Source organism: Carcharhinus amblyrhynchos, chromosome 23, assembly GCF_965287045.1.
Source record: "Carcharhinus amblyrhynchos chromosome 23, sCarAmb.v2.hapA, whole genome shotgun sequence".
Taxonomy (NCBI): Eukaryota; Metazoa; Chordata; class Chondrichthyes; order Carcharhiniformes; family Carcharhinidae; genus Carcharhinus; species Carcharhinus amblyrhynchos.
The window spans coordinates 32397350-32469438 of record NC_137346.1 but is presented as its reverse complement, the minus strand read 5'-3'; the positions used below and the strand labels follow the sequence as shown (position 1 = coordinate 32469438).

The 72089-nt window shown below is 42.9% G+C and overlaps 1 protein-coding gene across 1 annotated transcript; it reads right to left on the bottom strand.

The window, feature by feature from the left end:
- Positions 1-25881: 25881 nt before the first annotated feature.
- On the bottom strand, positions 25882-60945 carry LOC145357503 (eosinophil peroxidase-like). The gene is made up of 15 exons (XM_080210899.1): positions 60885-60945; positions 58093-58166; positions 56368-56461; positions 55722-55897; positions 54165-54297; positions 48640-48769; positions 48208-48414; positions 44417-44771; positions 43260-43420; positions 40244-40502; positions 36682-36852; positions 35217-35454; positions 31931-32136; positions 28982-29143; positions 25882-28417 (listed from the first exon to the last, which is right to left on the bottom strand). The coding sequence occupies exons 1-15, from the start codon at positions 60899-60901 to the stop codon at positions 27918-27920; spliced, it is 2883 nt and encodes a 960-aa protein (XP_080067025.1). The 5' UTR covers positions 60902-60945; the 3' UTR covers positions 25882-27917.
- Positions 60946-72089: the final 11144 nt, after the last annotated feature.

The window sequence follows — 72089 nt, the reverse complement described above, 5'->3', positions numbered from 1 at the left end:
AGGACAAGGGCAGCAGACACTTGGGAACACCACCACCTGGAAGTTCCCCTCCAAGCCACACATCATCCTGATTTGGAAATGTATCCCGTTCCTTCGCTGCGTCAAAAGTCTGGAACTCCCCCCCCCACAACAGCACTGTGGGTGTACCAACAACACATGGACTGCAGCGGTTTAAGAAGGCAGCTCACCACCACCTTCAGAAGGGCAATTAGGGATGGGCAATAAATGCTGGTTTTGCCAGTGACGCCCACATCTCATGCATTAATTTTAAAAAAGAGGCAGGTTTCTCAGTTCCATGACTGTTGAAATTCAGTTCTGGATTTGGAGCTTATAAATACCCTGCCAAAGAATGCTCCACCTGTAGCTGTGCAGGAGCCAGTTTGATCCTTGGCAATGAGGCAGAATGTTGGGTACTGGTGGGACATGGGTGGACAACAGGTAATAAGTGGAAGAGATACAAGTGGTGTCCTCACTTCCCTATCTCTCTTTGACATCGTCCCTCTCATAGCCCAACCACATCTCACGACTACTATTTACCAGAGGGCACTTTGATGAAGGTCAATAGAACACTGTAATGTCAAAGCTAATGGAATCTTTCTTCCTAATTAGGTGTAGACATTCTGACATCCAAAGATTTCAGGGTTATGGTCAAAGCATGGACTCATTTCATTAGTATGTAGTTCCCCACGCTAGCCATGCTAGAAGCCATCATCACAACTTTGTGGATACAGCAGCCTCCCTTAATCTCTCTGCAATCCATGATAGTTTCACTTTAATGTTTTGTAAATGCATTGGACATTCTCTGCCCTTCCTCAATGAATCACCTTTTCATTGATGGCCCCAGGGGTACAGCTTTTGTGTCTGGCTGAGCAGAGGCTGGAGTAGGCTGGTGCCCCCTGATATGGCCTTGCCACTGCTAGCACTGCTACTGGGATCTGCTCTTGTTTTCTTGTGAAGAATGAGAATTCGGGTGAAAATTCAACTGTAAGGTCCAACCAAACTGCTTGTGTCTGAGCTGATGCATAGTGAGCATGAATGCTGCGATGGCAGATCCTCAGATGGAATTAGCTGCTCTGAGGATTCATTATTTACGAACTGCACTCAAAGTTGTTGCACAATGCAGCCTCTGATGAAGAGAAAAGATGTAAATTATTACTTAGAAAATAAGTATACTGCATATTATTATGATCAATACAAACGTACTTCACTTGATGTTGAAGTCAACATGACAATTACATGTGACATATGTATCATTGATATTTTATTGTGTTGTCAGGTAGATGGGATCTCCCATTCTACTTCAATTGGCCAGTTTTGATTTGATTTGATTTATTATTGTCACGTGTATTGGAATACATTGAAAAGTGTGAGGAACGTGTGCAAGAGGAAAATAGAATAACTCATGATCGTTACTAATGAGGTTAGCATTTTATTCCCGATTTATTAATTAATTAAATATAAATTCCCCCTGCTGTCATGGTGGGACTTGAATTATGTGTCTAGACTTCTTGCACGCAATACAGCCAAAACTTACTATTCATAGCATACGTAAGGGAAAAGGAAAGGAGAGGGCGCAGAATATATTGTTACAGTCACAGCTGGTGTACAGAAAAAGATCAGTTTAACATAAGATAAGTCCATTAAAAGTCTGATGGCAGCAGGGTAGAGGCTGTTCTTGAGTTGGTTGGTGCGTGATCTCAGACTTTTGAATGTTTTTCCTGAAAGAAGAATGTGAAAGAGAGAATGTCCAGGCTGCATGGGGTCCTTAATTATGCTGACTGCTTTTCCGAGGTAGTGGGAAGTGTAGACAGAATCAATGGATGGGAGGCTGGTTTGCATGATGGACTGGGCTACAATCACAACCTGTTGCACTTTCTTGTGGTCTTGGTCAGAGCAGGAGCCATACCAAGCTGTAATACATCTGGATAGGATGGTTTTTAGGTGCATTTGTAAAAATTGATAAATGCACCACTGATTTCCAGCAACTCCTCCAGCATGCGCACGAGTGTGAGAAATAGATTATGTGGAGAGGAGGGAAGGACGACATTTGAAGATGGTCATTGTGAGGTATGTGTGCAGGAGGAAAATAGGATAATTCATGATCATTATTAATGAGATTAACATTTTATTCCAGATTCATGGTGGGATTTGAATTATGTCTCTGGAGCATTACTCCTGGTCTCTGGAGCATTTGTTCAGTTACATGTGTCCCATCCTAAAGTGGAAAAGAATTTCTCCTTATTTATTCCCGCAAACATCAATACTTGAGCTGAAATCTGGGTCTAAGTTCTGGAAGCTGATGACTTAATAAATTGTGAGTGGTTTGTGCATCCTGCCTCATAAACAGGATCAGATACTCCTCAGACTGATGTGTTGGTTTACCATTTACCCTACATATGAACGCAGTTTAAAACTGCTTTTCCTTTAGTTGTGGTCTGGCTCGGCAATTGGCTTCTTGACGAGATTGGCTTATGAATACTGCAGCTGCAACAGGCCTATGGGACTCACTCACTTTGTCACCAGTGTCAGACGATGTTGCAGTCACTGTTTTATTGGCAGGTTATTTCTACAGGGACATTGCCGGAACATTTGCAGCTTCCTGTTTGCTCTGAGCAACCTCACATCAGGCCATCATCCATAAGCCATCACAGCCACTGATGCAGGGCAATATGCAAATAATAGGACAAAATTTACTTTATAAGTAACTAATATAATTCCTTAGTAGAATTGTCTCTGATTTTGCACAAGCATATATATGCACATGTACACCTACACATACACGTCAACCCACACATGCATCTTCGCATGCACACACATACTAACACTCTCATACAAGCTCACATCTAAACTCCCACGTGCATTTGAACATTTACTCAGAACCAGATATTGTCATGTGTTCAGTTACACATGTATCTCTACACATACACGTGCAAAAGGAAATCTGAGTGAGGATAGGGAATGTATGAAAACCAAAGACAGAAAAGGTGCTCTTGGCAGTTCAAATCTGTCCAACGCTATCACAGTGTGACTTCTACATCCCAATTAGCATCTCTCCCATTTCAACCCTGCCACCCCCGGAACACATACACTTCAACCAAACATGTTCTGGAAAAGACAGGAAAATATCTTAGGCCAATTTAGGAAGACACTTTGGGAAATTCTTCTCCAATCATTGATGATCAAATAAGTTGCGGGTGTCTACTGACTGAAAGATAGCCCTTCCCTGCCCAGGACCCACCTATTTCAAGTTATGTTGGCTCTGTGATAGCATTCTTTCTTTTGGTTAGAAAATGGTCAGTTCAAGCGCATGTCAAAAACCTGAGTACACTATCTATGCTGACACCACAATGCAGTGCTGATTAGTTTTTCAGATGAGAAGTAAAAACTGAGGCGTTAGTAAGGGGAAATAAAAGATCCCAGGGCACTATTGAATTAAGTGAGGGAGAATTCTCCCTAGTATTCTTACTGATATTTATCCTTCAACCAAGATCACTAGTATAGATTATCTGGTCATTATCTCATTGTAGTACATGGGATTTTGTTGTGTGCAGAGTTCTATTGTATATCTTACATTACAATAATGGCTACATTTTGCAAACATTTTATGGTTTTTGGGACATCCTGAGGTTGTGACAGGTGCTATATAAATGAAAACTGTTTCTTTTGAATATTTGCCTGGACTGACAACCTGATTCAAAAGTCAATAAGAATCAGAAGAAATGCTTTCTAACATTTAACCTAACTCTATGTAAGTTAAAGTCATGTTCTTGGTCCTAACTATCTAGCTCAAATAACCTATACACATGAGTTTAAACCTTTCCTTACTTTAACTACATTAAGCAAATCCCATTGAAATCTGTGCTTTTCAAAGTAAAAGGTCCCATGTCTCCAAGTCAAGTGCAATAATTACTGCTTACAAATATCAACCCTTTGAATCTTTTCTGGGACTTCTTTGTTACCAATCATGTGAAGGCACCAAAACCAAACAAGTGTTCTGAAAAATCCTCAAAATGATATTTTGATAGTATTTAATCACCTTGGCAATGTTTTTAAATCCTGCATCCCTTTTAGCAATGACCTCATAGAAATCCATCAATGCTGAAGGAGGCCATTTGGCCCATCGAGTCTACACTGACAACAATCCCACCTAGGCCCTATACCCATAACCCCACAAATCCCTCTAATCTATGCACACCAGGACACTAAGAAGTAGTTTAGCATGGCCAATGCACCTAACCTGCACATCTTTGGGCTGTGGGAGGAAACCGGAGCACCCGGAGGAAACTTATGCGGACACAGAGAGAACGTGCAAACTCCACACAGACAGTGAGCCAAACCGGGAATCGAACCCAGGTCCCTGAAGCTGTGAGGTAGCAGTGCTAACCACCGCACCACTGCCTGCCCTCATAATACTAACCATCTAAAGATTCATGCATGTAACACATAGGTACTTCTCTCATGCAGCAACCTTGAAGAATGCAACTCGGCAAAGTGTATATGTGTTTGGTTTATCCCAAACTAAATGCAAAACAATACCCTCATTTAAGTTAAAGTACAAATTTGTTAGATATCCCCCATTGCCTCTAGATTTGCCTGTAGCTGCTTACTTTCACTCATGTCTCTACATAGCAGTTTTATTGAACCTTTTACTCTGAATCAGTGATAACGATGATGAAGTGCAATAGTCCTAGCAATGACCGCTACAAGATTTCGTTAATGGCCAGATCCCATACAGAATCATTCTCATTAAAAAAACAGCTACTGTCTCCATGAATGTAACATAACCAATCTGAATCCTGCCTGCTGATCCCACAGCAGTAAAGCTTATTTAATAATCTTTAACAGATAGGAGAACATCAGGACAGGCCGTTCAGCCCATCAAGCCTGTTCTGCTACACAATGAGATCATTACTTATTCACCTCCATCCATCAACCTTGGCTTCATATTCTTGAATAATTTAGTTTCGCAAAAAACACTTGTCTTTTGTGGGAGAGAGGTCCACACTTCTACCACTCTTTTTGTGAAAAAATATTTTTAAAATTCCCTCTTTGATTGGCCTGACTATGATTTTAAAGTTTTGTCTTGTGCCCTAGACCCCTCTATCAGCATGGAAAGCTTTCTTTCCCTCTACCCTATTCATTCCTTTCAAAGTCTTTAAATCTTCAATTAGGGGTGAAATGGTGGCACAGTGGTTAACATTGCTGCCTCACAATGCCTGGGACCCAGGTTCAATTCTAGTCTCGGGTGACTGTCTGTGTGGAGTTTGCACGTTCCCCCTGTGTATGCATGGTTTTCTGTGAGTGCTCTGGTGTCCTCCCACACTCCAAAGCTGTGTGGGTTAGATTGATAGACTATTCTAAATTGCCACTTAGTGTTGGTGAATACGTGAGGTTACGGGGATAGAGCCTGAGTGGGATTGTTGTCAGTACAGGCTCAATGGGCTGAATGGCCTCCTTCTATCCACTAGCAATTCCATGATGATTCTAAATCAAAACCTTAAGCTTCTATATTCTAGGGAATGCATATCCACTTTATGTAATCCTTCTTCATAATCTAGCCCTTGTCAAAGTTTTTATGAAAATCATGATGCAATGTCAACTGAGCTACAGCCCTCCATCAACTAAGCAAGTTATGCAAATGATTCAACAGGGTTGATGGCATGTGACAAATAAAAGCAGATAATGCTGGAAAGACTCAGTGTCTGAGGAGACAGAATTAGAGTTAACGTTTTGAGTCTGATATGGCTTCTTTGAAAACATGGGACCTTCATTTCCAGGAACTATGTTGAGATTCCCTGATAGCCCTTTCTCTGTTAAAGTGCATTACAGCATATCTGTAACGATCACCTTAGCAGCTTGCTGATAATTGGAGCCAAACTAATGGGGCTTCAAATTCCTGTTTGTGAGCTTTTTCCGCTTTTAAGTATTGGCATCACATGGGCCTCCAGTTTATATGGAGCGTTTTAGATTGCAGTGAGCTATTTACAACACAGGCAAAAGCTCATGAAACACAGCCCTGTCTCTTTGAGAACATTAGAGTGAATAAAGTCAGAAACAGCCTCATTTTCTTTGAGATACCTGAGCCGAGCTAGGACTATATCCATATGCACTTTGACATTTGCAATTTTAATATCAGCTATATAATATGTTACTGGCCATGAAGCATCATCTTCTTGAGTGAAGACTGATGAAAAATAGCCGTTTAAAACCTCCGCCACATCCTGGGAGTCAACCCATATCTGTGCTGCGGTAAGTTATCTCATGCTATTTTCACTTCCGGGCGCTGTGTTTAAATCCAGGTCAAACTAAAATGATTAAAGTCTCCTCCCTCTTCCAGCTATGTAGAAGCTTTAATAAAATTTATAGACCAAAAAAATCACCTTTTATCTCAATTTTTTCATGTCAGTCACAATTAAGTCCCCATGCATTGCTAAGGCAGGCTAATTCCTAACTAGTAACATAAATGATTTTTCAACAGCATCTCTCTTTTTAGTTAAGCACCTGAAGTGAAAATGATTTTTTTTATGTTGTCGTAAGAAAATGGTAACCTTCATGTATAAAAGTCAAACTGAGTCCTAACATGTCCAAATGCAAGGCTCTTTCAATGATGGTTTGCAGGAGAGGTAGACCTCACACTCAATAAAATGAAAGGATGCCATATGCAGAAAAGCCTGCAGAAATTACTAAACTCCATGTTGGAGATTTTGAGCCAAGCTATTGCAAACAATGTAATATTTTCATTATAAGGTAGCTTAACATATGTCTGAGAAGGACCTAAAAACAGAAAAATAATGTTGGCAAAGCTGAAAATACTCAGCAAGTCAGCGAGCATCTGTGTTGAGGGAAGCAGAGTAAATGAGGAGAATCTGAGTGGCCCTGATTGAGGAACCTCCTTCTAGGGGTGATAAGCAGCCCATACAGGTTTTCCTGTACTGTACACTGCATGGTGATAGGCCTGTTTGCAGATGAGTTCATACAAGTGGCACCGGGATAAGATCCTTAAGTGGTTTAAGGGGCCATTAATTGGCCACTTAAGGGTCTCAGTTGGCAACAGGGCTGGAAGGTTGACCATAGGACTTCTCACCCAGAGGTTAATTCGACAAGAGGTGGGAAACAATTGGAATTCGGGTACATCACCATCCTACATAAGAACATGCTCTCTCTGCCTCCAAATTTGCCACCAGCGAGAGCTTGGATTCCACTCAATCTTTCAGGTTGATGACCTTTCAGCAGAACTCAGAACATTTGGAAATGTCATTGGTTTTAAGCAGCTAGAAGAGAATAGATTGCTTGAAAAGTCACAATGTGGAGATGCAGCATTGGACTGGGGTGGCAAGGTCTCACAACACCAGGTTAAAGTCCAACAGGTTTATTTGGAATCACAAGCTTTTGGAGCATTGCTCCTTTATCAGGTGAGACTCACCTGAGACAGTGCCTCGAAAGCTCATGATTCCAAATAAGCCTGTTGAAACTTAACCTGGTGTTGTGAGACTTCTTACTGTGCTTGAAAAGCGTTACATTTTTAAGCTTTCCCAGTTCCCAGGCCTGAAACGGTCATCTCTCTCCACTGATTGATCTGTTGAGTATCTATCATTTTTCCGTTCAATTTCAGATTTTTGACAGCTGCTGTTTTGAACATGTTGGTTGACGGAGGGAATGTTGACCAGGTCACAGGGAAAACTATCTGTTCTTCACTGAGTAGTGGAAAGATTCTCCTACATCAATCTGATCCTCAGCACTGGGAATACATGACCTTGGCCTAAATATCTCAGTCCTTAATAGTGCCAATACTGGAGTGTTAACTTAGAACATGTGCTTAAATCTTGGAGTGTATGGACCCACTAGTGGGATAACAGATAGCGAATCTGGAGAATTGTGTACTGCCCCTTGTTTAGTATGCAGTTATGATTATATTTATTTATTTTAAATACTAGCAGCTCAAATTGATTATATGAATGTAAATTCCAAGCAGTGTGCTCAAACCAGCTCAGACTGAACCTTAAAAGCTTTGAATGTTCTATGGTCCTTAAATTCGTTGTCTAAAATATATTCCCATACAAGAATTGGATGGTTGGATCATTCAGCCAGATTTATGCTTTCTCAACCACAGGAAGTTACTCTGAGATAAAGGTAGCAACTCCATCCACTATTCAACCCTCTGTTTCCATAGTGTTATACAGAAAGTGAAGTGAGAGTAACTTCGTTTCAAAAAGAACATGCAAATCATTTGAAATGTTGATCTTTAACTCGTTTAATCTGTTATGTCAGGACGGTGAGATGTATTTACCGAATTGCAAACTGCTGACAATTATTTTTCCTATCAATCTAAACTGTGAACATGAACCTGGTGCTCAAACCCAGATTCCACTAACAATATTTAAATAAGGCGTTGGGTGCAAAGTGTCATATGTACCGTTAGAAGCAGCATATTGGTTTGACTTTATGAGTGGGCCTCTGGGCGGGTTGGAAAGCCGATTACACGTTTCCTGTGGTTTCTATCACGTGTGGATTTGAGGTTTAAATACAGCAAAGTGACGGTTAAGGTCCTACTCACAGAGGCAAGAGACCATGGGATGGTAAGATCCTGGACTGAGGCTGGGTAATAGAGCATTATACCCTTGTAAAATGTCATTGTGGTTCGTTCAAACTGGTTAAGAGATAATGTTCGATGCAATCTTAAAAAAAAGTAGTTGTAGCAAGTTTTGAGATTATGCATTTGTTAAAAGTTGTATTTTTCAATGTAATTTGGTATTAACACGGGGAAGTAGTAGATAAAATGCTGCTTTTTTCGTTCACTGTGTGGCAATGCTTTAATTAGTGCTAATACCAGTTTATGTAGATACCTATGATTCTTCTATATATATATGTATGTTTGTGTGTATGTATAGTAACTTTTCATGCGTTAAGTTAATGATCGGCTTTATAGGAAAACTATGAACCTGCCCGGCTGCAACGTCCAGCTGTTCAGCCCGAACTTTCGGAATGTCTCGGTTTCTGTTCAGTGATCTTGAGTTTTGCCATTCAATGTTAACTCGTGGTTGCTGTCTAGAGGTCGATGGCCCATCAGTTTGGGGTTGGCTGGGTTCCTGGCAGCCGGTTGATGAACTGTCTTGCTTTTTTTTTGTAAACGTGTTTAATAAATTTGAGATTGAGTTGACGATTTTGATGATTTAAGGGATTTAAGGGGATTTTGATGATTTAAGGGACTTAAGGGGATTTTGATGATGTAAGGGAGGAGTTCAGTGTGCGTTATTGTAAAATCCAGAAATTGCCGCTTTATTGAGTTGGGGCGCAGGCTCTATTCTGCTCCAACACGTGGAATCAAGATTTGCAGCATTCCACCCAAAGAAATTAAACCCACTCTGTGTAAATGAATCAGTGACTAGATAGATTGAAAATGTGAAATGTGTGGGTTGGGGGAAGGAAAAAAGCAGAAGTACGAGACAGCGCTGGAGAGAAGCGGAAGAGGACCCAATGATAGACAGTGCAGTCATCCATAAAGTAGAAAGCACTACTAAACCATTCAACCCAGTGTAGTGTTTCCTACTTTATGGATGAGTGCACTGTGAGCTTCTGAGAGAAGATACACAGGACAAGAACACGACTCGACCCATCAAGAACTTTGAAGAATGTGCGAGAAGGGGAATGAATCAGTGGGCTGTTCAATACAATGTATCTCAGTGTCTTCCTGTTCCAGTCATGTGACCTATGTACTGTCTTTGAAACCTTTTTTTGGATTCTAAGCTCAGCTTCCATTTGACAAAGAAGGGATTGGAGTAAAGACTATTGCTCTTGTGCCGGTGTCTTGTGTGACTTTATTTTTTCAGGGGGGTGGGTTATCTGTAGTTAGCAGGCTCTCTCAGACACCGCCCTTCAATCAAATTATTAGATATTATCCAGTTTTACAGCAGCTTATCCTTAGGAAAGAACTTGGGTCATAAACTGCACTTCATAGAGGGTCATTATTCTCAGTGCGGGGCTCATTGGGACAAGGGCATCTTCAGAGACAGGAACGGGAGGATCTGCTGCTCTTTTTACCCCCCACCCCCCCAACCAGTTTACTGTGGAAAGCAATCCAACAGCAGCCCTGAAATGCACTCTGCCATAGAGACCTCTGCAGGCAGCCAGGATACATTCAGTTCAATAAAGAGATTACACTAGAGTCACTGTAATCTTTTAATTCCGCCGGGTTGTTTCCACACCCTGCTAACCCCACAAATCCCTAAATCCATGCATGCAGCTAATTGCCCCTGTGCTGCCTTTATGCTGCATTAACAAAGGTGGTTCCAGCTCTGCTGTCCCAGTCTCAGAAACCCAGGACTGACAGACTCCCTGTGCCTTTGACCCCAGTGTGCTGCCTCAGGGGTTCTGGTGTTCAGCCTGGATGGAGTTATCACCGAGGCTGGAGTTTCCTAGCTTATACCTCAGGGTGGCAGGTACCAGATATATCTCTCCCTCAACTCATAAACCACTCGTCAGTTAAACTTCCCTTTACTATTGGGAAGATGTTCCGATAACCAAATTAATGGGGTAAAAATCTATCAGTTGAAGAGATTTCTCGATCATGAACTGACCCATAATTGACCCAGACATAATGAATATAGTGCACAATACAAATCCACTCTCAGAAATAGCTGGGATAAATGCAATTTTGGCCTTTTCAGAGAGGCTTTCAAGCTTAGGGAATAATTTGCCCAAGATCTGAAGTCTCCAGATGGTCCCACCTTCCCTGGAAGATGTGCTAGTGGAAGTTCCAATGCAGGAACTCTGTGGGAATTGTCTGCAAAGTTTCTGAAGGGCAAATCCCTGCCCTTTGGGGACCTTCCAAAAATGTCTTCAACTGAGGGTTCTGACTCAATTACTAGGATAATTATTGCAGGAAACGTTCGAAGTAAGGAAGTAGTTCTAACTCCTAGGTAACTATACAGCTGACCACTCCCCCTGACCACCCACCCAACTTCTGCCCCTGACTCTCCAACTCCTCCCCTACTTTCTGACTCCACCCCTCTTCCTTCTGATATGTCCCTAACTCTCCAACCCCAGCTACCCTCTGACTCCCCCAACATGACCAGACCAATGCCACCCTACCCACTACCTCACACTCATTCACAATCACACTCAAACACAATGAAATGTCCCAAAGCTTTTAATGTGTTAGTTAATGAAGACTTAACAAAACATGGTAGCTAGTGTAAAAAGAGGGCATGGCTTGGCCTCCGCTGATGAGGAAGAACTCCATGAAGAGGCCTGCTTTGGAAGTCTGGGCCACGAATGTGCAGCAAGTGGTCAGGAAGGCGAATGGGATGCTGGCCTTCATAGCGAGGGGGATTGAATATAAAAGTAGGGAGGTCTTGCTGCAGCTGTATAGGGCACTGGTGAGGCTGCAGCTGGAGTACTGTGTGCAGTTTTGGGCGCCGCACCTGCGCAAGGATATTTTGGCCTTAGAGGGAGTGCAGAGGAGGTTTACTAGGCTGATACCGGAGTTGAGGGGGTTGAGCTATGAGGAGAGGCTGAATAAACTAGGCTTGTACTCGTTAGAGTTTAGAAGAATGAGGGGAGATCTCATTGAGACGTATAAGATGATGAATGGGATGGATAGGATAGAGGTGGAGAGACTCTTCCCGCTCAAAAAAGACAGTAGGCCTAGGGGGCACAGCCTCAAGATAAAGGGGGGGCGGTTTAGAACGGAGTTGAGGAGGAACTTCTTCACTCAAAGGGTGGTGAATCTCTGGAATTCTCTGCCCGTTGAAGTGGTGGAGGCTGCCTCGCTAAATATTTTTAAGAAGCGGGTTGATGGGTTTTTGATAAGAGAGGGGATTAAGGGTTATGGGGAGAGGGCGGGAAAGTGGAACTGAGCCATGACAGATCAGCCATGATCTTATTGAATGGCGGGGCAGGCTCGAAGGGCCAGATGGCCTACTCCTGCTCCTATTTCTTATGTTCTTATGTTCTTATGTAACAAGGTAGAGAAAAAAAAATCCGATGGTAATTGTCATTCCTTAGAAGATTTGGCCCAAGTATAGAGAGTTCTGCTTTGCATCTAACCAGACCTGGGGCTGCTTGAGGAAGCAATAAAAGAAACAGCTTTCTGCTGGAACTGAAAAAGCAAAGTGAACAAAGGGCTGAGATAGTTTATGATCTGGGGGTGATGAGGGACTGAGTGAGAGTCTGTTTATTGCATTACCCCAATAGGAGTTTTTAACCACTTGATTCAGAAGATAAAACCACAAATGTGGCACCGTGGTTAACACTGCTGCCTCACAGCGCCAGGGACCCGGGTTTGATTCCCAGCTTGGGTCACTTTCTGTGTGGAGTCTGCATATTCTCCCTGTGTCTGCGTGGGTTTCCTCCCACAATCCAAAAGATGTTCTGGTTAGGTGCAATGGCCATGCTAAATTTCCACTCAGTGTATCCGGACAGAGACTGGCGATTTGAGGATTTTCACACTAACTTCATTGCAGTGTTAATGTAAGCCTACTTGTGACACAAATAAATAAACTTAATTCCAACGAACATTTCCTGAGGTCTTGTGCCTCAGCCATCAAAGAACCCAGAAATCAAGTTGAATTTGAGGTACAAAAATAAATTGCAATCTTCTAGCTTAATCAGTTAGAATATTGTTCTCACTGCCCAGGATTGACAGAATGAAAGAGATCAATATATTCATTTGGGGATCCTAGTCGATTGGTCCTGATGGGTCACTCAGGTTTTGTCAGTTCTGCTCACTGCCACTAAAATTTGCTCTGTTTTCACTAAGTATACTATTGCCATCTAGTGCAGCAAGTCAATACAAGAATAAAATACTGCAAATACTGGAGGGCTGAAATAAAAACAAAAATGCTGAAATCCTTAATAATGTCTCTGGCACTGAGTTATCCTAACTGAAATGTTTATGTTTCTATTTCCCCAGAGAATTCCTAGACATTCAGCATGTCTTAAGGGAGGAGTTCAGTGCTACGGTTCAAGGGTAGATGATGGCGTAGTGGTATTGTCACTGGGCTGGTAAAGGTTGAAGGTGGGGATATTGTTAATGGGAAAATTGCAGACAAGTTAATCAATTACTTTATCTCAGTATTTACAGCAGAAAAGGTGGATAGCTCGTGAGAAGTCCTGGGGAAATTAATGTGGATCAGGGATAGGGATTAAATTCATTTCATGTGAGTAAAACATTGATAATGAGGAAATTCATCGAACTAAAGGGCGATAAACCCTCAGGACCTTACAGTTTCCATCCACAAGTGTTAAAGTAAATAAAGGAGTATATTCTTGCTGCTCTAACTAAAACCTTTCAGAATTCCCTATATTTGGGAGTCATCCCCCTGGATTGGAAAATCATTCTTGTCACTCCACTTTTTAAGAAGGGTGAAAGAGGATAGCCAGGGAATTACACACAAGTTAGCCGAACATCTGTGGTGGAGAAGGTCTTGGCGTCTATAATTAAGGATAGGGTAACTGAACACCTCAACAAATTTTAGTTAAATCAGAGACAGCCAGCATGGATTCATGACAGGTAGGCCATGACTGACAAACCTCACTGAATTTTTGAAGAGGTGACTAAGGTAGCAGACAGGGAAATGAGTATGGATGTTGTTTATATGGACTTCCAGAAAGTCATTGATAAAGTCACGCATAAGACACTATTAACTAAGGTAGAAACCCATAGAAATGAGGGTAAAATTACTGACCAGGCTGGGAAAATGGTTGAGTGGTAGGTGACAAAAGGTAGGGATAAAGGGGAGGTAATCAAATTGGTGGGGTGTGATGAGTAGTGTCTACAAGGATCTGTGTTGGGACATCAATCATTTATTAATGGCATAGAAAGTCATATATCTAAGTTTGCTGATGATACAAAGTTAGGCAGCATTGTGGACAGTGTAGATGATAGCACAAAATTACAAAGGGCTTTTGGGTAAATGGTCAAACGTGGATTTCAAACTAAGCAAGTGTGAGGTTACTCATTTTGGACAGAAAAAGGATAGATCTGAGTTCTTTCTAGATGGTATGAGGTTAAGTTCAATAGAGGTCCAAAGAGTTAGGGGCTTCAGGTATATATCATCTTTAAAATGCACCGTACAGGTGCAGATAATAGGAGATAGAGCAGGAAATGGGCCTGGTAAGATGCTCTTTTAGAAAGTTGGCGTGGACTCGATGGGCTGAATGGCCTATATTTGCACAGTAGGGATCCTGTAAAAAAACTCAAAAAGGTCACTGAAATGCTGGCCTTTCTATCGAGAGAATGGGAATATGAGGATGTAGGAGTTATGCCTCAGCTATACAAAACTCTGGTTAGATTCCACTTGGAGTAATGTGAGCAGATCTGGGCACCACAGCTTAGGGAAGACATACTGACCTCAGAGGGAGTGCAGCATAGGTTTACAAGAATGATACCTGAACTTCAGGGATTCATCTGTGGTATAGTGAAATCTGAGAATCTGGAACATCACCAGGTGATGGTTGTGGGATAGGTGAGTTAGAGGGGGGCCATATTTATCTTGCGTACTGGTGTCCAACCTGCTGAACCAGCATGTCTGACATCTCCACAAGAGGTCACTGCATCCTTTGAGTTAAACTGCATTTCAATCTGTTAATCTGTTCAACACAAAGCAAAAATCCCTGTGAATTTGTACACTGCTCTGATATAGCAATCCTACAGTGCAGAAGGAGGCCGTTCAGTCCATCGAGTCTGCACCAACCACAGTTCCATCCAGGCCCTATCCCTACAACCCACATATTTACCCCACTAATCCTTCTCACCTACATATCCTGGGACACTAAGGGGCAATTTAGCATGGCCAATGTACCTAACCCACACATCTTTGAACTATGGGAAGAAACAAGAACACCCCCAGAGGATACCCACACAGACATGTGGAAAATGTGCAAACTGTGCTCAGACAGTGACCCGAGGCCGGTATTGAACCCAGCTCCCGGGAACTGTGTAAGGAGTGCTAACCACTGTGCCACGGTGCTGCCCCATCTTGGCAAACCTATCAATAATGGCAGGGGCCTCCCAGGGACATTTCATGTAGACAAAGCACAGAATCCCGACACTGAGCTATCTTACCTGACCTACGACACTAAGAGCCTGGGTCCCTGATTCTGAGTCTCACAATGCTGAAATGAATGATAGTTTCAGTTGAGAAAACAGCCACTGCCTTCTGGAGATGGTCTATTTATTTAAGGTTTTCGCTCCACTGCCAGATCATTCTCTCTTAGCAAACTTTTCACTATAGGAAGAAATATTTGCCTTGACTTAATTTTGCTTAACAGATATTACTGGATGATAGTAAAGTTTTTGTAACTGTTAATGACCAAAGTGTTAGCCTTGCATGTGAAATGACAGTAGGAATCTCTTTTTTGTTCATACAATTCAATTCAAACAAAGTCCAATTCAGAGTCCCAACAAGTTGAGACATTCCCAATCCAAGCTGACAAGACAGGGCTCTCATCTCCTGCCTTGGGCTTGATCTACATGATCCAAGCTGATTGGAGTAGGCATTGCACCTTCCCCAAGTCTTGATCTCATTTGCATCTTAGCCAAAAGGCCGAGATGCCGCTTTTAAAAATTGCTTCAAATGAAACCACAATCAGGTCCCCCTCTCAGCCTCCTCTGATCTAAAGAAAACAATCCACAGCTATCTAGTCTCTCCTTATAGTTCAAATACTCCATCAGGCAACATCCTGGTGAATTTCCCCTGTACCCCTTCTAGTGTTGCCACATCCCCACATAGTGACATGACTAGAATTACTCACAGTGCTCCAATTGTGCCTAACCAACGTTCTGTACAACTCTAACATTACCTCCTTACTCTTATATTCAATGCCATGACTGATAAAAGCAAATTTCCCATATACCTTCTTAACTACCCTAATCACCTGCTCTGGCATCTTCAGGAATTTGTGAGTAAGTATCCCAAGATTCATCTGTTCCTCTGAGCTTCCAAGTGTTCTGCCATTCATTAAGTATCCCCTTGTCTTGTTACTTCTTCCAAAATGCATCACCTTGCTCTTATCAGGATTAAATACCACATGCCACTGCTCTGTCCATCTGACTATTTTGCTGTAATCAATGAGCTTCTTCACTATTAATCACCCTACCAAACTTGATGTCCTCCGCAAAATTGTTTTTCATTCTCTCTGCATTTTCATCTATATATATGAAACAAACAATAAAGGGCCTAGCACTCAGCCTTGTGGTATGCCAATGAACAGCGGCCTCCAGCCATTCGAGCAGCCTTCTATCACCAACCATTGTGTCCTATTACTGAGCCAGTTTTTGATCTATCTTGCCAAGTTTCCTTGAATTCCATGTGCTTCAACCTTCTCAATCATATGGGACCTTGTCAAAGGCTTTTCTAAAACCCATATAAACTACATCAACTGAACTTCCCTCATCTACACACTAGATCACATTTTCAAAAACTTCTACCAAATTTGTTAGGCATGACCTCCTTTTGACAAAGCCATGCTGACTATCCCAAATCAACCAACACCTTTCCAAATGGAGGTCACTTCCCTCCTAGAGAATTTTCTCCAATAGTTCCCCTACCACTGATGTGAGACTCAACAGTCTGGTAATTTCCTGGTTCATCTCTACCATCCTTCTTGAAAAGCGGGACCACATTAGCCGCCCTCCAGATCTCTGGCACTTGCTCCCTGTAAGAAGTCTCAGAATACCAGGTTAGAGTCCAACCAGTTTATTTGATAGTAATCTCACAAGTTTATGGAAACGGCGTTCCTTCATGCACAATCTTCTTGGAGATCCTCTCCACTTGGATCCGGCAGTTTGCGGTGTTGATGGTAGTCATGATGTAGCGATGCCAGCATTGGACTGGGGTTACAGCAATCCCAGTCCAACCCAACAGTGCATAACAGGCATTGAATCTGTCCAATTTCTTTGGAATTAACATGGGCCAAAATGTTCCGACTGGTGCCTACAGGCTAAACCAGGAAAATAGGTAATGTCACTCAACAACTTCAAAGAAGCTGGCAAGTTGTCACAAAGCTGAAAACTCGTGCATGGGCCAAATTCAGAAAACTAATGAGTAGCTGGATTTGCAATCAGTCATGTTGTAAGAATTAAAAGAAACTTTAAAAATCCTGAGGGGACTTGTTGCTCATGTGTTGAATAAAAACCAACATGGACTAGTTGGCTTAAACAGTTTATCTCCATTTGTCACTTTGATGCAATTCTGTGGAATTGGCAAAGAAAATCCATATGGCGAAGGCGCAAAATTGATGAATTATTTTGAATGGGGCTCCAGAGAATATTCATATGTATAGAAATTACATTTTTATGTGAAATTTATGTTTTCTAGCTAATATGCACACTGAAAGATTTTAAATTTTGTTAATAAAGGAAAATACATTTTCCAAAAGGCCAAACAGACCATCACTTATTCCTCCTTATGGCGAGGCAGTGGCCAAATAGCATTACCGTTGGATTATTAATCCAGAAACTCAGTTAATGTTCTGGGAACCCAGGATCAAATCCTGCCATGGCTGATGGTGGAATTTGAATTCAATAAAAAATATCTGCAATTAAGAATTTACTGATGACCATGAAACCATTTTTGATAGTTGGAAAAACCCATCAGGTTCACTCATGTCCTTTAGGGAAGACCATCTGCCGTCCTTACTCGGTCTGGCCTACGTGTGACTCCAGAGCATAGCAATGTGGTTGACTCTCAACTGCCCTCTGAACAAGGGCAACCATGGATGGGCAATAAATACTAGTGAGACAGCGATGCCCATGTTGTATGAATGAATTATAAAGAAATGTTCCTCAACAGTCCACCTTTTCATCTTCAAATCCTTATATTCATTGTTGACAGGGGCACACTACCTACTCAGAGTGCACAGGTACATCACATACTCTGATAACATGTGACTCAATGTCTAATTTTGCTTTGCAATACTTCTGTAAAGGGCCTTGTTTCATTACGTTAAAGATGCTATGTAAATATAAATTGGTTAGTGTTGATTAACCTTTTTGTGTGTTAGTTGCTTTTGGGATGCTAGTAAATAAGAGAAGGATATAATTTGATTTGATTTATTGGTATACAGTGAAAAGTATTGTTTCTTGTGCACTATACACACAAAGCATACTATACATAGAGAAGGAAAGGAGCAGGTGCAGAATGTACTGTTACAGTCATAGCTAAGGTGTGGAGAAAGATCAACTTAATATAAGGTATGTCCGTTCAAAAGTCTGAAGTAGAGCATTGCAAGAGAGTTTATAAGAGTTAGAGTAGAGTTTTAAAAGCATAGAGCGAGAGTAAAATATAGAATTAGAGGGAATGCTGGGCACAGTTTGCAAGAAGTCACCGCACTCTGGCACCATCTTGAATAATGAGAATAATAAGATAAATAAATGAACTGCTACATTATGATAAACATGTAGAAATGACGACCTTTCAAGGTGAAAGATTTTGCGTAGCAGATTAGTCAATGTTATCTATATTGATCTAGGCAGAATAACAGGCTGACAGGAGAGAACTTGTTTCTCATAATCAATGAAAAATATGTAGACTTTCTGTTGCAAATGTCTGATTAATCCTTTTAGGCTGTGGCATCTGGCACTTCAAGTGGCTTTGCTGAACTATTCTGAAACGTCTTCACTGAATCTTAAGCTTTCAATTTTCAGATAACTTAACATCATGAAATATAACATCCACATGTGAAACAATTGGATGAATTTTGAAATCTGTTTCTTTCAGGATGGCAGTCACTGGATGAACTGCTGTTCTCCATGATACTAATCCATGGCCATCCTTCACCAGCTCTGCTATTCTTCTTCATTTTCTCTACATCTGCTTGGCTGAACCCTCACCCTGATGCCACCATCTAGTAATAAACATTCATTTTTAACTTCATCTACAAGTTAAAGCTAACCACAACAGATCACATTTCCCATCTCACTTAGATAATGCTTTTCCCAGTGAGAATTGCCAATCCCAGTGAGATATTGCTGCCCTGCAGTCCCCCCTGCTCTGAGGACCCTGTAGTGCTTCTGGACATGCAGAGGCTGTACCTGGTATCAGACCACCCAGACCCTTGTTTGGTGTAGGAGAATCAAGATGTTCGAATCTGCCACTGAACACCTCAAGGTCCAAGCTTGAGCACCCGTGGGCTAAAGCCTATCACTGGAGCAGCCTGGAGTCCTTACCCATCATTTGAACTCTCTATATCCTAGCCTGTCTCTTGAGCAGCTCTGTGATCTAGTCTCCCACTGGAGAACTGGGGTTCTAGACTGCCATTGGAGTACCCTGGGGTTCTAGCCCACCATTGGGGCACCCTGGGCCTTAGCCTCCTACTGGAGCACCCTGGGGCCCCAGCCTCCCACTGAAGCACCCTGCGGCCTAGCCTGCTGCTGGAGCACCTTGGGGCCCTAGCCTGCTGCTGGAGCACTCTGGGATCCTAGCCTGCCATTGGAGCACTCTGAGGCCCTAGTCTGTCATTGGTGCACTCTAGAGTCCTAGCCTGCCATTGGAGCACCCGGGGCCCTACCTTGCCATTGGAGCATTCTGGGATTCTAGCCCACCATCGGAGCAGCCTGGGGCCCTAGCCTGCCGTTGGAGCACCATTGGGCATTAGCCTATCATTGGAAGGTCACACTCATTAAATTTTAATTCATTTTCTTGATCCTGGGTTAAATTCTGCTGTTAAATTGATTTCTAGACTTCATTTAATTTCTTCACTAACTGTACTGTGGGTTATAGAGTCATAGCTTTACAGAGGTTTACAGAATTTAAACAGGCCCTTAAGCCCAACTTGTCCATGCTGCCCTTTATTAACCGCTAATCTAGTCCCAATTGCCCGCATTTGGCCCATATCCCTCTATACCCATCTTACCCATGTAACTGTTTAAATACTTTTTAAAAGACAAAATTGCAGCCACCTCTACAACTAGCTCTGGCAGCTCATTCCAGACACACTCTTTGTGAAAAAATTGCCCCTCTGAACCCTTTTGTATCTCTCCCCTGTCATCTTAAACCTATGCCTCTAGTTTTAGACTGTCCTACCTTTGGGAAAAGATGTTGATTATCTAGCTGATCTGTGCCCCTCATTATTTCATAGACCTCTATAAGATCACCCATAAGTCTTCTACACTCCAGGGATAAAAGTCCCAGTTTATCCATTCTCTCCTTATAACTGAAGCCATCAAGTCCCGATAGCATCCTAGTAAATCGTTTCTGCACTCTTTCTAGTTTAATAATATCCTTTCTATGATAGGTGACCAGAACTGCATGCGGTATTCCAAGTGTGGCCTTACCAATGTCTTATACACCTTCAACAAGACATCCCAACTTCTGTATTCAATGTTCTGACCAATGAAACCAAGCATACTGAATGCCTTCTTCACCACTCTGTCCACCTGTGACTCCACTTTCAAGGAGCTATGAACCTGTACTCCTAGATCTCTTTATTCTTTAACTCTCCCCAATGCCCTACCATTAACTGAGTAAGTCCTGACGTGGTTTGATCAACCGAGATGCATCACATCACATTTATCTAAATTAAACTCCATCTGCCATTCGTCAGCCCACTGGCCCAGTTGGTCGAGATCCCATTGCAATCCTTCTTTGCTGTCCACTATGCCACCAACCTTGGTGTCATCTGCAAATTTACTAACCATGCCTCTTAAATTCTCATCCAAATTACTAATATACATGACAATTAACAGTGGACCCACCCCAATCCCTGAGGCACTGCTGGTCACAGGCCTCCAGTTTGAAAAACAACCCTCTACAACCACCCTCTGTCTTTTTTCATCAAGCCAATTTTGTATCCATTTGGCTGCCTCATCCTGGATCCCGTAAGATTTAACTTTATGCAACAACCTACCATGTAGTACCTTGTCAAAGGCCTTGTTAAAGTTAATGTGGACAACTTGGACAACATGGTAAGAAGCTCTATTACCAAGCTGGTAACTGTTATGATTTGTTCTTCCCCTGGTTCTTATGTCAGGATGCAGTGGCTATGGTAACATAGTAATCTAGAGGCCTGGATTATTAACCTTTCGGTGGTGTGTTTGGATCCTATAATGGCAGCTTGTGAATTGAATTCAATTAATAAACAAAATCTGGAATGAAAAGTTGTTTCAGTAATCAATATTGGATAATGGTAAAGGCTAACTGGTTCACTAGTTAGGGAAGGAAACATGCTGCTCTCACTCAGTCTGGGCTGCAAGTGAATCCATGCCTACAGTCATGTGGTCAACTCTTAACCGCCACATGAAGTAGCCTAAAAGAGTTCACTGCCACCTTCTCAATGAGCAATTGGACATGGACAATAAATGCTGGCCTTGTCAGTGATGCTCACAGCCTACAAGTAAACAGTAAAAACAAACTCTTGTTCATTGGATCAACCTGTGCTCCTTCACTTGGTAACCTTTCTATTTTTAGTCCCATTCTTCAACAGTAGGGAGGATCTGACCTTATTCTTGAAGGTTCGATCATTCACTTTGTGACCTATGTGTTTGTTCCATTGCCGGAATAATTTAATTCTAATTCACCTTCTTATGAATTATGACTGGTACGTTCAAATACTCATCACGTACACACAGTTATATAATGGCACTCAGTCAACACTTTGTAATTTCAGAATTTTATTGTGGAACAACATTTCTATGAGATAGTTGTTTCTCTTCATTCCACTAACTCTATTGCCTGTATGGTTATTGTTTACTCATGCGCATTTATCTCCTTTGTAACTTACACATGTTAAGTTTGAGCACAATCTGGTTAGAATGGTTATTGCATTCTGACATTGACTCAGTGCATGACCCATCTATTCAGGTGAGAACTTTGATCCAATACCTTTCTGGTGGACTGGCTGTGTACTGAAATGAAAGATCCTTTGAGTTGAATTTTGAAATTAGGCACAAATTTCAGTGAAATTCTTTCCTTCACTATTTTGGATCCATTCTTACTGAGTAATAAAAATAATTCTGAACCTATTTACTCAAGTGCTTCTCTGCTTCCCAAATGTAAACCTCTGAGAAAATTGAGGACAGCACGGTGACACATTGGTTAGCACTAATGTCTCATAACGCCAGGGACCGGGTTCAATTCCGGCCTTAGTTGATTGTCTGTTTGGAGTTTGCACATTCTCCCCAGGTCTGCATGGGTTTCCTCTGGTGTTTCAGTTTCCTCCCAACTCCAGGTTAGGTCTTTGCCCATGCTAAATTGCCCCTTAGCGTCCAAAGATACATAGGTTCGGTGAATTAGCCATGGTAAATGCATGAGGTTATCGGGATAGGGTGAGAGTTGAGCCTGGGTAAACTGCTCTTTTGGAGAACCAGTGAAGACTCAATGGGCTGAATGATCTCCTTCTGCAGTGTTGGGGTTCTATGTTCTATGAAAATTAGTAGCTTTTCCAATGGCTGAGTGAATAAAGACTCCAGCTAGTACTACTGAGCGCGGTGACTGAAATAAGAAATAGGAGCAGGAGTAGGCCATCTAGCCCTTCGAGCCTGCCCCGCCATTCAATAAGATCATGGCTGATCTGTTGTGGCTCAGTTCCACTTTCCCGCCCTCTCCCCATAACCCTTAATCCCCTCTCTTATCAAAAACCCATCAACCCGCTTCTTAAAAATATTTAGCGAGGCAGCCTCCACCACTTCAACGGGCAGAGAATTCCAGAGATTCACCACCCTTTGAGTGAAGAAGTTCCTCCTCAACTCCGTTCTAAACCGCCTCCCCTTTATCTTGAGGCTGTGCCCCCTAGTCCTACTGTCTTTTTTGAGCGGGAAGAGTCTCTCCACCTCTATCCTATCCATCCCATTCATCATCTTATACGTCTCAGTGAGATCTCCTCTCATTCTTCTAAACTCTAACGAGTACAAGCCTAGTTTATTCAGCCTCTCCTCATAGCTCAACCCCCTCAACTCCGGTATCAGCCTAGTAAACCTCCTCTGCACTCCCTCCAGGGCCAAAATATCCTTGCGCAGGTGCGGCGCCCAAAACTGCACACAGTACTCAAGCTGCGGCCTCACCAATGCCCTATACAGCTGCAGCAAGACCTCCCTGCTTTTATATTCAATCCCCCTCGCTATGAAGGCCAGCATCCCATTCGCCTTCCTGACCACCTGCTGCACCTGCAAGCTGGGTTTTTGCGACTCATGCACAAGGACCCCGAGGTCCCTCTGCACCGTCGTCTGCTGCAGTTTTTCGCCACGTAAGTAATAATCCTTCCTACCATTCTTCCTACCAAAGTGGACCACCTCACACTTGCCAACATTAAATTCCATTTGCCATTTCCTGGCCCATTCGCCCAGCCTATCTAGATCCTTCTGCAGACTCTCCACACCCTCCGCACAATTTGCCTTTCCCCCAATCTTGGTGTCATCAGCAAATTTCGACACCCTGCACTCGGTTCCCTCCTCCAGATCATCTATATAAATGGTAAATAGCTGAGGCCCCAGCACCGACCCCTGGGGCACCCCACTAGTCACCAACCGCCAATCCGAATAGCACCCATTGACCCCCACTCTCTGCCTCCTATTTGACAACCAATCCTCTATCCACGCTAACACCCTACCCCCAACTCCATGTCCCCTGACCTTCTGCAATAACCTCTTGTGAGGTACCTTGTCAAACGCCTTCTGAAAATCCAGAAAGACCACATCCACCGGCTCTCCTCTATCCACTGCCCTAGACACATCCTCATAGAACTCCAGTAAATTTGTCAGACACGACTTCCCTTTAATGAAACCGTGTTGCGTCCGCCCTATCAAGCAATTCCCTTCAAGATGCCTCGCAATTTCCTCCTTAATGACAGATTCTAACATTTTACCTACCACAGACGTTAAACTAACCGGCCTATAATTCCCCGCCTTTTGCCTGGCACCCTTCTTAAACAACGGCGTAACATTAGCCGTTTTCCAATCTTCCGGCACTTCCCCGGAATCCAGCGACGTCTGGAAAATAACCACCAAGGCATCCACTATCACCTCCGCCATTTCTTTCAGAACCCTCGGATGCATTCCATCCGGTCCTGGGGACTTGTCCACAATCAGCCCCCTCCAGTCTGTCGAGCACCACCTCTCTAGTAACAGTAATGTCATTAAGACCCTCCATTCCTACCACCTTTCCATCGCTAACACCCGGCAAATTATTCACGTCCTCCTCCGTGAAGACAGAAACAAAAAAGTTATTCAAGACCTTAGCCATATCCCCATCCCCTACCACTAGCTCCCCTTTCTCATCCTCTAAAGGACCAACGTTCACCCTAGCCAGCCTCTTCCTTTTTATATATTTATAAAAACGTTCGGATTTTTTCTAGATAGGGCAGAGACTAGGGATTCCCCATGAAAAGATATATCATGTTTATTTGTGACTTTCCATTTAAAACAGAGAAATAAATCTAAGGTTTAAAACATTATCAGCAGACATGACCAGGAAGCTGTTAAATTGCTGTAAAAACAAACACACTTGTTAATTTGTGTCCCTGAGGTAAGATAACCTACTATCCTTACTCAGTCTGGTCAAAACATTCCTGCAGCCCCAAAACAATGTGGTTGACTCTTAATTGCTTTCTGAAGGGCCTGACAAGCCACACAGTTGTGGCAAACTGTTGAAGGGGAAAAAAAAGTAAAATGAGATTGGACAGTTGATGTGACAACTCATCTCAATTACCCTGTAAAGTTGTCCTGTCCAATATCTGAGAACTGAGACTCAAGATGGGTGGATTGTACCTCAGGATAGCCAAGCAAAACTCTATTTTAGTTACATTCAAAGAACTAAACAAGTTTCCATGTCGGCTAATTTCCTTCCATTCATTCTTGAGTCCCAGGGGTGATGGTCTAAATCATTAGAAATTTCATGACCTTAGGTCAAACATGGGCAAGGAAAGCTCCTGTAGAGGGTTAGATAACACATGGTGGAACGACTTACTTGATCTCACTCATCAATTTACTTGTTGCAGAGGCAACTGTCCATGACCATATTGGCTGGGGTGACTGTTTTGGTTGGGGTGACTATTGCACAATCCTTTGGTGATTCTGATGCTGAAGGAGGGAGGCTTTGTTGGGACTTTTCTGGTTGTGACTGGATGGATAAGTATGGAAACAGATGAGAGCAGTTCCATCCAGCTGGGCAATGAAGGAGATTAATGTGATCAATTGTACCAAATGTTGCAGGAAGGTTGAGGAAGTTGAATCAGGACAATTCACAATATTCAGTCGCAGAGGCATTTTGGGACTTAACTGGAAGCTCCTGCAAAGTCAATGGACCTTTGGCTAGTCTGTCAAATTTTCTATCCTGTTCTGATGAATCCTGCCGCAGGCGGGACTGGAGAATCCCGGCCTCAGTACCTAATCCATGTCCCCTGCCACTCCTCTCTTTACCATCTTTTACCAACCCCCTTATCAGTTGATAGGGTGAGAGTTGGGCCTGGATAAACTGCTCTTTTGGAGAACTAGTGCAAACTCAATGGGCTGACTGACCTCCTTCTGTAGTGTTGAGGTTCTACATTCTATGTGTATTGGGAAGATCCCCTGTATCCATGGGGTGTGTCTCCATGTATGTGGGGGCAGAGTTCCTGTGTTTTACAGTGGAGACTGGGGCACCCTTTAAAAATGGCACCCTGATCGAGATTCCCAATTGCTGGATTTTTCCAGCCCCCGCCCATCAGCACAACTGCGCAGGTCACACCTCTAGTTTTTTCCTGCTGAATTAACTAGGAGAAAAGACAACTGTGCAGCCTGCAAGTTGCACCCAGTTTTCTCCCCTCAGGCAGCACTGGGCACAGAATGGAAAATTCTGCCTCCTGCTTCTCATCTGAACTTTGTATGTCAGCCTAGCTCTCACTGGGTTAACTTATGGTAAATACAACATCTGTAAGGAGAAGAGAAAAGCAAAAAGAAATGTGTGGCACTGAGGTTAGCAACTAGTGTTTATTCAATATTTCATATTAGCAGGATTTCACATTTTTATACCCTTAGGCTTTCAAAGAAATAAACATTTTAAAAGAACAATTACCAAGGTATCTTAGAATGATTAGTCACTGTTTTCACAACTACTCCATTACAATCATTCAGAATATAAAAGAGGCTTATTTTCTAATTTAATCCATTTGGATCCAGTCATTGGATAAAAGTGAATTACTGCAGATGCTGGAATCTGAAACCAAAAGAGAAAATGCTGGAAAATCTCAGCAGATCTGGCAGCATCTGTAAGGAGAGAAAAGAGCTGATGTTTCGAGTCCAGATGACTCTTTGTTAAAGCCTAGACCTTGGGTCCAATCATTAATGTACAAGCAACTGATCTACATTTTCTGTGAAATTTCCCTAGTCACCACAGCCTGGTTTGTTTGTTCAGGTCAATGCACCTAACCAGCATGGCCTGTGGGAAGAAACCTACATAAACACAGGGAGAATGTGCAAACTCCACACAGACAGTGACCCGAGTCGGGAATCGAACCCGGGTCCCTGGCGATGTGAAGCAGCATTGTGGTACCGTGCTGCCCAGGTTTGGGCCAGTGAGGGCTATTGGATCAAAGTTAAAACATTTCAATACCTAAAAGAGGGGGAGAGCAGTTGAGAATGAGAGAATATGACAAAATAATTAAAGCAAATTGGTGAATCAGTTAGGAGAGAAATAGTAAATGAGATTTAACTGTGACAAAATTTGTGCAATGTAGGAGCCCACAGTGAATGGGTTTCGTTGGCAGATTAGGCTTCGAGAAGGGAACTGGGAGGGACAGTCAAGCAATCACTTCTGTCTGCTCCATGAAGTGAAATAAATGGAAAAACAACAATGCTGGAACAAAGTTACTGTAGCAGATAGAAAATTAAGAGATTAAGCAGTGGCTGTACACTATGCCAATTGGACTGTACATGGGGGTATTATGCTCAATTCAATTGTGCCACTAAAATAAATGCACTGGAGTGGGTGTAGAGAAACACAATTTCACTGAACCCAGTGTTAATATTCTGAGGGTGTGAACAGGCCACCAGGCCTATTATTACTCTCCTTAATCCTTGTATGATTTCACCTCCGTGTGCCAAGTCTCTCTTCCTCACACGAGTAAATAATCAGGCAGTCAGGGTGCATTAAAAGGGGTGAGGAAAGATCAGAAGGAACTCTAAAGAGAGAATGGTTGTGCAGAAGCCTCACCAAGAGCTATCACATTTTAAATTTAGAAATAGGATAGACTCAGAGGTTGTTAATCAACTTAAGGCAAGGAAAACAATGCATTTAGCTACAGAGAAACAGTAAGTAATATTGTTTGAGTCATTTCGCTGCGTCAGAAACCAAGGTAGGGGACATTGAATATGACGCTGGGCTGTATATGGGAGTGCTAATGTTAATGGGGTAGGTTTCAATGGAAAGGCTAAAATATTACAGTGATGGGCAACAGTAGGATTGTCACTGTATTAAAGGATTGGGCTCCAATGGGCACGTTAGTATTTCAATGGGACCAACTAATAAGAGACCTTTAACTTTATTGGGAAAGTTTTGTTTAGTTTGAATTGAAAGCAGAGATGCTTTATGGATTACTCCATTAATGGGACAGGTATTGGAGGAAGATTAAACAAACCAGAATATAACATGCCCAGAGGGTGAATTGGGGGAATGATGTTTGTTCTGTGTTGATATAGTTCCAAATTCATGTCAGAAAAATGTAACACACAAAATGTACCAGCAACTTAACAAAAACAATAAATGAGCCTGGAAGCTCCCAGCGGAATATTTGTGGAGGGGGGTTTGACACTGAGCCAGGACACAAGGTTACTCTGCCCTGAGTGGGTTTGTTCTACATATCAACCGTGACCTTGGAAAGCAGCTTCTGTGTTGTAAAGATCCTGAAAATGGCTTGGGGTTTCCCAGCCCAGGTTTTGACCCTCGGGCAGATTCCTTTAACATTCAATTGGTAAAGATCATTGCTTACGACTAGACAAAGGAAAATAATTAAACTGTAAAGAGTAGGTGGCCCAGGAAGTAGCTGTCAGTGTGTAAGTAACCTCTCGAAATTGCTAACCAAACTTGATCGCCAGAATTTAGCTGAACGATGGTGCTTCCTGAAAAAATAATTCTCCCATAATTACGATATCTATCTGTGATAGTGAGCTGGATGCCATTCTTTTTAAGTGATACAGTTGCTCTGCTCCCTCCACAGTGATATGAAAATTGATATACTCCAGCAATCTGGCAAGTGAATACTCCTGTTGAGCAACTGAAATCTCTCTGGCCATTGTAGATCTCGTTTGCACATGGAATTGGCTTTCCTCGAATCAGATTTCTTACATTAAGTTGCACAGAAAAGGCTGAGTGTTTTGGAACATTTTGAATTGCTTGCATATTTTGACTGCAATTCATTCCAGGTCCCATTTGTTCAGCGTTACTTTCACCTCCTTCCGGTCCTTTTGATGGAACGCCACCTTCTTCATGACATCCACCAGACTGGGATTCTGAAAGAATTGTAAGAGTGGGTCATCATGTTTATCTGCACATTAGGAGCGAAGATTTATTTAGCAATCCTGCCTCCACCATCTGGAACAAACGCCAACATTTACAGAAAAAGGAGAGCATTGAGATCTTACCCATGGTGGCACAGTGGCTAGCAGTGCCTCACAGCACCGGGACCCAGGTTCAATACCGGCCTTGGGTGACTGTCTGTGTGAGTTTACACATTCGCCTCGTGTCTCCATGGGTTTCCTCCCACACACGAAAATATGCAGATTACATTGGTTGGCCATGCAAAATTGACCATTATTGTCAGGGAGATTAGCAGGGTAAATATGTGGAGTTACAGGGATAAGGCCTGGGGTGGGATTGTTGTCAGTGCAGGCTCAATGGCCTCCTTCTGTATCGTAGGGATTCTACGATTTTGAGAGTCAGTGAGGGGGAGGATTTGACAAGTGATTAGCTCTCACAGTTTAGTGCTCAGACGTGGAGTTGGAAATTACCATAGTTGGTGTGTATTCAACTCCCCTTGCACTCGTTATTCCGAGGCCCTGGATTTCAGCTCTTACCTCTGCAGTCAGGTGGTGCAATGTCCCACTTCCCATTACTCAGACAAGTTAGCGTATCACCTCCCACCAACTTGAATCCCGGCTCACAGGTGTATCTGACCGAGGATTTACAGATGGAGAAATGGCTGTGAGCAACAGCAGGGACAGAGCCACAGGGGGTCACTGTAACAAGAACAAACCAACACTCATTAGGAAAAAGGAAGCTACTGAGAACATTGAAACATTGCGTACTCCCAATGTTCTGATCACTAGAAAATAAAACAAGCAAAATAGTGAAGAGAACAGGTAATCAATGAAGTGCAAAGTTAAACACTGCAGCATGAGTGACGTGGAAATTGGAGACATCTCAATTCCACCGAGTATTTGCCACATTTAAGAAAATAAGTAAACGTGAAATAAGAAAAGGCCATACAGTCAATCACCCTCAGGGAGAAGGGCTACTTCTGATATGGCACAAGCACGCAGCTATTCAATCCCCATTGGAGCAGCACAGGGAAGAATTGAGTGGCATTTCTTCTTGACCCAGGAAAGTATTAAAACATTATAGCAATCCGTATCGACCTCACAGTCAATGCGAATCAATGACTTTCTCAAGATTATTATCCAGTCACAGCTGAACAGGAACTTTCTTCTCGCTAATAATCATTCGTTTCTGCTTTAAGATATGCATCCACACAAAACAAAGTATCGATCGTTATTTATTTTATCTAAACAGAGAGAGATTAGCAAATGCTACCATCTGTCTTGAGGGGAGTGAGTAAACATTCTTTATTCTGCAGTGCATCTTGTAGATGGTACACGCTGCTGCCACTGTGTGCCAGTAGTGGAAGGACTGAACATCCAAATGGTTAATGCAAGTCATTCTGCTTTGTTCTGGGTGGTGTCAAGTGTCTTGAATGTTCTTGGAGCTGCACTCAGAGATAATGAATGTGTTTTGGGGACTCAAGAAGTGAGTAACATGCCTTTGATCTGCTCTTATAGCTAATCCAGCTTAGTTTCTGGTCAATTGTAATTCCCAGGATATTGCCAGTGGAGATTTCAGTGACAGCAATGCTGTTGAATGTAAAAAGGAAATAGATTCTCTCTTCTTCGGGATTATCTTTGCCTGGCACTTGTGTGGCAGAAATTTTGGTGGTCCAAGTCTGAATGTAATTTGGGTTTTGTCACGTAGGGGCAGGGATTGCTTCAATGTCTGAGGAGGCGTGAATGGTGCTGAGGCAATCAGTGAATGTCTTTGGTGAAATTCTGACCTTATGGAGGGACAGTCATTGATGAAGCAGCTGAAGATGGCTGGGCTGAGGACACTCCCCTGAGGAACTCCTGCAGATGGTTTCCAACAATTGCAACCAACTTCCTTTGTGCTAGGTTTGACTGTAATCGGTGAGAGCTTACAGCCTGATTCCCAGGGATTTCAATTTTTGCTGGGCTCCTTGATGCCACCCTAGGTCTAATCGTGTCTTGATGTCAAGGGCAGTTACTCTCACCTCAACTCTAGAGTTCACTATTTTTTCCATATTCAACAATGGCCGTTATGAAGTCAAGATCCTATTGGCCCTGGCTGAATCGAAACTGAGAATGACAGGTTGCCGTTGTATATAGTAGTGTGGCCCTTTAAAAGGTGGAAGGTGGGGGGGTTCCTTTTCCGAGGGCCACATGATCAGGTGGGATCCTGTGGATTGTCATGGTGGGAAGCTGAGTGCTCTAATTGGCAGGAGGGCACATACCACGGGTCGAGGACTGTCTGGCAGTTGGAACCTGGGAGTCTAGTAGAACAGTCACATTGTAATTCATCTTGTTGGACATTTTATTTGTATTGTTGGCAATGAGGTATTTGTTGATTCAAGCCACTTTAAGTTGCCCTGGATTTATTACATTGATTAAGTGCTGTGAATGACACCTTCCACCACCTTGCTGATGATTGAGAGACTGATGGGGCTTCCTTCTTTGCATGGGTAGATCTTGCTGGGCAATTTTCTACATTCTCCAGTAGAACCTAGTGTTCTGGCTGCACCAGCTTGACTAGGGGTCAGTTCTGGAGCAGATCCTCCGGTATTATTGCCAGAGTATTGTCTCGGCTCACCCCTTCACAGTATCCAGTGCCTTTAGCCATACTTGATATCATGTGGAATGAATCACACTGGTTGGAGAATGGTATCTGTGATACTGGGGATCTCAGGAGGAGACTGAGATGGATCATCCACCTAGCACTTCTGGCTGGAGATGGTTGAGTTTTGGAATTGTGTTGGGGTTATTTCTGGAGCCTGCCCCTCCTGTTGTTTAATTTTCAACTACCGCTCATGATTTGCTGCAGCAGGATAGCAGAACTTTGATCTGATCCACTGGGTGTGGAATTGCACATCTCTGTCTATTGTGTTTTGCTTACACTGTTTCGGATGCATGTATAGTCAGTCCTGTGTTGTAACTTCACCAGCTTTTAGATGCGCTTGTTGCTGCTCTTAACTACTTAACCATGATTGAGGGTAATGATAGAGTGAAGAATATTCTGTGCTAAGACGTTATAAGGAAAGATGATAAAAATAGAGAGCAAATAGGATAACAGTTGTGCAATAACTTGTCAGGAAAATGTGGAAGCCATTAACAGGTGCCAGAGAAACTTAGATGTTTCTGGGGAGAGGAAGGACTGAGCAACTGAGTGAGATGCTGAAGGAATAAGCTGAGACAGGTTGAGTGGACGGATGGAATGATCTATATTGACAAGCCTAATTATCCAGATTCTGAAGATATTGCTCTTAACCCTACTGGCCCCTCAGTGTTAGAGCCATGAATCACTAGAACAGAAGTTGCAAATGGAATTCAGAGTCTCTCAGAAATCTGAGTGTCTCTCTGCTCCTTTCTGACACCAGCTGATTTGTTTAGTTTTATATTCAAACATAAATGAACTGGAATGTCAGCTTTCTGAAGGCTGGGCCCAGCCCTGTAATAACCTACCTCGCACATCCTCCTTCCAGGCACTCAGGTCTACCTTTGGTATCTGGCTGCAGTTTACATATCCTCGTGGGAATTGTTGGAACTTAAAGACATCGTGAGGAATTAATTGGATCCCAGTGTTTTCACAAATGATCCTGGACATGGAAATTTTCGTAAGAGCCTGACGTTGGCTAGCAGTAAAAACTCCTGTATTTTCCCACCAGAATCTGAAACACAAGGAGAAATCTCATTGGTAAATGCCTGAAAAGGACAGATCAAACCTATCGACTGTAAACAGTTCATCCACGTTGCTGAGTACACGTGCAACAGAGAGGCTAACGGGGGGGGAAGACATTTACTGACCCTCACAGAGAAGACAGGGGGTTGGGGAGGGTGGTGTAGAAGACATATACTGACCTTCAGAGTAGGCTGGGAGGCAGGGGAGACATTTACTGATCTTTTGAGAAGCATGGGGGTCAGGGAGGAGCAGCAGGAGACATTTACTGACCCTCAGAGAAGACTGACGGGGGGTCAGGGGGTCGGAAGACATTTAGACATTTACTGACCCTCTCAGAAAAAGCTGGGAGGGGGAAGACATTTACTAATCCTTATATTCAGTAAGTTTATGATGAAGGGGTTGGGGGATTTGGATTTCCTGTAACTTAAGGAACAGTTTCAGTTTCTCAGTCTGAAGATCTAATTAAGGTTCATGCCCATTGTCTTCAGAAAGGCCTGAACATCACTGTCTCCTTTTCTCTTCCCTATGGTATTCACTCCTCTCAGGTCCTCTGCCTAATCACAGACCATTCAATCTTGGTCAAAGTGTGTCACAAGAAAGAGTGAAACAGCTCTTTATTTTACAGCCCATTTTTAATTTAATCTGCTCCATATAAGCTGTTCATCTGTGAGATTTTCCTATTGTGAAATGTTAACCCTATTCCTCAGTGATAATACTGAGTGCTTTCAGGGAGGAAAGTGTAGGAGAGCAGGTCATCATGTTTGTGAACTGATACCCATAGTTAGGCAATAATTTCAGATAAGCTACTTATGGCCCTGTCCACTGAAGCCATAATATTCTAGATGAAAGCCCTTAACAACTGAGTAAATAGATTACATTAACTCTGGTTTTCGAAGGATTAGTCAACAGGCAGAATGTTTAGCCATTCAATCTATTGACCTCATTACCATGCTGGCAGCAAACTGAGTATTAACATAAGAAATAAAAGCAGAAGGCGGCCATTCAGCTCCTCCAGTCTGCTCTGCATTCAATAAGATCATGGCTGATCTGTTTGTGTTCAGTTCCATATTCCCACTTACCCCGATAACCTTTGATTCCTTTGCCCGACAAGGATCTACCCACCTCTGCTCTAAAAATAGTTAATGATTCAGCCTCTACTGCCTTTTGAGGCAGACAGTTCCAAAGTTGCCACAACCTTCAGAGAATAAAATTCACCTCATCCCTGTCCTACAAGGGTGAGCCCTGATTTTAAAACAGCATCCCTAACTCCAACTCACCCACAAGAGGAAACATCCTTTCCACATCCACCTTGTCAATACTTTTCAGGATGTTATATACTTCGATGAAGTCAACCGTCACTCTTCCAAACTTCAGTGGAAACAAGCCCATTTCCTCATAAGACCTTCCAGGAATGAAGGTTCATGGTGGGAGATATAGGAGGGATGTCCGAGGTAGGTTCTTCACTCAGAGAGTGGTTGGGGTGTGGAACGCACTGCCTCCTGTGATAGTGGAGTCGGACACTTTAGGAACTTTCAAGCGGTTATTGGATAGGCACATGGAGCACACCAGAATTATAGGGAGTGGGGTAGCTTGATCTTGGGTTTGGACATAGCTCGGCACAACATTGAGGGCTGAAGGGCCTGTACTGTGCTGTACTGTTATATGTTCTATGAACCTAGTGAACTGTCTTTGTATCGTCTTTGAACCGCCTCTAATACATTTACATTCTTCCTTAAATAAGGAGGCCAAAACCACAAACAGTATTCGAGATGTGGTCTCACCAATGCCCCGTGTAACTGAAATGTAACATCCTTACTTTCTCTTTCCCTCCACGCTCTCTCCTGCACCAAGCCATCTGTCTCTTGTTCTTAAGATTGCTACATCTTCTTGCAGTTTCCCTCAGTGTTAGTTTAATATCTACCACATTCTCCTTTTTTCAGTTCAGAGAAAAAGTCAAATGGACTCGAAACATTAACTCTGTTTCCTCTCCATACAGATGCTGCCAGAGTTGTTCCAGTATTTTCTGTTCTTGTTTCAGGTTCCAGCACCCACAAATACTTGCTTATCTTTACATTTAGGTTTTTTTTAATAATAAAGGTAGCATTCCATTAATCTTCTTAATTATACGTTGTACCTGCATACTAACTTTTTGTTCCTCATTCATGGGAGCACCTGGCTCTCTCTGCATCTCAGCATTCTAGTCATTCTTCACTGAAGTAATGCTTCTTAAATTTTTCCTGATTAAAGGAACGATTTCACACTTTCCTCATTGTACCCAGAGCAGGAGTTTCCTTTTATGGGGCCTGAGTGCTGTTGGCCAGGCTAGTATTTGTTGCACATCCTTAATTGCTCTCGAGAAGGTGGTGAACCGCCTTCTTGACCTGTTGCAGTCCATGATGTAGGCACACCCATAGTGCTGTTAGAAAGGTAAAGCGAGAGGAAGGCGTCCCTCTGCCACAGGGTCCTGTGTGCACCATAGGGCCCTGATTCACACCTCGTACTATTACTCTCCTGAATCCAGAGAATGCTTGGGGCTGCTTGGAATCAGTGCAGGAGTGGAGCTGTTAATGTAGCGCTGGAACTTTTAAGGCTGCTGCCATAGGCAGCTCAAGTTAAAATCAGACTTAAAATCTTCAGCTATTGGCATTTTTACTCTGGGTGTATCTCACTCTATTTGGATTTGTTTACCTTCCCTATTCTTATCCAGCCATTTAATGTAAGGTTGCTTTCATTTTTATTTCCCCTCAAGCTTCCACAGGAGGTGGTGTGGTTATGCTGGTTATGAGGGCTGGTGGCCTCATATTGACTGGTACAAAACCCACTTATGGAAATTTAAAGGCAGGTAGAGGCCGGTGACCTTATCTTTCTGTGCAGTGACCACTGCAATCTCAACCTGTTCTACTCAACAACACAATTACTGCTTGACTGAATCCATAACCACCCAGGCTGGGAGAATGAAGCATCAGCCACCTCTCTGGCTCTGACCTCCAATCCCTTTAACGTGAACCCTGCAACTCAATGAAAATCAAAGCCTTCAGCACTTTCTGTGCTGCTAGTATTGCCCATTACCTGTCTCCATCCCTCAGGTTCTTGAATTGACGTCCAATTAAACAGGTGAATAAAGGGCCCAACTTGCTGCCCGTCACAAGGGGTTCAGAGATTCCTCCCACCCACACATCGATATTGTTTGGAGTTCTGTACAACCTCAGGAGTTTCTTCGCTAATTGGATATTCTTCAGGACTCGAGCAAGCTGACGTAAATTCCTGGGCTGCGAAAGGCCGCAGAATCTCCGCCAAGCATTGTAACCTGTGACATTCAGAGAGCAAAATGTGAAAGTACACATGTCAGCTACTGTGCATTAGTTATACTAGAGAGAGTAAACACTAAACATTGTTTTATTGCCACAGAAACCCTGAGGTCGAAATGTTTGGGTGGGTGGTCCATCACCGCGACTCTGGCAAGGCTTCTCTGAAGCTAAGCATGCAGAGCTTTGTGAAATATTCTGGAGGGGCTCTCCCTTTTCTGTTCCCTCACTAGTAATGGTGAGAGATGTGCATGGAGAATTAAATGGTTTCTGTTTCTTGTCTCCGTCTAGTGGCACTGCCAAAGTTAAAGACTCAATTTTATTTTCATTCCATCATGGGAATGAAATCTCCACCTAGGCCAGCGTGTACTGTCCACTCCAAAGTACCCTTCCACTGAGTGGCTTATTCAGCCATTTCAGAGGGCATTTAAGAGTCACCCAAATAACTGGGGATCTGGAGTCGACTAATGACGGCAGATTTCCTTCCCTAAAAGGACATTAGTGGTCCTGATAGATTTTACTGCAATCTGCGAGATACGATGCCTAGGTTCCAAAGGTGTCTATATTTCAAAAGTAATTCATTTATTGTAAAGAAACTTGGGACATAAGATGATGAAAATACTACATAAGTGTATAAACCTTCAAGGAAATATTGCCTGGCAAACTGGGCCTGGTAAACCGAGCCTAGTAAACCGTGCCTGGTAAACTCTACTTGTTCTCCAGGGGCCCTGGCTAATGCCTTGTGGGGACGTGAGCATCATGACAGTTGGTGGAATTTAAATTCAATTATTAATCTGGAATTGAAAGCTAATTTCAGCAATAGTGACCACAAAACTATCATTGATTGATGGGGAAATAAACGCCATCTGGTTCACTAACATACTTCAGGAAAGAATCCTGTCATGCTTATCTGGTCTGGCCTACATGTGACTCCAGTCCCACAGCAATGTGATTAAATCTTAACCACCCTCCTGCCACTCTGTTCAGGGGCACTTAGGGATGGGGAACAAATGCTAGCCTTGCCAGCGATGCCCACGCCCCATGTAAAAGTGTTAAAAAGCCTTTCCAAATCATTTCCAGTCAGTACTGGGGTAAACCCATTGTTCTCAGGTGAGTGAATGTGATCCCAGTTGATACCGTGACTCCAAGAAATTAAATTATTCCATTGCCCTGACATTTTATCAACTTGTTTTGAGTTAAAGTCTACCGCATGTTGGTTTTCTGCTTACCTGGGATTCCGTGATCCCGGGATCGCTGCATATTCAGAGCACCCAGATCCAGGGCTAAATGAGTACTCAATTCAAAGAGCTTCTCCCGCAGTTCGTCTGGCAACATCTTGCTCTGTGTCTGCAGTTTGGCAGGTCTGCCCAACAATCCTCGCATGACGGGATCGACTCCACCTAATGTACACACACACACACACACACACACACACGAGTTCTTAATGTATCTCAAATTCTCACCCTCCTCTTTAATCTGCAGCTGGTGGTAGAGTGACTGATAAGTTAAACATCTCTAATCGAGCAACACAGAAATATCTGTGACAATGAATTACTCCCCACACAACCACCAATGAAACAAATCACCTGAGATCAGCCTTGTCCCCGAGTGATTCCTAAACCAACCCTGAACTCATTGCAACAACAGGCTGTGTATTTAAGACAGAGATAGATAGGTTCTTGGAAGATAAGGTCATTAAAGGTTACGTGGAAAAGGCGGGAGAATGGGGTTGAGAAACTTATCAGCCTTGATTGAATGGCAGAACAGACTCGATGGGCTGAATGGCCTAATTCTGCTCCTATATCTTATAATCTGATATAAGAATGAACAGCAAGGCTGAACAGCCAGAGGAGCAGTCAAAAGCTCAAACTGTAACTATCCGTTATCAGGTAACATTCTGCATCCACACAAGAGGTGAGTTGAAGGGAAAGGCAGGAACTCACTTCCAATACCTGACTGCACTGAACATTCACTTGTTGCGCAATAAAATAAGCTTCTACACAGTGAAATGAAGGACAAAGTCCTGTCCATGTTTCTACGTGGGGAAGTGATGAATGGATGGTGCCCAATTACTATTACAATGCGAGCCAAGCAGATCAAAGACAAATTCCAGCTCAGAAACCAGCCGACTGAAAATCTGAATTAAAAACAGAAAATGCTGGAAATACTCAGCAGGTGTGGCAGAGGCTGTGGAGACAGAAATAGAGAAATGTTTGTTAACTGTTTCTATCTCCACTGATGCTGCTAGACCTGCTTAGTATTTCCAGCATTTTCTGTTTTTATTTCAGATTTCCGGCAGCTGCAGTATTTTACACATGTTGCAGCAACATAAGTGGTATTGTGTTCCACGAAAATCAGAACCTCACAAGTCAAATAAGAGGGTCAAACTGGGTGCTCTAGCTTCCTTCCATACACCAAAGATGTGCGGGGTTAGGTTAATTGGCCGTGCTAAATTACCCCTTAGTGTCGGGGGACTAACAGGGTAAATATGTAGGGTCACAGGGATAGGGCCTGGATAGGATTGTTGTCGCTGCAGGTTCGATGGACCAAATGGCCTCCTTCTGCACTCTACGGATTCTATGATTCTGTTCTAATATTAGTCACCATCTGGATTCAAGGGTATTGATGGAGCTGATGGGAGATTCTGGGACCTTTCCAACCACGTGGCATCAATGGCATTTGCCCTTTGTGAGAGAGCAGCCTGATTGTCATCACTTTTTCCCTCTCTCCAATGTCCACTTTGCTGAGTTTCTATGGAGTTTAATAAACTTATGGGGCATGTCTAATACAACAGCTGTCAACTGACCGATAAAATTAACGTCACTGACCGGTGCCTGGAAACAGCTGGATACATACAGTCCGTTTTCACATTGTCATGTTTTATGCCTCGGAAATGACACACACCAGCACAAGGAATTCAGTACAATTCCTGGAGTAGGAGCATCCAGCTGCTTCTTCCAGTTTAGTTTCTCTTTCTCAGTCACTCCATGCAGTAGCAGAGAATAGACAAGAATCAACAGACACATGGAGCACTAAACAAATGAACAACTGAGGATTGGCATGATGACACAGTGCTTAGCACTGCTGCCTCACAGTGCCAGGGACCTGAATTTGATTCCTGGCTTGGGTCACTGTCTGTGTGGAGTCTGCACTTTCTCCCCATTTGGTTTCCTCCGGCACTCTGGTTTCTTCCCACGTCTGAAAGAAGTGCTGGTTAGGTGTATTGGCCATGCTAAATTCTCCGTCAGTGTACCCAAACAGGCGTCGGAGTGTGATTTTCACAGTAACTTCATTGCAGTATTGACGTAAGCCTACTTGTGACACTAATAAATAAATTATCCATCCAATCTCTGCAGCCACAGTGTACAGGAGTGGAAGGAGCTATGAGTCAAGTTCCAACAAGTTAGCATTAACTCTGTGCTGGGGTAGAGGAAAGTTGACTCCCAGGATAGGTCCTCTGTTTGCTGTGGCACATGTACTTACAGCCAGGGCTTAACTACCTGGCCTCCATCTTTTCCTCCTTCAAATGTACTCATGTTATCCCACAAAACACAGGAGCACTGGAATCCTGAGAAGACATGAGGAGGGAGCTTAATAGCTACCAGGTGCCCAGATTAGGGCCATAAAGGGGTCATGGCAGGCAAACTGTGGCAGCTATTTCTTAGCGCACAACTTGAGTTTTTAAGAAAAGTGTCTTTGGCCCATTTTATTACTAAGTTGTCTGAAAACAGATCCACTTCTTTTAAGGAAAAATCAAGTCCCTGTATCAGTTGCAATATAATTTCTGACCAAAATGTTTCCCCATATTTAGGATAGAGCATCAGACCTTCCCATAATTTATAAAGCAGGAAATCAAGTTCTCTAACTGCATGGTGGAATCAAAAACTGGTTTATTAAATAGATTTCTGAGATGCTGGGGATTGTGCTAAAGCAGTATTTATTACCCATATCGATGTGCCTTGAAATGATGGAGTTGGTGGATCTATTGACTTCTCTCAATTCTGATGCTCCCACAGTATTGTCAGTTAGGAGTCGGATATCAAACCAGTCATATATCAATGATAGAAGCCCTCAGTTAGGCTGGTGTGTGCCTTGGTTTCTCCATGATCTTCATTATATGCAATCAAAACCTTGATTTTTTTGACATTTGCCTGAGATGAAATCCTCAGGACTTCCTGATTTCTTAAAACTTTAGCTGCCCAGGTGGAAGTAAATCTGAACATTGGCACCATTGTATGCTGGTACTGGGAATTGTGTAGATGGGAAAAGTAAGAAGTCTCAAAACACCAGGTTAAAGTCCAACAGGTTTATTTGGTGTCATGAGGTCCCTGCATTGATATCAAATAAAGCTGTTGGACTTTAACCTGGTGTTATGAGACTTCTTACTGTGCTTACCCCAGTCCAACGCTGACACCTCCACATCCTGCATGGGAAGATGTACAGATGAGCATGTTCCTTTCCCTTTTACCAGCTCCAGGCATTTCTTCAGCAGGAATGAACTAGGAGGCTCCAGGCTGAGTTCAGGAAAAGATTTGTCCCCAACCCAAAGATCTGGGAAGGGGCAGTTTATTTTGGATGTGCTGCTCTTGTCTAACGCTGAGGCAGATAGGGACAGAAAAAAATAGGCCCTATAATCAGCCCTATGTCTTCTACCACATTTGCTCACAACCAGAATCTAATCACTGCAAACACTACACTATTTGCCTGTTCATGAAGTTGAACTCTGTTTTCTGTACAAATGAAGTGTCTCTGGGTGAATACGCTGCAGTCATATTGAAGATTGTCACTTACCTTCCCTGATCAGTCTCCAGGGAGTGAAGAAGGACAGATGCAGGTCAAGGCTTTTGAATTGAGGGTGTTCCTGATAGTTTTTATCAAGGCGGAAAACCTTTGGCTGAATGGTGAGATGTCCGAAACGGAAAGCTGCTGTCGAGAAAACGTTGGCAATACTGGGATCTACAGATTCATCGTAGCCTTCATAAGCTGGGAGATATTTCTCCATTCCCTTGTTTCCAATCAGCAGTGGGACATAGTCTCTGTGGTTTATTATCTATGGCAGTGAGAAAAGTCACCATTCAGTGTAGATTGATTAAACAACAGTCAACTCAAAAGGGATCAGTAAGTCTCGAGTTAGAAAGTGACCTGTTCAGCTCTATGTATTGATTACAGGCCTGGCACAGAAAAAGAGAGCAAAAAGTCTCACAACACCAGGTTAACATCCAACAGGTTTATTTGTGGCAAACACCACTTGCTTTCGGAACTGGCTATTCCTTCATCAGGTGAGTGGGAGTTCTGATCACAAACAGGGCATATAAAGACACAAACTCAATTGACATGAATAATGACTGGAATGTGAGTCTTTACAGCTAATCAAGTCTTAAAAGGTACAAATGTGAATGGAGAGAGCATTAAGCATAGATTAAAAAGATGTGTATTGTTTCCAGTCAGGAAAGTTAGTGAGATTTTGCAAGTCCAGGTAAGTTGTGAGGCTTGCAGAGAGTGTGACATGAACCCAAGATTCCAGTTGAGGCCGTCCTCATGTATGCGGAACTTGGCTATCAGTCTCTGCTCAGTGACTCTGCGCTGTCGTGTGTCGTGAAGGCCGCCTTGGAGAATGCTTATCCAAAGATCAGAGGCCGAATGCTTGTGACCGCTGAAATGTTCCCCAACAGGAAGAGAACACTCTTGCCTGGTGATTGTTGAGCAGTGTTCATTCATCCATTGTCATACCATCTGCAAGATCTCCCCAATGTATCATGCCTTGGGAGTCGCTGAGCAGAAACTGATAGCCAAGTTCTGCACACGAGTACGGCCTCAACCAGGATCTTGGATTCATGTCACACTATCTGTAACCCCCATAACTTGCCTAGACTTGTAAAATCTCACCAGCTTTCCTGTCTGGAAACAATACACAACTTTTTAACCTGTGCTTAATGCTCTCTCCACTCACGTTGTCTGTAACTTTAAGACTTGATTAGCATAAAGACTCACATTCCAATCATTATTCATGTAAATTGAGTTTGTGTCTTTATATGCCCTGCTTATGATCAGAACTCCCACCCACCTGACGAAGGAATGGCCAGTTCCGAAAGATAGTGGCGTTTGTTACAAATAAACCTGTTTGACTTTAACCTGGTGTTGTGAGATTTCTTACTGTGTTTACCCCAGTCCAACGCCATCTCCATATCATGACAGAAAAAGATTCAAGGTTTCTATCCGTGTTGGGGTTTAAACACAACCGGGAATGAGTGTGGCAGAAAATTACCTTTTTGCCCTGGAATCTGGCCTAGTAAAGAGAGTTCATATAAAAAATAATCAAGTCAGTTTCATTCAGTTGGCTGGATGGCTGGTTAATGATGCAGAGTATTGCTAACAGCACATGTTCAGTTCCCATACCGGCTGGGGTTATTCATGAAGGTTACGTTTCTCAACCGTGCCTCTTATCCGAGGTGTAGTGACCCTCAGGTTAAACCATCACTAGTCATCCTGTGGTCATCTGTGGTGACTTTACCTTTTTTTAAAATCAGGTTCAGAATGTCCAATCAATAGGTCCTCTCCTGTGAGTGGGTTTTGTGTTGGCCAACCTTTTACCACAGAAAGGAGAAATCACCTCAACATAACAGGATGTCTGACCCCAGAACAGGGGTGTGCCATTGTCTGACCCCAGAACAAGTGCACTGCTCTGTCCAACACCCAGAACAAGGACACCCCACTGTCAGACATCTCAGAACATCAACATAACATTCAAGTAATACAAGGGACACAAAGGGAGAAAAATTCATGCAGTGTGCCAGTGTGGACAGGATAAAATTGTTACCCTAGACAGGTAATTGTCGAATTGAGGACATAGATTCATGATAAGTGGTGGAGGGTATAAAGATACACGAGGAAGAACTTTGTTTACTCAGAGGATAGTAGGTGTCTGGAATTCATTGCCCGGGTTGTTGGTGGGGGCAGAGACCCTAAACTCTTTTGAAAAGTGCCTGGATCTGCACCTTAAGTGCCATAAGCTACAGGGCTGTGGGCTGGGTGCACTTAGGTTGGCATGGTCAAGATGGCCTGAATGGCCTCCTTCAGTGCTGTAACCTTTCTATGGTTCTAGCAGAGGCCTCCTACTGTCCACTGTAAATTTCATTCCCACTGAATTAGCCTCCTACCCATTAAGTATTTCACATATGAGGGAATTTTCCTATCCTGCCCACTACGGGAACTGGGCAGGCGGGGAGGGTGGGAGGGTCGGACCATGCAAAGATCTGTTGACCCCTGGTGGGATTTTCCAGGTTTGTGGCGAACGTGGCTGGAAAACCCTGCCCATCGTGTCCTATTTACAATTCAGATTGAACTATTGGGATTTCAATCTTTCAACAAATCTGCAACTTGCACAAGTTTTTTCAATTCTGTTCATGATTTTCATCACAGTCACCTGGAGCAAACTTTTTTACTCAGTATAAACAGATTTCACTGTCTTAATCCTCCCTTTTAAATATTCTCTTTGCATCTTCTTCTTGTGACCAAAACCTGATACAACAGTTTCAGGAGATTTGGGTAACACTGGCAAGGCAATATTTAATAATCGTTGCAATATTTCGCCCAAGGACATTAACTACAGATTATGGGATTATGTCATATGTAAACCAATCGTGATCAGGGTGTCAGGAACACATTCTGAAGGCTGGGTTTACAAAAATAATCTGCCATTGACCACAAACGACTAGATCTGTTAAACCCAATTTGCTCTGTTGGGATTTGAGATGTAGTTAGTGGGTCACATTACTATGGCTTTACCAGTCACATTCTCTCTCTGTACCTGTTGAAACGCTCCCAGGATTTTTCTTGCTTCTAGATAGATTGTATCTCCGCTCCAGTGAGGGTTCAGTTTCTTCAGCTCTCTCGCTAAGCGGTTATGTTCCCGTAGAAATACTGTATGGAATGTTAACAGGCCTAACTGTTCATTCACACGTACATCCCCTGTGGTAAACACAATTTGTGTTTGTAAGTATTACCTTTATACTGTTTGTGAAGGAGGACAAACACATATAAATGTCCAATAGACACCCGAGCACGTCAACCAGGTCTCAGGTCTTTCTATTCTTCTGTAAATTAATCAAATTTACTTTTGTGCGTGCACGAATAAGAAATGGCCTTAGAATCATAGAGTCTTTACCGACTCTCCGACAAAGCAACTTACCCAGGCCTTTCCCCGTAAGCCCACATATTTACCCTACTAATTCCCCTAACCTACACATCCTTGGACACTAAGGGACAACTTGATATGGCCAATCCAACTAAAGTGCACATCTTTGGACTGTGGAAGGAAACCAGAGCACAATGAGGAAATTCACGCAGACATGAGGAGAACATGCAAACTCTGCACACAATGACCCGAGGCTGGAATTGAAATCGGAGTAAGACAGGAGTGCCAACCACTGTGTAGCCCCATATAAAGATATCACTTTATAGAGATCATTGAGGGATCAGTTTATTTCATTTCAAAGTCTGATTAGGCAATGCTCATTTAGTTCTGCAGTTTGATTGATTGATTGATTAAATGATTGATTGTTTGAGGTCTCCTACCCTTTCCATGGTCATAGAAGAATTCACAATGCCATGCTTTCTCTGAGAAAACGGATAAACATCTAAAGGTCTGAGTTACAGTGAGAGAACTGTTGGAACAGAGGCTTAGAAACTGCTGCCATTTTTTCAGCCTTTGCTAATATAGTGACTCATACTCCTCCCACTCAATGTGCAAGGTTCTGCCATGTTGGAAGCTTTTGTGCCCACTTTAAGCCCGTCAATCAATTTCTAAGCCAATTTCTCCCAACAGATTTCAGTGTAAATACCTGCAATGTGTGTTAAACAATTGCATGGTTGTAGGTGTGTGTGTGTGTGTGTGTGTGTGAGAGAAAGGAATGCTGGGTATAAAGATGTCATGGGACCGAATTTCTGGATCCAGACTTGACTCACCGGCCAGAAAACATGGAATTGAATTTTGATCCATAACACAGGCTTCTCCCATCCCTCCACAAAGGTTACTTGAAATGCTGTTAAATGGTAAATATTCTCGTCCATTGTCAGAGAATTCCTCATTGACAGCCAACTGGCCGAGCTCATTGGTGAGATTCCTGAGTTTGTTGCCCAAACAATCTGAGCTGCCGTAGACTTCATTAACATCAATGAAAGAGGTCAGGGAATTGATCTGCTGACGGGTGTTTACATCTCCAAACAACGAGCCCAGTTCACCACTTCCACAGGCCGGAGCAGATCGGAAGAAAGGCAAACATTTTTTCCTATCCTTGATCCTGGTGTCCCCTCGAGGTATCTGTCAGGAGAGATCAGGAACACTGAGTATTTGTACCTCATAAAGTGTGCCAGAAACACTAAGAAGAGGAATATGAAGCAGATTAGGAGTTTCACTGGATTGGTGACTGTTCAGCTTGTTAGACAGTAAACTGGTTTAGGATTAGAACAGAGTGGAAGTCAATGGTACAATCTATGTTTGAAGGCAGTGGGTGAGACCCTTAGACACACAGTCACAGTCTTCCTCACACTAAGCTTCACTATGATGTGAAGGATGTGGATAAATAAGGGGCTCCCTACTTCTTAACTCAGAATCCCTACAGTGCAGAAAGAGAACATTCACTTCATCAAGCCTGCGCCCACAACAATCCTATCCAGGCCTTATCCACGTCATCCCACTTATTTACCCTGCAATCCCCCTGACACTAAAGGGCAATTTAGCATGGCCTGTCACTCTAACCCGCACATTTTTGGAGTGTGGGTGGAAACTGGAGCACCCAAAAGAAACCCACACAGAAATGGGGAGAATGTACAAACTCTACACAGTCACCCAAGGCTGGAATTGAACCCAGGTTTCTGGCACTGTGAGGCAGCAGTGCTAACCATTGTGCATGAGGTAGCCTGCACCAGCAGTACTGAGGAACCAGCAGTACAGAGGAACCCAAATTGGTAGTCAGACTGCTACACTGGAAACAATAATGCTAAAATAACTTTGGAATTGAAAAGTTTGTGGGGAGGTTTAAATTAAATGAATAAAAATTATGAGGTGATCAAGTGGATATAGGAAGGATCAATTTACTTTATTTGAGACATCTGAGTAAAAGACTAACAAGGGAGAGTCTAGGGCCTCTTAAAGATCAACAAAGTCATCTATGTGTGGATCCACAAGAGATGGGTAAGATCCTAAATAAATATTTCTCATCAGTATTTACTGCTGAGAAAGGCATGGGTGTTCGGGAACTGGGGAAATAAGTTGTGATGTCTTGAGGAGTGTACATATTACAGAGAAGATGGTGTTGGAAGTTGCATCAAGGTAGATGAATCCTTGAACCTGAAGAAGTGTATCCGAGGACATTGTGAGAGGCCAGGGAGGAAATTGCAGGTCCCTTAGCAGAGTTATTTGAATCCCAACAGTCACAGGTGAGGTTCCTAAAGATTGGAGAGGAGCATATGTTGTGCCTGTGTTTAAGAAGAGCTGCAAGGAAAAGCCTTGGAACTACAGGCCAGTGAGCCTAACATCTGTAATGGTTATGTTCATTGAAGGTATTCTGAGAGACAGGATCTATAGGCATTTAGAGCATGGCTGTGGAAAATCTCGAATCATGAATTTGATTGAGTTTTTTGAAGGGGTAACCAAGAAGGTAGATGAGGGCAGTACCGTAGATGTTTTCTGCATGGACTTTAGCAAGGCCTTTGACAAGGTACCGTGTGGTAGGTTGTTGCAAAAAGGTTAAATCTCACGGGATCCAGGGTGAGGTAGCCAATTGGATACAAAATTGGCTTGATGACAGAAGGTTGTAGAAGGTTGTTTTTCAAACAGGAGCCCTCTGAACAGTGGTGTGCCTCAGGGATCGGTGCTGGGTCCACTGTTACTTGTCATTTATAATAATGTTTTGGATGAGAATTTAGGAGGTATAGTTAGTAAGTTTGCAGATGACACCAAGATTGGTGGCATAGTGGACAGTCAAGAAGGTTATCTAGGATTGCAATGGGACCTTGATCAATTGGGCCAGTGGGCTGATGAATGGCAGATGGGAGTTTAATTTAAATAAATGCCAGGTGGTACATTTTGGTGGATCGAACCAGAACTGGACTTGCTCAGCTAATGACTGGATGTTGGGGAGAGTTATAGAACAAAGAAATCTAGGGGTACAAGTTCATAGCTCCTTGAAAGTGGAGTCACAGGTGGACAGGATGCTTGGTTTCATTGGTTAAAGCAGTGAATACAGGAGTTGGGACGACTTGTTGAAGTTGTACAAGACATTGGTAAGGCCACACTTGGAATACTGTGTACAGTTCTGCTCACCTTATTGCAGAAAGGATATTATTAAACTACATAGAGTGAAGAAAAGATTTACTAGGATGCGACTGGGACTTGATGGTTGAGTTATAAGGAGAGGCTGGATAGACTGGGACATTTTTCCCTAGAGCATAGGAAACTTAGGGGTGATCTTATGTAGGTCTATAAAATAATGGGGGGCATAGATCAGCGAGATAGTCAACGTCTTTTCCCAAAGATAGTGGAGTCTAAAACCAGAGGGCATAGATTTTGATTAAGGGAGAGATACCAAAGGGTTCAAGGGGCAATTTTTTCACACAGAGGGTGGTGGGTTTCTGGAATGAAACTCCGAGGTAGTAATAGAGGTGGGTACAATTTTGTCTTTATAAAGTGTTTAGGCAATTACATGGGTAAGATGGGTATAGAGGGATATGGGCCAAATGCGAGTAATTGGGATTAGCCTAATTGTAAAAATTGGGCCGAAGGACTTGTTTCCGTGCTGTAAATTTCTATGATGCTAATAACCCAGGAGCCATATGTTTAAAGTAATAGCAGGATTAGGGGGAAGTTAAGGAGGAATCATTTCACTCCAATGCTATTGGGGGTCAAGAGTACACTGTCTGAAATTCTCATCGCATTTCTTTTAAAAACTTCTCAAACATGCACTTGAAGTGCTGAAACATAAAGAGCTAAAGACCCTGAGCTGGAAAGTAGGGCTAAGCTCTGAGTTGCTCTTTTTCTGTAAAACGAAGGGGCAAACCCTGAAAGCTAGTGGGTTTACTATCAAATAAACTTGTTGGACTTTAACCTGGTGTTGTAGACTTCTTACTGTGTTTACCCTAGTCCAACACCAGCATCTCCACATCATTGCTCTTTTTCTCCTAGCACAGACAGCATGTGGAATCGCCTCCTATTGTTCTGCCAACTGTTAACGTTTCTACACTTCTATAACAATACGCTTCCAAAGGTATTTTTCCGAACGTGAACCCAAGGGAAACATGTGTTCCCCTGACCCCACAACTGAACATTACTGGCTGCTGGTGAACATGGATTTTCCTGGACCAATTGTCACCAATCCCCTCCCGATAGGCTCTGATCCAACTGCACCCCATTTCCCATGAATAAGGTTGGATGTAAAAATGCCATTAACTGGAAAAAAAACAGGGGTTTTCCTAGAGACCTGCAAGTTCTCTGTAAATAAGTACCCTCCTCCTGAACCACACAAGCAGAAAGTTTTGGCTCATTTTAACCTTCTGTCCTGAGGAACATAATCCCTTAAATCAAAATCATATAATTAAATCGCTTGTGTATTTTTTGTTTGTGGGATCATTTTGTCCAATAGCATTTGGATGGATCGTTGGCCCAGGATTTCTGGATGGGCTGAATCCAGAAATCCAAAAAGGACAGAACAGTAAAAACTCCAACAGTACCTCAGAATGAAACAGAATGGAGATCTCACCTTTATTGGGAAACAAGGACTTTTCTGAACACAAGTCGATTCACAATTAATGCCATCATTGAAGGTTTGGAGGCTGCCAGACACAGGGCTTAAACTCATGTCGTGATCAATCCACTGACCCCACTGCATAAACAAATGACTTGTTCCAAAATCCAAGGGCACATTTTCATTGGGTGTTTTCAGGATTTTGTTGGACACGTCTCGAGCCTGGAGCAGAAATTTAAAGCATTCATTACATAAAAACAAGACAGTGTTTATCCATTAGAGAGCCATCTCGAGGACACTATATTAATCCTGGACACTGGCTGCCCTGAGTATTGTGGGGGGGCGGGGGGGGCGGTGGGACTCGGGGGAGGTTCTCTACAGTTGACAGTAGGGTTTTCAATATCCCAGTGAATTGGATTTGTTTGTGTCTGATGTGTGAACACTTACCAGTGGCAGAGTGAATCCTGATATTTTTTTGCCCGGAGTCCAGCCCAATGGAAGTGAAATTCCATCCTCATAGCGAGCTGGGAGCCATCGGGTGAGTGCTGTGTTAGATGCTCCCAGGCGAGGCTTCCTCCTTCAAATAAGGAAAACAACAGTCATTTCCTTCCCCCTAATTCACCTGACCCTAAACTGTAACTTGGTATGAATAAAACTCACATGAATGATGGTAACATTTGAATTTCAACATCACAAAAGGCAGCTGAAAGTTTTCTGCAAAAGTTTTCCTTTCCATTTAACTTAGTAATGAACAAAAAAGTGGCATCCATTAAAAGTCAGAAATGATTGTTAGCCCTAGTGTATACTCCTTGAGGCTAATTTTCATTTTGGAAACACTAATCTTTTTTCTATTGATTTCAGTAGAAAGAAGAATCAGGCAGGATGGACAACGGGAAAAACATCAGCAACTGTTCCTTTGCTTTCAATCCCAATCTGATTGAGACTGTAACCAATATGAACACTAAGATGCTCTGTTGGAGAGTTGGTGCAGACTCGATGGGCCGAATGGCCTTCTTCTGCACTGTAGGGATTCTATGATTCTATGAGCCTCGACCAAATCTAGTTGAAGGTCTTTGTATGCAAAGTCCACTCATTTAATCATGTCCAGAGCCATGAAGACTTCCAAATCGGTCAAATCATTACTGATTTATTTATTATTGAGAACCCCAAGTGCAGGATCAAGAGCCACAAGATTGTAATAGGGAGGAGGAAGAAATTGTGTTGTGTCTGGTTCTCAGAAGAAGCAAAAAGAAAAGTTGGAAAGAACATTAACCATTGCATTAGTAAAAAGTTTTGGAAATGTTGAGACAGAGGGAGGTTCAAAAGTGGCCTTGAGAGGAGGAACACCAGATGATTATTGGTCAAGATTTCAAAAAGCACTTGAAAGGCTCTCCTAAACATGAAATTTGATCTTGCTCAAATTTGGACTTTATACAGTGAAGAATGGTTGAGGTAAAAACAAAGGTTTGAAACGAACGTATGAAGTCATTCTTTGCAAATGCAAATTCAGTAGTGAGGCAATATTGGACTTCCTTCTGAGATCAGGGGAGATAGTGAGGTCAAGAATAGTAATGAATGAAGAAGAACTAAGATGAAGACACCATAGATAAGAGATGGCAACCATCAATTTGCCTTGTGGTGATTCTGAGACCATAAAACTACTGGATTAGGGAATAGCAAGATGGGTGAAGGATATATTGCAGTATGTCTGCAGCAAAGCATCTGCCTTTGATGTTAAGCACTGTCTCAATCTTAATATGGGTATCATGGTGGTCTTCACATCACATGGTACCAACATGCACTGGCATCATGGAGGGGGCATCTCAGGTTTCTGAAAGTGTCTGGTCTGAACATAATAGATGAATGTACAACAACTAGCATTGTACATTGCACATTTATCATAGTGAAGTAACCCAAGGAGGTGGAGAAAATTACAAGAGTACTAGGCCATAGTGGGATTTGGGCACAAGGACGATTCCAAACTAGAGGTGCTGTGGGGCAGGAACCAATACAAATCAGACAACATGGGGTTAATTGGACATGGCACAGGTTAGATTGTAGGCAGCAGAATTTTGGATGGGCTAAGTTTAATGGAAGAACAGAGGAGATGTTAGGGGTAAGTTTTTTGGTCAGAGGGTGGTGAGTGAGTGGAATCAGCTGCCGTCGGTGGTGGTAGAGGCAAACTCGCTGGGGTCTTTTAAGAGACTTCTGGATGAGTATATGGGATTTAATGGGATTGGGATTTACAGGTAGTTCTATGGCTTGGTAGGTATGAATGTGATCGGCACAACTTGTGGGCGGAAGGATCTGTTTGTGCTGTAGTGTTCTATGTTCTATATGTAACAGGATTTGATGGTGGTGAGGAGGGAATTGTGTATTTGAGCCTGAGTGTTTGAAAAACATGGCAGAGGGTTTCAACAGCTTGAACGCTGAGGCCACGCTAACAACGGCAAGCACTTTGGAAATATATAGTAGTTGGTGAAGACTCAGTGTCAAAGTGGTTTCTTCATTTCCTGAATCATTGCTTTTAATTTACAGCATCCATAGCATTTTGCTTTGAGTTTTGTGATTTTTCATGATTGTAGGGAATGATGACAGATTTCATCACTTCAGGCACAGGTCCATTTCTTTTCAAAATAACTAATATCGGCAATCTTCAGAGAACACACCTCTCTCTTCACCTCTGCCAAATCCATGTCCGTTTTTTTCCAAAACATTTTCTTTTGAATTAATTCAGTAACATCAAGACAACCTTAACAAGAGTCATGAGAACATTTTTGAGACTGTACATAATGCATTATTCATCCCAACTTTCCTCACCTAATCACTGACCAACTTTTACTATCAGTAATCTTCATCCAGTACATCCCCCTGATTATGCAACATAGCAGGCTTTCTCATTTGATTCCAGAGTCAGGGTATTATCACTAATTGCTTCACTCCCAAAACCTATATTCATTATCTTCATAGTCCCTGGAAAATCTATCGCCATCTCTCACTTCTTATTTACCCACATGTTACTCTTCAGTAGGATCATCGACCAACATGGCAATGACAGCCAACTTTACTTCAATGCCACTTTGCCTCTGTGATGCCAGGATTCCTTGTGCAATGCCCTTGGGTGATTTGCACTTTGCCCAGCCAAACACTGGGAACATCAAACCTGTGGTCATCAGTCCTTCCCTCAAAGCCTGTAATCCTTGTGACCAAGAGTATCACTTTCCTGTCCACTCTCTCAGACTGTGACAAACTGCCTGAAACTTCAGCATTCTGTACAATCCTGAATTCAATTTCTGGTTCCTTATCCTGTTTTCACAAGACCAAGGAATTTTCAGTCTCCCCCATGGCAGGAATCATTGTGGACAGGATAGAAAGCTTGACAGACAAGTAAAAGGTCTGTTGACTTGGGCAAAAATTTCTCATCTGGAAGTGGGCAGAACTGGAAGATCCAGGCTGTCTCTTGTCTCTTGTCTAAGAACATAAGAACATAAGAAATAGGAGCAGGAGTAGGCCATCTAGCCCTTCGAGCCTGCCCTGCCATTCAATAAGATCATGGCTGATCTGTCATGGCTCAGTTCCACATTCCTGCCCTCTCCCCATAACCCTTAATCCCCTCGCTTATCAAAAACCCATCAACCCGCGTCTTAAAAATATTGAGCGAGGCAGCCTCCACCACTTCAACGGGCAGAGAATTCCAGAGATTCACCACCCTTTGAGTGAAGAAGTTCCTCCTCAACTCCGTTCTAAACTGCCCCCCCTTTATCTTGAGGCTGTGCCCCCTAGTCCTACTGTCCTTTCTGAGCGGGAAGAGTCTCTCCACCTCTATCCTATCCATCCCATTCATCATCTTATATGTCTCAATGAGATCTCCCCTCATTCTTCTAAACTCTAACGAGTACAAGCCTCGTTTATTCAGCCTCTCCTCATAGCTCAACCCCCTGAACTCCGGTATCAGTCTAGTAAACCTCCTCTGCACTCCCTCCAAGGCCAAAATATCCTTGCGTAAGTACGGCGACCAAAACTGCACACAGTACTCCAGCTGCGGCCTCACCAATGCCCGATACAGCTGCAGCAAGACCTCCCTACTTTTATATTCAATCCCCCTCGCTATGAAGGCCAGCATCCCATTCGCCTTCCTGACCACCTGCAGGCTGGGTTTTTGCGACTCATGCACAAGGACCCCCAGGTCCCTTTGCACTGTCGCCTGCTGCAGTTATCTGCAGTTATGTCTAACTCAAATGTCGCTGAAACCTTCACCAATGATATTGTCATCTCTAAAGTCAAGCATTCCAATACTTACAGCATCGTAAAGCTCAACTCATTTTGTCCATTTTACTTCACAAGGTATTTTGGGATTTTTTCTATGCTGAATACACTTCTTCAATCCGAGTTTTTAGTTGGTTTAAGAACTGTTATTTCAGTTTCTGATTTCAGTCCAGTGTTTGTACATTGTGCAGAGTTATTAGGTGCAATGTCCAAGAGATTCTCAGTGCATGACCCCCATTTGGGAGAATCTAAGATCATCTGGCATTCCTGAAGGCTCTTTTAGGACCATGCATTCACCCTCAGTCAGTCACACTTGGATCAAGACTCCACACAGCAGGCTGAATAGAAAACTGGAAGTGAAGCTGATGAAGGGTATTGTTGAAAAAGCCACACCCATAGCTTACAGAATACAAATCAATAGCAGTCCTGGTTGAAGCAACGGGTTTAACCCCCCCCCAATTCTCACTTCTTATTGGGTGAGCGTCTCCCCTAAGGGAGTTTGTCCTCCATGAAGCTCACGGGGAGATCTATAGATCTACCAGAATCAAGATAACAAACATTTAGTGAATGGTAATATTTATTTCACAGCACTTATTCACTAATTACTTAATCACTGAAGTAGTGTGGACAAGGCTGTGTTCTCAGCCCCTGCTATACTCCTTACACACTTATGACTATGTGGCCAAATTCCCCTCCAATTCAATTTTCAAGTTTGCTGACGACACCATCGTAATGGGTCGAATCTCAAACAATGACTAGACAGAGTATGGGAGTGAGATAGAGAATCTGGTGAACTGATGAACAATAATCTCTCCCTCAATGTCAACAAAATGAAGGAGATTGTCATCAACTTCAGGAAGCGTAAAGGAGAACATGCCCCTGTCTACATCAACGGGGATGAAGTAGAAAGGATCAAAAGCTTCAAGTTTTTAGGTGTCCAGATCACCAACAATCTGTCTTGGTCCCCCCTACCAACAATATAGTTAAGAAGGTCCACCAACGCCTATACTTTCTTAGAAGTCTAAGGGAATTTGGCATGTCAGCTACAACTCTCACCAACATTTACAAATACACCACAGAAAGCATTCTTTCTGGTCGTATCACAGCTTGATATGGCTCCTGTTCTGCCCAAGGAACTACAACAGGTCAAGAATGTAGCCCAATCCATCACGCAAACCAGCCTCTCATCCATTGACTCTATCTACACTTCCTGCTGCCTCAGCAAAGCATAATCAAGGACCCAACACATCCTCTCTTTCATCTTCTTCCTTTAGGAAAAAGATACAAAAGTCTGAGGTCACATCCCAACCGATTCAAGAACAGTTTTTTTCTTGCTGCTGTCAGTCTTTTAAATGGACTTACTTTGCATGAAGTTGATCTTTCTCTACACCCTAGCTATGACTGTAACACTACATTCTGCATACTCTCGTTTCCTTCTCTATGAACAGTATGTTTTGTCTGTATAGCATGCAAAAAAACAATACTTTTCACTGCATGTTAATACATCTGACAGTAATAAATCAAATCAAAGACAATGGTCACCAATGCTGTTTTTGGAATTGAAATTTTGTACTGAAGGATTGCCATGGCCATGTGACTCTGTAGAGGCAGACGTATTAAGATCATTTTTATTTTAAAAAAGCCTCTCAATGAAACAAACGTGAACGTATTACAGCTACCTTTATACTTGCACAATCAGTTCCTACCTGTTGTTGCACACAGAGGTGAAGGTTCTGTATCGATTTGACCAACAGTCGTCTTTACAGGCAGGGGGCTGACGTATGGCTAGACAGCCTGTGACCTTTGCGATGCTGTCCAGGTCACTCGCTGTTAACAAATCTGTAGGAAACATTCACTCATTATCAATTCCAAATCACTGAAACATTCACACACAAATTGTATCAGTTAAACAACAATCTGACTTTGTTACAGTGGGAGCATTAACAGATCCGGTGAGTAAATTCCAGGCAGACTGACTGATGTTGACCACACTCCAGGCTCTGTGTTCACTGATTTGAATTACAGTATGGTCTTGGTGTTGTGGGCCACTGGCCGGTTGATCTCTGATCCACACAACTACACACATGAAACCTTCACCTGTTCTCATACATCTCCATATTATGGCTTCTTTGTGTTACTGTAGTGGTGTTTCATTGATGACATCTTGAGCCTTGTGTGTTTACACATGAGTAGGCTTTAACTATTTACAATTCCAAGTATGGTCATGCATGGTGCCTCTTCCAAAGTGCAGATTTCTAGGCTGCATTTCAAGTTTGTTTCTAGACTGTTCTCTGACAGTTCCAACCACGCATACATTATACCATGGGCGATGCCACTCTCCGATCCCACATTAATCTTTACTCTGCCAAGCTCCTTTACATTATAATCCATGCAGCACATATAACTACAAACACACTGCTGACAGGGAATTGTTCCAAGTGCACAGCTGTAGAACAGCTGGAGCTGACACCATAGGAAACACTTCTGGAATAAGACCCATCCTCTCTCTCCTCTTGCTGCTGAAGTGATATGTGACAGCTTTCAGTAATAACAAACTGACTACAGAACATAGGTTCTGAAACTTGAAACTAGTTTTGAACTGAGGAAATGGAATAAAATATCAGGTAACTCGCTTTAGGCGGGACTGTGCAGCAACTCTGAATTCAAACGGAAGCGCCATCCTGCCCTGTCTCACCACCCTGGCCGCTGTTGGCATCGTCCTGCCCTGTCTCACCACCCTGGCCGCTGTTGGCATCGTCCTGCCCTGTCTCACCACCCTGGCCTCTGTTGGCACTGTCCCACCCTGTCTTACCACCCTGGCCTCTATTGGCACCATCCTGCCCTGTCTCACCACCCTGGCCTCTATTGGCACTATCCAGCCTTGTCTCACCACCTTGGCCTCTATTGGCATCGTCCTGCCCTGTCTCACCACCCTGGCCTCTATTGGCACCATCCTGCCCTGTCTCACCACCCTGGCCTCTATTGGCACCATCCTGCCCTGTCTCACCACCCTGGCCTCTATTGGCACCATCCTGCCCTGTCTCACCACCCTGGCCTCTAATGGTATCATCTTCATACAGACATTGCGCTTGTCAGTGGGTGGCATCCTTGTATGGCTCGGTTTGTTACAGATCTCAGAGTTAGAGCAATATTCAAAACCAACCCATCTGAGAAAGAGTTCAGTGACAATGTGACAAGGAGACTGGGCCAATCAAAACACTTTAATGTAGCTCCACATTTCCCTCAGTCGTTCTCCAACTGACCTGATGCGTTCAGTGAGCGTTTGTGGACTCGATGGACATGGTGTTGGATGAGGTGCAGTGTATTTTCCATGTACTCTGCAGAGCGCACTGCAATTCTGGTGTCTGCCATCGGGTACTTGAAGAAACGCAGCAGGTCGCTGGATTTCAAGGATCGTTTGCTCAGCCGCTCCTTCTGGCTGGAAGGGGACAGACTGAGATTAGACAGAGATAATCAGGAATTTAGGTCCTAATTCACAACACACTGTCTCCTAATGGACTGCTCAGTGATACAGACCACACACACTGATCACTGACTGAGATGAGGGAACAGAGTGAAACATATCCAAGTTGCTGATGATACAAATTTGGGTGGGAAAATAAGCTATGAAGAGGATGTAAAGAGATGACAACATGTTAAGTGATTGGGCAAACATGTGGCAAATCGTTCAAGAGGAAAAGAACTTAACTGGCTCATTCTCTGCAACTCTCCCCAACTCAGTGACATTGCTCCTTTAACTTTACTACGATTAGCTCAACAGCTCCTCTAAGGAATTAGCACAAAACATTCTTCTCACTCTGAATATGGTAGTCCTTATTTCACATGAATTCGCATTGAGTCCTTCATTAAAAGCCCAACCTGAAGATGTTACTGCATTAAAGGACCTACTTAGCTCTGGTCTCCTTGTAAGCTTTGTTCACCAGTTCAATAGCTTCATGTACAGCTCTTTCTACGAATGAACTTCCCAGGGGCTCCTTGCTTTCTACAAGAGAAACACAGAAAATCTCAGAGACACACATCTTGAGAAACACCAGGTGACTTCAACCTAAAATTGGCTTTACAATGAGGCAGATGATGTAAATGGGGCCAAGAGATACATCAACACATTTCTGAAGATAGCAGGGGCTGAAGGATTGAGTGAGAAGGCGAGTACATGAAACTGCCTCTGTTAAAGGGAAATTAAACTCCCTATCCTTGAAACATTTTTACCTTCTTCCTTACGTATTGGCTTGGAAAATGAGATAATGCAAAGGTAAAGAATTCCTTGCAAGCGAACATATGGAGTCTTTAGCTTAAGGCTGCATAAATTCAAGGTATAGAATAAAAAGTAATGAATGCTATTGCAATGAGCACAATGTTAATTGGATAAAATAATGCTGAACAATTTAACTCCATAAGAAAAGACCTGCACTTATGAATGATGACATCTCAAAATGTTTCACATACTGTGAACTAATTGAGATCCTGTGACTCTGTTGGGGACAAACACACAGCCATTCAGCGTATGTTATGGTCACCAACAGTAATGAATGATTTGCAGTTTTTGTGTTTGATTTTGTTCCATTAGGACCTCACAAAATGCTTTGCGTTGACGGAAATTCTTTGAAAGTGTAGTCTGTGATGCAGCAAATGTAATGAGGTAAACGATCACCTAATCCACGGAGTTTAGGGCTAGGGAGCACAATCTAAAAATTAGAACAGACGGTTTAATAGTAAAATTAGGAAACACTTCTACACAATGGTGATTCTTCTACAGACAGCAGCTAATGAATATTGGCTAATATTTTAATGAATATTCCATTCTCTAGTCACGCCACTCTGCTTTGTAATGTGGGAGGTTACTCTGTTCCAATTGCTAGTCAATTGCAGTCATTTTTGGAATTCCTAATACCCTCATGTGGAAACTTCAACATAACTTCACCTTGGTACAATATGGCTCACCCTGGGTGTATTTTGCCTACAGCTTGAGTAGAAATTCCACGCTTGTATGTTCTGCAAATAACTTATTCTGTACTTGTGTGGGGATTCTAAGTGATCCATTGCAGGTTTTAATGACACTCCCATTAAGCAAACTTATCAATTACATCAAATTTCAAAACCTTTCAAATTCAAAAATAAGCAATGTGAACGTCAGTGAGTGTCAGATGAAATTTGCTGATTGCTGTAGAATACTGATTGTTAGCTTTGCTCCAAGTTTGCTCATTGTCTGGGGGCAATTTTCTTCTGTGTATCCTGTTGAACAAATCTGTGAATTTGTTAATATTAGTAACTCTGCTGTAATATTCTCTATAAGGTAGTCTACTACATCTGTTTACGTGACCATGTCCACACTCACCTTGCATTGTGATAAATGCTGTGGGAAGTGAATAATGGAAGGAAAACAACATGTTACAGAAAATGTGTCCTGTAACTTAACGAGATCAAATGGCCACATCTTGTTAAGATACAGGTCGATCTTGTCTGAGGCAGAGTGAGACAGATCTGAAGAGTTAGGTTCAACCTCTCCCACTCTGCCAGGTTACATGAGGAATATCTGAAATGGCCAGGCTCCACGTCTCCTGCTCAGTGAGATTACACAAGACTGATCGGGCAGAGTGGGGCTGAGTCTCTTACCTACATGAACCCCATCAGTCTGAAACAAGAACAATCCAGCAAAGAGCATGCCCAGGGACCACAGCGGTGCCATTCTGAAAGGAACACATTCAGTAAACGTGTCAGAAACTGGACTCAGATCAATAATATATTAAAGCCAGAAGTCTTAAACAGTAAACATCACAGCTAGACACACGACAAGGAGATATACATTTACAAGTACAGACAGAATTACATGGACACACAAGCACAAACATGAACAGATTGACAGGCAGATGCATAAACATAATTGGTGACACCTGCACAGTGCAGACTTTCATTTTTCCATATTCATCTCCAGAAATAGCTAATGGATTTCTCAGAAGACCACATCTCAACAGTAATAACAGTGATGAGCTTCAAGGTAAAAAGTCTGACAACACCAGGTTTTAGTCCAACCTATTTATTTGATAATATACTCACTAGCTTTCGGGTTAGCCCCTTTGGCAGGTGAAGGCACCTGCCGAAGGGGGTAACCCCGAAAGCTAGTGAGTATATTATCAAATAAATAGGTTGGACTAAAACCTGGTGTTGTCAGACTTTTTACTGTGTTTACGCCAGTCCAACGCCGGCATACCCACATCAGAGCTTCAAGGTCACAGTGATAGAATCCTCACAGCGCAGAGGAGATCATTCAGCCCATCGAGTCCACACAGAATCCCTAACAGGGTATCCCACCCGGGCCCACCCCAACCCCCCAAACCCTATCCACACACTCACCCGCCAATCCCCCTAAGTTACACAACTTGGGGCACTAAGGGGAAATTTGGCATGGCCAACCCACAAAACTTGCACAACTTTGGTCCCTGGAAACCAGAGGAAACCCATGGAGAATCATGGGGTTCTCATCAGTATTAATCATAGAATTCTACAGTGCAGGAGGCCATTTGGCCCATTGAGTGTGCACCAACCACAATCCCACCTGGGCCTTATCCCCATAACCCCACACATTTAACCTAGCCAGTCCTCCTAATACTAAACGGTAATTTAGCATGGCCAATCCACCTAAACCATGCATCTTGGAATCTGTGGGAGGAAACCAGAGCAGCCAAAAGAAACCACACAGGCACGAGGAGAATGTGCAAACTCCACACAGGCAGTGACCTAAGCCAGAAATCAAACCCAGGTCCCTGGTGCTGTGGGGCAGCAGTGCTAACCACTGCACCACCATGCCGCCCAATTAATGGACAAAACTGAAATGCAAAACCAACCAATTACTGGATTAAAAGCATGAAAATTGAACAGAACAATGCGACTAATAATGTACTGTATTTACAGACTGTGCCAGCAGTCAGAGGCAATGTGACTTGTATATCGGTAGTCCTAATACTAAGAGATGAAGTAGTAACATACACAGCCCACTTAATTTTCTCTCCGTTTTAGCTAAAGATATTGTTAGGTGTGTCTCAATTTTTTATTTATCCTTTATTCATTTACTGGAAGTGGGTGTCATTGTCTAAGCCAGCATTTATTGCCCATCCCTACTTGCCTTTGAACCATCGCAGTCCCTAGGGAGTAAGTACGCCCAAAGTGCCTGTTAGGGAGGGAGTTGGCTGATACATTCCAACCAATTTCCCACTCTTACCATGGGCTTTAATTTCATGCCCAATGTAATTTATATACAAACTGTGCTGTCAGAGATAATGTAACTCCTGAACAAAACACAGTCGGAGTTTGCAGTAAACATAGGGATAGATGTCAAATCATCCAAAATCAAAGCTGACCAAGACTAATTTTTATAGCTGTTGTATGCAAGTCCCATTGTTTTTCATAAGCATCACACATTTTTAGTTTACTTATTAGTCACAAGTAACGTTTACATTAACACTGCAATGAAGTTACTGTTAAATTTCCCTAGTCGCCGGACTCCAGTGCCAGTTCAGGTCAGTACATCTAACCAGCACGTGGGAAGAAATCGGAGCACCCGGAGGAAACCCATGCAGACACGGGGAGAACGTGCAAACTCCACACAAACAGTGACCCAAGTTGGGAATTGAACCCAGGTCCCTGGTGCTGTGAGGCAGCAGTGCTAACCACTGTGCCACCCAACAAGAGAGCCATCTGACAAAGAGTTGTCCAGACTGGGAATATTGGCTCTATTCTCTCTCCACAGATGTCAGATATTTTGTTTTTCTTTAATACATTTTCCTTTAGGTTTCCCTCACTTCCTGCACATTCGTAGATAGCTCATTGCCTTTCCCTTCCCCATGTTTCCACAGCATATGGAAGTTCTAGCTTCAATGAGGGGTTTTGACTACAGAATGATCAAGTTCGGGAATTTGGCTATTGAAAAGGCTAAAGAAGAGAATAAACCATATGGAGAAAGGATTAGCGTTTGATTTAATGGTAATTGGAATAATGCTGAGCGTGCAGGATAAAGTACATTTCAAAACAAATGATATGTTCCTGAATGGATGATCAACTTAGAAGATAAATAAAGAGCAACATTGATGTCTACAATCCGGGTAGAAAATGCAAATACTTAAATTGGATGATTGGAAGAGTACACTGAACTACATTAAAATCAACGACCAGGAGTGAAAAGCAGGAGCATAAACTAAATGTAATAAATTCTTTCAGTATTACCATTGTCAGAGGAGAATCAAAGGAAAATGATATTCTCTGAATGATACAAAATATTTTAAACTGAGAATGAATACTGAATAGTGAGCCTTCTAAATTCCTGCCCCTCACTCAAAATATTCAAAAGTATAAACAAAAGGAACGTAAGCTCCTTGAGCAGAGCTAACATCAGGAAATCAGTTGTCACTCACCTTTGGACCTCCAACATCTCCTGCAAGAACACTTCTGAAACTTGCTTATATATGATTCCAATAGATTAAATATCCAGTCTGACAGGATTTTCTGTAAATATTGAGCTAATAGTAACATTAAAAGATGCATTCATCATTTATCTCATTGGAATGAGGATGTTATCATTTGAAGCAGGTGCTTGTTCTTGGAAACAATCATTAAAGAAAAATGTTTAGTCCTGTATCTCAATTATCTTTAACACTTTAAACACTACCATTAGTCACCTTAGCTTTAACTTGTCTGAATGTACTGGTGTTGAAGTTCTTCAAATTATCATCTTGCTGGTTATGTGTCAATCATTCCAACTGGGACCCCTCTATCCAATTAACATGGCTATGTGGGCACAAGTGCCTTTGCGCTGAAGATCTGATACTAAGCTGGCCTCATCCCTCACAAAACCACTGTTGTTACCTAGTCTGACCTATATATTTCTCTGTCCCACACTAATGTGATGTGGAGATGCCAGCATTGGACTGGGGTCACTCACCTGATGAAGGAGCAGCGCTCTGAAAACTCGTGATTCCAAATAAACCTGTTGGACTTTAACCTGGTGTTGTGAGACTTCTTACTGTGCCCACATTAATGTGTTTGACTTCATTATGCTTTGAAGTAGTCTCGCAAGCTATTTGGTTAAGGGAGCTAGTGATGGACATTAAATGCCAACATTCCCAGCACCACCTACATCCTAAGAATCAATAATAAAAAGAACCAGTGACAAAAATAAAGATACATCTGCAATAAGAGAAAGTGCTGGAAGAAATCTGGTAGCATCTGTAAAAAGAGAAACAGCATTGTTGTTTTGGCATTCAACATTTTCAGCACTTCTGTCTCCTATTCTTCCGTCAAAACTAAAGGATAGTCAAGTACTGCAATACTGCACTACGCACCTACAACGTAGGCCATAGGGGTTATGTTATCGACCAGCGTTATGTAGGGTGGGGCATAGCCTTTTTAAGAAAACAGATCCGGTGACTTGGGGGTGTGGGTTGAGCTGGTCGGGGCCACCCTGAGTGAGCAGTCAACATTTGGAATATGGAGCGAGTAGACTGAATAAAGACTTGTATTCCCTGATTGGGCAGCACGGGAGAACAGTGGTTAGCATTGCTGCTTCACAGCTCCAGGGACCTGGGTTCAAATCCTGGCTCAGGTCACTGTCTGTGTGGAGTTTGCACATTCTCCTTGTGTCTGTGTGGATTTGATCCGGTTTCCTCCCACAGTCCAAAGATGTGTGGGCTAGGTTAATTGGCCATTCTAAATTGCCCCTTAGTGTCCCAGGATGCATAGGTTAGAGGAATTAGTGGGTAAATATGTAGGGATATGGGGATAGGGCCGGGGTAGGATTGTAATTGGTGCAGGCTTGATGGGCCGAATGGCCTCTTTCTGCACTGTGGGATTCTATAATCTATGCCTGGCTGTGGAGTAGTTCTTGAGGAGATACTTAATTACTCAAGCCCCTCTACCATGGCTACGTTCGCGGCCAGGTATCCCTGGAGAGGGAACATGCGGTGTCCACGGGTGCAGTTGATGCCTTCCACGCCCGCTGGGCACCGCAGGGGCTGGTGTGTGTTATAGACCCTTACAACCACATTTTGATTTAATGTTTTAAGTTTCCTTTGGACTTTGGTTTCTGTTTGGGCCGTCCCCACCGCTTCCTTTTTGGGGGGGCTGCCCCTCTTAATTTGTCCCTAAGTTAATTTGAGTTGGTTTTACTCGTTTAGCTCGTAAGAACTACCTAATTACTCAAATATTTAACAACCAGTAATCCAGAAGCCTGGACTATTAATCTGGCAATCTGTTTTCAACTCCTAAATTTGAGTTCATCAAGCAACAGCCTGACATAGTCATACCTATCAGCTAATGTCCCAGGCTCCTCCATCACCATTCCTGTATACATTCACTCCCAATAACAGGGATATCCCCACTTGAGATAACAGCAGACTAGGTTTCAACATTGACTCTGCATAGCATGAAATCTGACCAAACAGGGGCAAAGAAACCTGATTATCATCTATTGGCCTCTCCCAGCTGAAGAATCAGTGCTGTCCATGTTAAACTTCATTTGGAAGGGCTCAGTATATACTTTGAATAGAGATGGTAATCTCCAACATCGAGAGTAACTTGGTAACATCACCACTGCTGGCTGGTTGAAGCCTGAAACACATTACTATTAAGAAAGAAGTAACAATGCACTGTCACATTGATGTGACTTGTGTTACTCACAATAAGTATCTGCAGTAGAAGAATTGCCCTAGATTGGTCTTTAGGTCTAATCTAGTTTATTACAAGACACCTCCTCAGTGCTACTAACTTACAAGAAGCAATGAACTCAGTCTTCCAGCTGTCTCTACTTATGATACAATCGATGTCACATGTTTAACTCACAATTCTCTTAACAAGGTTGAATCTAAACAGAAATGTAAAAATCCCACATTTTCATGATCTTGTAAGTCCTTTATCAAGTATACATAAGCCATTATGTAAACTGAAATTAGTATTTTTCATTTCATCATTTTAACAGAACATGCCCTTCTTCTAATTCATTCAGTCATTTCTTAGAACAGGTACTTCTTTTTATAAGACAGTCCGATAGCTGGTGACTTGTGCATGTTAGAGATATGCCTTCTCCCTAACATTTATTTTATGTCGGCTAGGTTTATTCTTAATCTTTTCTCAGTTCCATTCTTTGTTGAATGAACATTCTCCCAGAGAGACTGATTGTCAACATAACATTCTATGGGTAAAGTTTTCCCACATTCTCCCTTATATAAAATTTCTGACAATATATTGGACAAGTAAACCCCCATATCCAGTGCCACTACCAATGGCGGTGTTTCAGTAGCTAATGTGCTTTTTATGGCTTTTTTAAATTTTGTTGGCCTCCTAAGCCATTGGTCATTTTTTCCCACCAAGAATATGATAAACCCTGCTGTGGTAGAGTACCCATTTTGAGGTTAGTATGTGAAGCATCACTAAAAATGATCAACTTATATCTCGTGGCTCATCCAAGGCTGGGAACCTGAGCATGCATCTCTCTGAATGTAACTTTTTTAGTGTTTCATTTGCTTTCAGAATTTCCTCAACTGAAGTGTGTTTCATCATCGTACTTAGCTCTAACACATCATAGCTAGCTTCAGGTCTAGTCTGAATGTCCTGTATGTTCAACTGCCCAATCAAACATCTCAGTTGTTTGGTTTCTTCCAACGTAGCTGGATTCTCTTTGTGTGACGGTCTAATCCAAGTTATATGGATATGGTTAACATTTTTAAGATAAGACTGTTGATTCAGTGTCACTCTGAACTTATTTTGCTTATTGTTTAAATTTATATATATATATAAAGGCCCCTAAAGTCAGACTTCATACCTTGAATTCCTTTCTAAATCTCCTCGATTACCCCTTGTTCAATTTCAATAGAGTCCCCCCACAGGGAATCATTAACATGCATGATGACAATTACAGCTCATCTTCTCTTTATAACATTGCGGGGTCTGCCTTTAACTGAATGCAACTTGTTTTCAACGGGACAGAACTCACAGGAAAATACCATACTCTTGACCCACCATTCAATCCATAAACACACTCGTTCAATTTCCATAGCTTTCCTTCTACATCACTAACTACTTTGGGCGGTTTCAAGAAAATTTCTCTTGAAAATTCTCCCCTTGTAAAAACACAGCCTTGATGTCAATCAGTTAGCATTCCCAGAGATATGATGTTAAAATAGCCAAAAAAATTTCAAACTTACCTTCCTTACAGAAGGTGAGTCCACCCTGATATCCTGATTCCCCAGTCTCTCTTCCAAGCCTCAGGCTACACATCTCACTTTGGCCTTATCTGAGAGTACCTTTTCTGTACAGATCCACCGGTGAGATAAAGCTGGCTGTCCCCTTTCAGCAATTCAGTATATAATCTAAATTCCTTCTAACTTTCTAACCCTTTCTATTTGGCTCCCTTTATCATCTTATTTTTGAGTTTGTTAGCAGCTACTTAAATTTCTTGGTCATAAAGACTTTTACTTTTATTGAGATTGCTAGCTTACTCTCTAGGTCTCATTCTACATGCTCCACTTTCATTCCTGTCACTTTCTGGAATACTCTACTATATGATCTTTCTCCCAGACGAGCAGAACTCACCCAGGTTATGATTTTTTTTCTATGGTCCTGGCCACTTTCTGGTTCAGTTTCAGAACTGATGCTCTACTTTTTGGGTTTCCGTTTCCTTACAGGTTTTTACTAATCCATAAATCTTGTCTCTTGTCCTTCTTCCTGTACATTCAGCAATTTTTTATGTTTACCAGAGGCTTTTCCTGCTCTCCCTACTATGGTGGCATTCCTCCACACACACTGGTCCCTTCTGGATTGCATGTTACCTTTGTGCCCACTTTGGGTAGTTGCCCTTTTGAACGAATAGCATCATCCTGTGCCTTAGAATTACTTTGTTCTTAGTCTATCAACCTTTTATCTCCCCTCATCTGCTCCTTATAACTATCTAATGTGTGTGTATGTGAAGTGTACAGTTTCTGCTCACTTTCTATATGCTGTTCATGAGCTGTGAATGTAAAGTTAGTCAACAAGGAAGAGTATACCTAAACAATTTGATTACTGTTTTGTACATTTAATACTTTGCCATTACTTGCTGTTACCTTGCCAGGCACTTTCAATGCTTTTTGGCCTTCTCGTCTACAATATAATGCATCTCCTTGTTGAAATTGTACCCCCATTGGCCTTATGCAATGCTGCAGGGCTTGTTGAATTTTGTCCGAAACCTCAGCTTTAATGAAAGCTTTTCTGCCTGCATGTAAGGCATTTAGATGAGCAGAAGAAGTAGAACTAATGTTAGTCCCTTCTAGAGCAGAGAGAACATCTGGTAGCACTGAAGGCATCTTTGGATTTCTCCCTTAGAGCAACAAACATGGACTGTACATACCAACCACTTGAAGAAATATTTGCATACGCTGCCCATGACTATGCTGTAGGCAATTTACAATCTGCTTAATATTTTATGTTTGACTTGTCATCTAATAATGCATGGCTTATTTTGCAAAACCCAGTACTTAAGTTTATTTATTTATTAGTCACAAATAGGCTTACATTAACACTGCAATGAAGTTATTGTGAAAATTCCCTTGTTGCCACACTCTGGCACTTGTTCGGGTGCACTGAGGGAAAATTTAGCATGGGTAATTCATCTAACCTGCACATCTTTTGGACTGTGGGAGAAAATCGGAACATCCGGAGGAAACCCACACACACACATGGGAAGGATGTGCAAACTCCACACAGACAATGATCCAAGGCTGTGAATCGAACCCAGGTCCCTGGTGCTGTGAGGTAGCAGTGCTAACCACTGTGCCATCCTGCTGCCCAATAAACTAAATGGGTTCTCAGCTGCAGTGTGCATAACTATGATGTTTAGATTTTCAAACATATCTTGAAATTCCTCATCAGCAAATTCTCCACTATTATGTGTCAGGAATTTCATTTGTGTTGCTAATCTTATTCCCACCCATTTCTCGATGAGCTTATCCACATTGGCTCTTTGTCTTTGCTATGTATCACAGTGAATAGGCTAAATCTGGTAGCCAGATTTATGAAGTGTAGCATGTAAATACCCCTGACCTTATCCCAAACTTTTAAGTACATTGCCACTGTCCTATTAAACACCCTGGCACGTGGCAAGCCCACTACAGAATGTGGTGGTGTCTTGACATATTTAACGCAAATTTCATTTTAGCAGTGATGTATTCAATTAGGTCATCACGTCCTTTATCAAGCGCTCCTGCATCTCAAAGTAGAGTTCTAAGAACATAAGAACATAAGAAATAGGAGCAGGAGTAGGCCATCTGGCCCTTCGAGCCTGCCCCGCCATTCAATAAGATCATGGCTGATCTGTCGTGGCTCAGTTCCACTTTCCCGCCCTCTCCCCACAACCCTTAGTCCCCTCGCTTATCAAAAACCCATCAACCCGCGTCTTAAAAATATTTAGCGAGGCAGCCTCCACCACTTCAACGGGCAGAGAATTCCAGAGATTCACCACCCTTTGAGTGAAGAAGTTCCTCCTCAACTCCGTTCTAAACCGCCCCCCCTTTATCTTGAGGCTGTGCCCCCTAGTCCTACTGTCTTTTTTGAGCGGGAAGAGTCTCTCCACCTCTATCCTATCCATCCCATTCATCATCTTATACGTCTCAATGAGATCTCCCCTCATTCTTCTAAACTCTAACGAGTACAAGCCTAGTTTATTCAGCCTCTCCTCATAGCTCAACCCCCTCAACTCTGGTATCAGCCTAGTAAACCTCCTCTGCACTCCTTCCAAGGCCAAAATATCTTTGCACAGGTGCGGCGCCCAAAACTGCACACAGTACTCCAGCTGCGGCCTCACCAATGCCCTATGCAGCTGCAGCAAGACCTCCCTACTTTTATATTCAATCCCCCTCGCTATGAAGGCCAGCATCCCATTCGCCTTCCTGACCACCTGCTGCACCTGCAAGCTGGGTTTTTGCGACTCATGCACAAGGACCCCGAGGTCTCTCTGCACCGTCGCCTGCTGCAGTTTTTCGCCACGTAAGTAATAGTCCTTCCTACCATTCTTCCTACCAAAGTGGACCACCTCACACTTGCCAACATTAAATTCCATTTGCCATTTCCTGGCCCATTCGCCCAGCCTATCTAGATCCTTCTGCAGACTCTCCACACCCTCCGCACAATTTGCCGTTCCCCCAATCTTGGTGTCATCAGCGAATTTCGACACCCTGCACTCGGTTCCCTCCTCCAGATCATCTATATAAATGGTAAAAAGCTGAGGCCCCAGCACCGACCCCTGGGGCACCCCACTAGTCACCATCCGCCAATGTGAATAGCACCCATTGACCCCCACTCTCTGCCTCTGTTCTGGATATGTAAACTGTCTGTAAGTTCCAAATTATCTTCTTGTCCACCAAGTTCTTATCCTCATATGCGTCCTATACTCCTTTGTCTTGCCATGCACCTCATTGCCATTCTTGTTTGTCAAGCATCTCGTGTATATGTTTCTTATGGGATATGATAAGGGCAATGTTGTTGTTGTCTGGTGTTCTGACCTCTACCTCACAGAGGCTGAGCACAAAGATGCGATGGTGGCACAGTGGTTAGCACTGCTTGCTTAACAATACCAAGGCCCTGGGTTTGATTCCTGGCTTGGGTCACTGTCCTTGCATGTTCTCCCCATGTGTGCATGGGTTTCCTCTGGGTGCTCTGGTTTCCTCCCACGGTCTAAAAGACATGCTGGTTAGATGCATCGGCAAAACTTAGTTTTCCCTCAGTGTACCTGAACAGGTGCTGGAGTGTGGCAACTGGGGGATCTTCATAGTAACTTCATTATGATGTTAATGTAAGCCTACTGGTGACTAATAAATAAATTTTCAACTTAAAATTCTTAGATGCTTCCTCCTACCCCCCCAGCTGTACCATGACCCCACCACCTAGCACCAACTTTCTTCCCAGGTCTGTCATTGACCTCATCTCCTCTGGAGATCTTCCCTCCACAGCTTCCAACCTCATAGTCTCCCAACGCTAGATGGGCCACTTTTACCTCCTTCCCAAAATCCACAAGTAGGACTGCCCCTCATATCAGCCAGTTCCTGCCCCACTGAACACATTTCCTCCTACATTAACTCCATCCTCTCTCCTCTTGCCCAGTCCCTGCTTGCCTACGTTCATGATTCACCGGATACCCTACATCATATCAACAATTTCTGGTTCCCCTTCCTAACCGTCTCCTCATCACTATGGATATTCAATCCCTCGACACCTCCACCCCACCACCAGGAGTTCTCCTTGAACAGAACTTGAACAATTCCTGTGCACCACCACTCTCCTCCAATCTCAGCACTGACGGATCAGTGCATGCGCAGTGCCCCCTGTCTGCCGGCCTGTTCATTGCGGACCAGTTCGATCACTGGCCAGCCCCATGAACCCAGCATCACTGGTCAGGCAACTCTCCTCACGGTCTTTTTACTGACTCCCCAAGCATACCCGGGCCAGCCTCGACCCTCCTTGCAGCCCCAATCTCCCGTCCCCCTTTCCACCCACCCCCCCAAGAGTTGACACCACCGGAAATCCGGTGCTGGGAGATGCTATTGGGACAGGATTCCCAGCGCGGATCCCATGCATTGGGTGCTGCTGGTATCTCCCAGCCCACTGCGCTTAAAATTAGCAGGATTGCTCCTCCCCAATCTCTTAATGGGCTGCTAGCAGCACCATTCTTAGCCATGATTGTTGCATTTACATTCCCTTTGTCCTTTTGACCATGACACCTTCGTCAAACTCTCCCATTTCCACCAATCGCTGCTTCTCTAACCAGCCCCACAGCAGTAACGACCTTCCCCACCTTCCTCCCACCACTACAGTATAAATGTCACCCTATTCTCTACTGTCTTCAGATCTGCTAAAGAATCATCCAGTCTCGAAACGTTGGCTCTGTTCTCTCTCCACAGATACTGTCAGACCTGCTGAGGTTTTCTCTTTTTGAATCAGCAGAGGGTGTCTGGATAAAGAATATGGAAATGCACTGTGTGGTTCTGCTCCTGAAAGGTTTCTGACTGAGCCTTGCTGTCTCTTCCTAAAGGACTCCTCAATGGTGAAAAAGGGAGTGAAAATATGAAATATTGCTTGCAGGCATAAAACCTTTGGAAGATGTTTGCCTGGAGGCATCATTTGACATTGAGGTTTTAGGCGCATGTTGCAGTTTTATCCTCTTGTTGGATACACACATAAGGCACAATGGTTTTGGAATTAGCAGGCGGGAGGTTCGAGGAGTATATGCACACAAACCAGAATTTCACCAGAATAACCATCCAAAGAAAAATAAATCACGATCGCATTGTTGCAGAGACATTTTTCTTCAAAAGAAATGCGGTTTGAAATGCTTCATCACACACTGCTGATCAAGGAGTCACTGCTGGGGCGGCACAGTAGCACAATGGTTAACACTACAGCCTCACAGCATCAGGGACCCAGGTTCGATTCTCACCTTGGGTCACTGTCTGTGTGGAGTCTGCACATTCTCCCCTTATCTGTGCGGGTTTCCTCCAGCTGCTCTGGTTTCCTCCCACAGTCCAAAGATGTGCAGGTTAGGTTTATTGGCCATGCTAAATTACCCCTTACTAGTATCAGGGGATTAGCAGGGTAAATAAGTAGGGTTGTGGGGATAGAGGCTGGGTGGGATTGTGGTCAGTACAGATTTGATGGGCTGAATAGCCTCCTTCTATACAGTAGGGATTCTATTACATTGGAAATATATGAATTCTATGAAATTTTCAACCATTTGATGAGCACTCAAAGACAGCATCTCTTTTCCCACATTGGCAAAAATGGCTGGGAAGTTTCAAAGGTGAAATGGCAGCTTTTGAAATCAAAAAAAAGCAAAAGAGAAAAAGGGTCTTACAATTCCACTGTGCGAGCGAAGATTTGAAAGATATTTTGGGAACATTTACATGTGTGCAGGATGTAAATAACTAACAGCACATGTAGTTACACCCAAGAAAACAACATTGTATGAAACAACAGCCTTATGACGCAAGGAAATGATACATGTATCATGCCTTTCTTCAATGGAAATTGATAAATGTCACACGCGATTGAGATAACTAACAACCAAATGTGACTTCAGTGACATTAAACAGGTCAGACCAGAAATTAAAGCACGAGTTATCTCTCTGAGCCAGTCATGTGGAAATGCACTAGAGAAAGTCTGAAATCTTCTGGAGCTGCTGTAATTAGAAAAATGGCAATTGTTTTCAGAGCTCAGAGGCACTACAATTGAGGCTGCCAGCAAGATCTAACACATTCCCAATTTCACACTCCTATGAACACTGTTAGTTCGTGCCAGGAAACCACTTCCAAGCAATGAGGCAGTCTCACTGAGTTACAACATGTCCATTGAATGATCCTATGATGTGAGTGCGAACCTACATTGGAAAGAATGTCCTGCTTCTGACACAGTAAAAAGTCTGACAACACCAGGTTTTAGTCCAACCGATTTATTTGATAGTAAACTCACAAGCTTTTAACGGGACTCCCTCTTCGTCTGGTGAATGGAGAGTTCTGGCCTCGGACAGAGCATATAAAGCACAGACAGTTTAGAAATTACTGATTAGAATGTGAATCTTTACACCTAACCTGCTGTTCAAGTCCTAAAGTGGCCAACAATGTGTGTGGAAGGAGCACTGATCACAGGTTAAAGAGATGTGTATTGTCTCCAGACAGCACAGTGAGTGAGGTTTTGCGAACCCAGACAATACACATCTCTTTAACCTGTGATCAGTGCTCCTTCCACACACATTGTTGGCCACTTTAGGACTTGAACAGCAGGTTAGGCGTAAAGATTCGCATTCTAATCAGTAATTTCTAAACTGTCTGTGCTTTATACGCTCTGTCCGAGGCCAGAACTCTCCATTCACCTGACGAAGAGGGAATTCCCTCGAAAGCTTGTGAGTTTACTATCAAATAAATCGATTGGACTAAAACCTGGTGTTGTCAGACTTTTTACTGTGTTTACCCCAGTCCAACGCCGGCACATCCACATCATCACTGCTTCTGACAAGCAGTATGAAAAACCTGCAGAGAATGCAACCATTTTGCTTGCATATGCTACTCACTGGTGAATCCAGCTACAAAGATCAATACTGCCAGAAGGGTGCCATGTACGATACCACAATAACAGAATGAGAGAATGTAGTCAATGTAGAGGCGGATGACTTCGAATACATTTTTCGCACACTCTCTTGGACAGAGCTCCCAGCCATGGGTGACATGACTACTGGCTGTTTGGAAGTGGATGTTCTCATGGATACAGGAGCATCTGGCAATATTGTGGGACATTGAACATTCAGTAAACCAGGGAATAGAAAAACCTACCCTTGCAACAGTGACAAACATTGAATGCTCTTCAGTGCTAACATACAGAGCTCAACACCATCTACAAGTGCCTAACACCCGTCCCCATGCTGTGAAACAAGACCTTCTTAACCTTTCTAACCTTGTCATTACATTTTTGGAGTCTCCCCAGGATCCATAGCAGAGGTGGGCACAGCCATGCCCTGTTATCTGTGATGACCTTGGCAGGCATCTTCTGATGCCTGGAAGGCCCCAGCCTGCTCTCAGTGTGGTCGTGCAGCCATTATCGACCCGAC

What these genes read in the sequence shown, in the direction of transcription:
- LOC145357503 (XM_080210899.1), bottom strand. An exon ending in TACAAGGAGACCAGAGCTAA is followed by an intron (nt 55,898 to 56,367) that starts GTAGGTCCTTTA and finishes GTCCCCTTCCAG; the next exon opens with CCAGAAGGAGCGGCTGAGCA. An exon ending in CTGGAGACTGATCAGGGAAG is followed by an intron (nt 36,853 to 40,243) that starts GTAAGTGACAAT and finishes TGTGTACATTAG; the next exon opens with GTGGAGTCGATCCCGTCATG.